The sequence below is a fragment of the Thamnophis elegans genome, chromosome 1 (genome assembly GCF_009769535.1).
Source record: "Thamnophis elegans isolate rThaEle1 chromosome 1, rThaEle1.pri, whole genome shotgun sequence".
Lineage (NCBI taxonomy): Eukaryota > Metazoa > Chordata > Lepidosauria > Squamata > Colubridae > Thamnophis > Thamnophis elegans.
The window spans coordinates 49,982,444-50,054,532 of NC_045541.1; the positions used below are offsets into that span (position 1 = coordinate 49,982,444).

The 72,089-nt window shown below is 40.2% G+C and overlaps 1 protein-coding gene across 1 annotated transcript; it reads left to right on the forward strand.

The window, feature by feature from the left end:
* Positions 1–27,638: 27,638 nt before the first annotated feature.
* On the forward strand, positions 27,639–57,098 carry INSIG2 (insulin induced gene 2). The gene is made up of 6 exons (XM_032216610.1): positions 27,639–27,744; positions 43,150–43,500; positions 48,066–48,190; positions 49,323–49,489; positions 50,829–50,928; positions 54,242–57,098. The coding sequence occupies exons 2-6, from the start codon at positions 43,257–43,259 to the stop codon at positions 54,281–54,283; spliced, it is 678 nt and encodes a 225-aa protein (XP_032072501.1). The 5' UTR covers positions 27,639–27,744; positions 43,150–43,256; the 3' UTR covers positions 54,284–57,098.
* The last annotated feature ends 14,991 nt before the right edge of the window (positions 57,099–72,089 follow it).

Here is a 72,089-nt window from a genome sequence, read left to right on the forward strand (position 1 = left end):
TGGATACCAGCTGCTTCTTAAATTAGTTATGGGGACACGCCAATAAATCTGCCAATAAATTTGAAGGACAGATCAAAGAATATGTAGCTTATGTCAATTCATAAATGTCAATGAAAAGCTTCACTGACTACCTCAGATTTGCAAAAGATACCGTTAAGACTTATTTTTATATTCTGCATATGGAATATACTCCAAAAAGTCTGTCCACCAACCATCTCTCCTGACAGGAAATTTTTTAAAATACGTAATCTAAAGTGTGACTTCTTTGCTGCTGGTTATATATTCATATCCATTTTTAGGCAGATTTCCATGAAAAATTATATTAAAATAGGCCTGGTAATAGTGATGAATGATTTTTTTAAAATAAAACTCCAGACTTACAAACTTGCTAAAATCCTCTTTTACGTGGTTTTATCTCACTAAGATAGAACTTGTTCTCTAATGAACTTAAGTAACAATCTTCTAGTGAATCGGATCATGAATCATTTATTTATTTAATTTATTGGCCACCCATCATACCATAGGGTAACATGGGCCGGTTTTCAATATAAAAAGATAAAATTATATAAAACCTGAAGACAATATAAATAAAACGCTATCAAATTACAAATGCTCAACAGACATTGTATTATCGATGGATATTACTAGAATGGTAGTTCTGGTGGGTAAATCCGGGTATTTAGATAGGAGATTTTCATAGTCTCCAGGTCTACTTGGAAATGCTAGGAAATTGAACCTAAAATCCATTGCAAATAAAGCTGTTCCCTAGAGATGTGGCTTTTCCTCTTTTAAATTATTTTGTCTACAGAAAAGACCAAGATGATATGTCTTTCACTCCTCACAGCAATTGATTATTCCAACAGCTGAATCTTTCATCAGTTTTGTCAGTGGAGAACATCGCTACTCCTGTGGACAAAAGGACAGCTCTATCTTCAAACATATCATTGTCATTCCATGCCACCAGCAGCAGCTTTTGTTATTCGAGTTTGCTAGCATATTTGCAAGCTTTGGCCTTAGAACGCAAGCCAATGGTGCATGAGGTCCATATACATGCCTTTCTATGAATATACTATGTGTGAAAATCAAGGGATGAATTCACCTTGTGATACATGTTCTAGATATGTAGCCTAAGTGATGTTGCAGAACACCAGTGCACCAATGTATGGAACAATAAATGAAAAAAAAAAACATAAATAAAACATTTAATCAAGGGCCGAATCCAAAAAGTGGGATTTATATTGGTGCACCTGGAGTATCCAAATCTTTCATTATTTGTGCCCCATTCAGCCTCCCAGGAAGGTTCCAGTATTTTAGATGCTGGAACAGATTTTAAAAATGCATATAAGGAATCAGGCCAGTGTGTTGTGTTGATTAAACAGAATTTGTCCTAAAAATTGAGTTCTGAGGCTGAGATAATATTTTATCTTAGTTCTCCATTGCCTCTGTTCACACAATTATCACACTCTGGCTATCCTCTTGTTGTGGTAGCAATATAAGAACTCTGATTTATCTAGTGCTAATTCTGTATAGATGTTGGGAATTATGATAAGGTGACCAGATGTCCCGATTATGGTGGGACGGTCACGCTTTATAACAATTTTCCCCGTTTCCCGCTGCGTTTTTTAAAAGTCCCGATTTTCTGGCTTCATGTTGAAAGCCCAGTGGATTTGCTTAAGAAATCCTAACCGGGGCAAGACAAAAGACACCCTGTCTAATCCATCTCTCTGTCTCAGTACTTTCATTGAAGATATTAAAATGTTAAAGCAACAAAACGGACACCACCCCCCCGCGCCCCTTTTACTCACTTTTATAAGAAAAAATGACCAAGTACCATAGAGCTGCAGGAAACAGAGCTGCGTAGAGTAGTAGCAACTGTTCCTTCCTGGATTTCACAGATGGGAGGGGCATGGAGTTTGGAGAGCTGCTCGTGTGGGAAAAAATGATGGCTCCTATTTTTCTTTGAAAAATATTTCCCTGGGACTATTTCACCATTTTAATTTGCTCAGTTCTTTGTATTAACATCTATATCATTCGGGGTTGACTTGGAATGTCTGCCTGCTGGTAAGTGAACTGGCTTTTTTTCTTTTATTTTTTTAATGTATTTTAAAATAATATTTTATTTATTGTGCATAGGATTTTTTAAAATAGTATTATTCTGTGTGGATTTAAGTTAAGAACTCCCTGTTATTAAGCTTTCCTCAATTAATCTCTGAGTAGATTCCCACCAACTTCAAGATCCCAAGAGCACATCTTGGAAGCTACACCTTTGCTTAGTTTATAGATGATGCCTTTCCTTAAATATGAAAATAAATACATTGTTCAAATGTGTACATCTCAATAGAAATGACTCTCAGGGGTGTACAACAATCCACTAAAATAATAATATAAAACAGTAATTACAAAAACAGGAGCAACTGTTATGAAAATTATTATTAAAAAATAAAGAATAAAAATGGAGTTATTAAGTATATTAATTGCAGCAACCATAATACAATACCTCGGTCCTTCTTTTCATTAAACTAGACATACCCAATTCCAAGAAATTAAAAGACGCTTGCTCCTGGGGAGGAAAGCTATGGCAAATCTAGACAGCATCCTAAAAAGCAGAGGCATCACCCTGCCAACAAAAGTGCATCTAGTCAAGGCTGTGGTTTTCCCATTTGCAATGGATGGCTGTGAAGGTTGGACCAGAAGGAAGGCTGAGTACCAATACCACCTTTCTTGCCACAGTTCTTAAGTGAATAACTGCAGCTGATAAGTTAGTAACATAAGTGAATCTGGTTTCCCCATTTGACTTTGTCAAAAGGTGATTATATGACCCCAGGACACTGAAACCATCATAAATACGAATCTGTTGCCAAACATCAAAATTTTGATCAAGTGACCATGAGGATGCTGCAACGGTCGCTAAGTGTGAAAATGGTCGCTAAGTGTGAAAAATTGTCATCAGTCACTTTTTTCAATGCCATTGTAACTTTGGTCACTATGCCACCTAGCCCTAACCCGGTCAAAGGTATCCGTCTTTACCAATTTGAAAATCTGGTCACCTTAAATTATGAGCTCTATAAGAATTGGACCCATAGTGCAGGATCCTTTCTTAGAGGGTCAGAAAGAAGAGACCGTGCTTGCAACTAGGGACAAATTCTCCTCAGATGTTCCTTGTAATCTTTAGGAAGTCTTTTCTCTTCCACTGATGATAACTTCCTATATTTAGGTCTATAAATTGCATTAATAAGAGTTGTTTATATTTCCTCAATCCAAGCTGTCCCTTATATTGATTTAATTCCACTCTAATTGTTAGGTCTCTTATTTGCTACTAAAACTCATGGAGTAATTCTGGAGTACACACATTTCAGGCTATAGTTCACAACCTGGGCTGTGCTCCACATCATAGTTCTAGAGCAAAGGATTGAAGCGTTAGATTTTCTCCACTCCCCTCCCCAAAAGAGTTTAAAAAAAAAAAAAAAGATATATTGTGCCCGTGAAGAAAGTGAAAAAGTGAACATTCAGCAGAGAACTTTGTAGAAAACACCACTGAATTAACTTACAGTACATTTGTTAAACATGAATGGCTCTAATAATGACATTTCATTTAACAATGCCCTTTGTCTTTTCAGTTCATCAGTTACCTATTTCAGTAATGAACTGCAGTCATACCATTCTGATTTTCTCCTAATGTAAAGCCTGAGATCACTTCGCTGCTAGTGGAGCATGATGCTATTATTCAGTTTGTGGCTTAAGGGGGGGAAAAGCTATAGAATATAGCACTATTCTAATTGGCCAGTGGATACTGGGATTGCTAAGAGCAGCTAATAATTCTGTTCAGCTTCTGTTGGGAAGAAATAAAGGCAAGCAATGTATGTCCACCAGCCCTGACAGTTAGGTGTTAGGTGTTAGGTGTGTGTGTGTGTGTGTGTGTGTGTGTGTGTGTGTGCGTGTGCGTGTGTGTGTGTGTGTGAAATAATAACAAATTTAAATAACAGATCTAGAGAACCAATTTTGTATAGTGGTTAAGGCATCAGGCCACAATTTAGTCTAAACACAAAGCTAGCTGGCCATCTTGAGCCAGTCACTCTCTTTCAAACCTAGGAATCAGACAATGGCAGATCACTTTCAAAACCTTGCCAAGAAAACTGGAGGGAGTTGTCCAGGCAGTCACCAGAAGTCAAGACTGACTTGAAAAATTTGCAGACCTTACCTTTATAGGTGTTGGGTTAGAAGGGAGATTGGAAGGCCAGAAGCTGTTTATTAAATGCCATTTTCACTGATTTGGGTAGTACATTTGGTGTTAGTGGTTAACCAGAGTCAAGAATCTGCAATACACTTTATTAACACACTCCACATTTCCTTTATGGAACAAAAGCTCTTTCAAAATATAGTCAGTGCAAAAAAAATGGTGTATGAATCTTTTGTTCCTACTAAATATGTGTACACAGATATTCTCAGATATATATTTTAGGGACAAAGCATACAAAATGAACTCCCCCCTCGATCTTAAGAGCGGCTGCATCTTATAGATCTCTCTCAATTACTACCCACACTATATTTAGGCATTGTACAAGAGCAAATTTTACAGTCCATGAAGAAATGAAGTGAAATCGAGATGAAATTCATTGTGACAGGTTTTCTGTTAGTGCCCTGATGTGTCTGTATTACAGAAGATAGACATTCTATTAGCATGGAAGCTCCCATAATGGACTGTGAATCATTTCAGGTAATAGAGATGCCAAATGGAATGACTGAAAGAAGCACTATTGAATTCCATTAGAAGTCTTTGTTTTTGAATCAGTCATTTCTTTGTGAATAACCAACTATATACTTCTTGACCCTATCATGAAGCAATAATTGCAAACTAATATCACAAAACATTAATCTAAGATACCATTCAATTAAAGTCTGCTTTCTCTGAGATTATTTCTGTATCACAAAATGTGAAATAAATGTGATAAGGATTACAAATACAGTTTTGGATTTCTGCTACAGAAGAATGTATTTTTCCCCATTCAACTCTTCCTATGTTTGATTGTAATATGTAGGTTTAAATAATATTTTACATTAGTTTCTTTGTATGCCAATGCATATTTGTGCAAATGCACAGACAGACACACAGAGTATATAAAAAGAGGCACATATAAGCAACCATATTTGCCAAATGAAAATAACTGCAACCAACAAATGATGTAAATATTCCTTGTGCAGTCTTAGTTAATATTAGTTAAATCAATAAATAATCCTCCATCTTACAAGCCAAACAGTTCCACCTTACCCATCTATCACATATGATTTATCCAGCTTCATAATTGCTTGGATAATTAGTACAGGATTTAGGTTCATTTGGTATGCCAAACCCTTTGGGAATCTTTGAATAATTACTATTTGTGGAGATGATCAAGTTATGAATTATTCTTCCCCATACAGAAAGGTGGCTTGGGAATGTTGCAGAATGTCTTTTTTCATTCATCGTCCTTCATATAAATAGAAATTTATGTATCGCTCCACGTTGAACATACTTTAGATTTTAGAAATGCATGCCCATGAACTGCTTATTTGCTGTCAAATATGTTTTTGAAATGGTATGAATGTAATTCAGCAAAAAGAAACGGCAGCAGAAGGCAAGATGGTGTGTGTACATTTGTGCGCTGCACATCTGCTATTGGTGTCACATACTGTAAAGCCATTTATGTTAACCAATCTTAAACCTGAATGATCCATGAGTCTCTAAAAGTCTCTAAATACTTTTGACTATCTTTAACCAGTTTGAGCTGGCTTTTTTTTCCTTGCCAATGCAAGTGAACAGATGAGATCTTATGTGTGTCTATTTCCCTTTTCAGTTCTTTAACACTATTCTTGCACGAATGAGATTACACTGATTAATGCTATAGTATGTGGTATAGCCTATATTATAAGTTTATTACCCTTATATAATTAAGCTGGCCACATTTTGTTTATCCAGAAAATATCTACTTATTCTGAGACAAAGAAAAGAAATGGGCCTTTATAAAACATACTTGAACATTAGTTTATTTTTCTTGGTTAAAATCCAATGAGACTTTTGTAGTAAAAAGGAAGTTTTATATTTTTCTAAATAAAATATCCAGCTTTCAAATCCAAGAGAAATCAAGGTTATATCTATATGCTGGCATTATCTCTGCTCATGGGCTGAGAATGAGACTTTTTCTTACTGTTGTAATGACAGGTGTAAGATTAACTTTGTTAGGTGTTGAACCATTCATGCAAACTAAATTAAATTAATGGAACAAATTTCTATCATAATTAAGATAAAAATTCATGTCAGCTGTAACCTTGCTGTACACTAATTATGTTCAAATGATTTATCATCTGTTTCGCCCAGAATATTAATCCTCACCTCATTGATAACTCCAGCCAGTGTTAAGAGATGAGAGTTGATTAACAATGACAGATTGGGCAACCACACTGCAGAGTGCCTGTATGACTAGGGAAGCCAATAAAACTTAAATGGCACCTCTTATTTAGAAATCCATTCCCATGGAAACAGATGCATGCTTAATGAGGGGAATGGAGATGATTTCAATAATGATGGATATTGGAACAGTGGGCAGAGCCAATCAATAACAATTAACTACTTAGTCTACCAAAGCTATGGTTCTATAAAGTAGGTTATATACACATTAAACAAAACTTAGTTCAGGATGTGCTTTATATAAATGTCTTTATGCTTTGTGGTTAATGCTATTTGCTTTAATAATTATGGAAAGCACCATGTAGATCATTTATGATAAAAAGATTTTAAAAAAAGTCTTTTGGAAATCCATAAAATATCCAGATTGGATATCAACAAGTAATTACTTCAATATAGAGGTTTTCTCTACAGGTAGCCCTCCATTCATTTAGCGACTTTCAAAGTTACAGCGGCACTGAAAAAAGCAACTTATAACTAGTGTTCTTTCTTACAACTTTTGCAGCATCCCCATGGTCACGTAACCGGAATTCAGGCAACCGGTGTGTATTCACAACAGTTGCAGCACCCTGGGATCATCTGTGTGACTTCCCAGCCAGCCTTTGACAAGGAAGTCAATGGGAGAAGCTGGATTCGCTTAACCACCATGTTATTAATGTAACAACTGCAAGTGATTTGCTTTAACAACTGTGGCAAAAGAGGTCACAAAATTGGGTGCAACTTACTTAACAACCATTTTGCTTAATAACAGAAATTCTAACCTCAGTTGTGGTCATAAGTCAAGAACTATCTGTATCCTGTTCCTTTTCATAACACTGTTTATATCTATGCATAAAGGAAAGTTCTATTTCAGCATATGTTTTGGATTCTCTTTTACAGGTTTTATTCATGCATACATACGTAACATTTGATCTGGTTATAGGTCTTTCAAAGGAACACTATCATACCTACCTAGCAATGTATTCTATAATTTTGCTGTTTATTTGGTTCTTCAAGCAATGGAAAGAAACAGAAAATAAATATAACACTAACCCATAATGTAGTTGGTTTACATTTGTTGCCAATGTAGTTGGTAAGTTTTTGTATGATGGTTAGCATCATGCATAAACTTATCCCAAGAAAGAAACCATGGGTTTTGAGTTTATACTAAGCAGGAAAAAAAAAGATAAGTCATCACTTCAAGTGTGAGATTGAACCCTACCCTAAGTTATCTCAATGCTTTGATTTAAGAGCTTTTTAGAATGAAACATCAGGAGAGAGAGAGAGGTAGAAGGAGGAGGGAGAGGGAGAGAAAGAGGGAAGCATTAGAAGAGCCATCATTGGATGCATTTACAGTCAAGCGTAGCCGAGGCTAAAAGATACAGAAAGTGGATCCCAGCTATCAAAATCCAGAGGGTGGGCAATGGAACCCTGTCAGATCCAGGTAAAAGTCAGAGTTCCCAAATAATCAGGCAAAGCTTGGAGTCAAACCCAGAAGATACAGTCAATCTTCTTGGAGGTTGTTCTCGTATTTAAGCAGAAACTCTTGAAGCCCCCCATTCAAGTGCAGGTGTTACTGATCTTTGCAAGAACTAAGGCATTTGAAAGTAATAACCAATTCCTAAATAAATTGCTATTTCCTAATCCCAGGGTCCTCATACAAATAACCTACCACTTCTCTACCTTTATGTCTTTTCTGTCTCTAAGTGATGTCTGGGTTTCTCTCATAGTCTAAATATTGGAGTCAGGAGTCATGTTACAGGTCTGGGCAGATGGCTTCTGCCAGACTCTGGTTTCCCAGAATCAAAGCTGCCTTTTCTTTCATTGAGTCCCCACTCTTCTTCTTTTGATTGAATATCTATCTGATGGATCTTTGGATGAAAAGGATACGGGTTTCTTCTACCTTTGTGTGGTTTTCAGTGCTATAGATAAATTTATTTCATCAGTGTTACGAACAGGAGACTATACAATGCATTTCACCAGTGATATAATTCAACTATTAACTTGCTCCTATGTAGTTGCCCATCTAATACATGTGACTCTTCTTTCCTTCTTTCTTAAGCAATAAATTCAGTTTACAATTTGTGTTTTATTATAGATGGCAATACATGTATTGGATGCTTAAAAGTTTGAACCATGAATGGATGAATGCCTGGTTCTTGAAGTCAATGATGGCCCCTTGGCCTCAAAATCCATAAAACCTAAATGTTTAAATGCCAGTCTAGAGAGAAGCTATGGATTTGTTTTATTTCAGATTATCAAAACAAACCTCAGAGACAAACAAGTAGCTGAATCTGTTATAACCCCAAATCAGAGGTGCAATTAAGTTAATTAAACTTTGGTTTAAGATTAGATGTTTGCAATCAACAGATCCTTAAGTTAGCTGTTCTGACCCCCCCACCCTTCTCCATCCAGGAACGAAAGTCAAACAGATGTACAAAAGAATGTTTTAATCAGTCCAAGCTCTTGTTGGCTGCAAGCCCAAATAAACAAAGATAATAGCTCTGGCAGAAAGTCCTATAACTCACACCACAATGCAAACCCGGCTTCTCTTATCAAGCTACTTATCCAAGTTGGCTTCTCTCGGTTTGTGAACGCGAACGAGACAAGAACGAGAACGTTGATTTCTGCAACCAGGGCGTGGCACCAGCAGTCTCTTTTATCAGCAGGAGGGGATCTTGATCAGCATCAGCTGTTTGTAATCACTTCCTGTAGTTACTCCGTTGTTCTTTACGCTGAGTAGCTCTGCGCCTGCATGCATCCTGATACAACTCCCAAAGGTTTTCATGAACATTCCCTTTGATCCAATGCTCTGCCGCCACCTGGTGGCCAACCAGTCTCTCCTCGCCCTGCTCGGAGTCGACACCCTGTCCAGGGTCCTCCACCTCCTCCAAGGCCAACTCATAAGCCCCCTCGCTGTCGGAGTCTGGTGACAGCTCTAACAGCTCCTGCCGGGCCACAACAGTTAGCTGTTGAAGTGTAATATATCACTTACTTCAAAGAATGGAAGGAAAGAAAGACCAAGTGATATAGTGGGAAGAATTCTAATGTACAAAGAAGAAGAGGAAGGTTCAAAACACCACTAGGCTCAAAGCTATGACTGACTAGATTATACCCATTAGATTGTTCTTTCTACAGAAGAAGAAAATTGATGTTGCAATGAATATTCTGCCAAGTTTCAACGGGAAGCCATCCAAAAGCAAAATAAAAATAAAATAAAAATAATCTAGTGAGTTTATTGAGTCCTGGATGGTCTTAAGTAGAAAAGTTTTTAAGAAGCCCCTAAAATAATGACCTTTTACTTCCCAGTGACATCCTGGTGCTGCCACCACATTTGTTATAACACTCATCAATTTCTCCTATTTTTAGGAGACAAGAGGATATAAATATTATAAATCAATATGCAATAAACTAATTTTGTTCTACTGAATCTGGCCCACTGCACAGCTGTGTTCAATCAAACATGGTTCATCCAATTTTGGCTATCACATATGGCCTGTTACCTAGAACTAATTTTGGTCAACTGTCCCCAAATTGTCCATCACATCACTTATCTCCTTCTTTGCCTTTAAAACAAGGCATGCACATATATAGTTCCCTTTAAGCAGGAAGTCATAATGCCAAATCAGTGGCATGTTCCTCTGAAATGTAAACCACTGCTAAAAAAAAAAGGTATTTTTCCGGTCATCATGATCATGGTATAGAGAAGATCTCTCAAAACCTGGAGAACACATTTTCATACCCATAGAGGTCAAATCTACAAACTGCCACTGAAAAGGCAGAAGTTCTTGAGTACCATTCTTTAGCAAGATCCCTAGGAAAAATCTCATGTTATATAGGTCCCTAGCTCCTTAAAAGAAATAACAAACATACATGTTGTCACCACAGCTCCCAAGTAAATAAAGATTTACTTCAGGCACATTTATTTAGCATTCAACATTGTTGATTAAATTCCAGTTAAGCTAAGGGAGAAACAGGCTTCCTCCATTTCTAGAGCAGGGAAAAAACCCCACATTTCTTTCTCCATACTTCTAGCAATTTCAGGGCTAATTGCCTTTGAATTTGTAAATGCAGATAATTAGAAGAATTGTATGTAGAAAGGATTAGCTAGCGCATACGCCGAGGAAGTCAAGTATTTGATTCTCCCATTTAATTTTGAACCTAATATCAACTTTAAATAACAGAGAACGCCATAAGATTTATCATCCTCTCCTCTCCAGGGGAAACACAGCTGCTCTGAACCTAATCAGCCACATTCTATCTCCACTGCTCTACACAAATGCTAATGGGGGAACATTGATGTGGCAGAACAAAAATTGATCATAAACACTTCCAGTCAGATGTGGCAACTAAAAATTGCCCTGCACATTCTCAGGAAGATTCAGTGCTCGAGCTGTGCAATGTCTATTAGTCCTCCTCCCTCCTCTTTCTCATGAATAAGAATTAGGAACCATAGGAAATCCCAAAGGCAAGTACGTTAAAAAAAAAAAAGGGAAACCACATAAGCATATGTATGCACCTATAAACCGTGCTCAAAATTAGTATGTGTGGGAATTGTTCTTATGGCAACTTAATATTTTTTACATGCCATATCTACTGTTAGTCATTCTGCAATGATCTATTCTGAAAAACCCAGTGAACACATCAAGGTGCTTTGTATTGGTGTGTCTGCAGTTCAGGACTATTGCCTTGACAGGCAGAATTTCTCTCAGGTCTGGGGCACATGTCTTTCTCAGGGTGGTACCTCCCAACCATGCAGGGGAATGAATGTGGACTATACTGATGAAGGACATGTAGGATAAGAGAATGAGCTGCAAAAGCATGTTAGGCCAATGGAATTATTATGCACAGACAGGTCCCAAGGCAGTCTTCAAACTGGAGTACGCAACAACCTGCTAATGTCTAAAAGAAAAGGAAATACTGATATTTTTAGTCTTCTAATATTGATTCCTGGTCTGAAAATGGAGCAGTGTTCTAAATAAACTAAGACAAATCCACTCACTCCTTTTTGAATGTTCCAGTTCAGGAGTCATGCTCTTGCAACAATTCCATCAGAGATTGGATGAAATTGGGAGATCCACAAATCTCCCATGGCAGGCTATGATAAACCTTGAGAATTATATAAATACTTATGGTTCTTCTGAAAGCAAGTTCCTGGATGTCACATGCAGATCTATTATACTCTCATTGCTTAAGAGTTTCCCACATGCTATACCTTCTTGGCTACTTATAGAGTCATCTGGTGTAAGGCAGAGGAAGGAATCATGTAACAGAGAAGGTGAATAAAATCAGATATGCCAGTTAGGTATGTTCAGTAGGTGGAAATCTAAAGTTTGCGGTAGTGGCGAATATCTGTAGCTCAGGTGGAGATTCATTCTCAGAGCTTGTGGGTTGGTTTTTGAACATTTTGTTACCAGGCTAGTTAACATTTTCAGCTGAAATTTGGAGATGTTAGGGTCAGTGTTCTTCTGCTTATGAGGGCTTTGTGTGGTCAGTAGCTCTTGTGATGGGAGGGTCACATCAGGTGAGGGTCTGGTGATGGGTTTTATGAGGAATCAGGTCAGATCACATAGGTCTGGTGATGAGTCAGGTGTGAGTCATGTCAGATGAGGGTCTTGCCATGGGTCTTATTCTTAGTCCAAATTTAGTGCATATTAATGATTTAGTGCAGATTTAATTTGAAATCTGATTTGGCACGAACTGAGAGAACTAGAGGCTCCAACTAATAGTCAGACAAGAAAAAAAGCAACTATTAGCAATCACATTAGCTGAGTCCACAGTGATCCATTACTTGAACAAATAGTGACCTGCTTTATGTAAATATAAGCCAAGGGTTATAAATCTGTGGCTGGGTTCTCATCACCTAAGCCGAGACCAAGCAAACCACATCATGGCTTAGGACAAGGACAGTCAATCTGTTCAGGATAGGGAAGCCATAACTCAGACAGACTTCATATGTTTTAGAAAATGCAAAAGTCCATGTGGTGATGGGGTGATTTGAATGGACGTGGCTAAATGTTTTTGGCACATTTGAAAGACTTTTTGGGGGAGGAGGGATTGAAGGGTGAGAATGAGAATGGGAGGATATCTCTGGGAGGTGAACTACTCCCATTCCCACCCTTAAACAGCACCATCACCTCAAAACAGCCCAAGATCATGACACAGGAATTCAATCATGTTTGGGAAGTCTCTGGTTCCTTCTGTACTGCTTATCTCTTCTCCTATTTCATATTAAAAGCTGAACCGAGAAATAATTCTTCATACTCTGTATTTTGTCTTGTTTTTTCTTATACACTATATTCTTTATCAGGCTTTGAGTAAACAAATTTCAGGATGATAGATATCACAATTGTGGCAAAATTCCTTTTTTTATTCAAAAATTTTATTACTTTATCAAAATATAAATCACAGAAATATAAAGAAAAGTGAAAACAATGGTAAAATAGGAAAGGGAAAGGGAAAGAGAGAAAAGTACAGGGTAGTGGGGAAAAAGAAAAAAAAAAGCATTGATTTCCAGCTCCTTTTGGTACAGTAGAATAAGGTAATAACATACAGCCTCAGGTTTTTACTTTTATATAATAGTGTATACTAGTCATTTCTATAACAAATTGTGGCAAAATTCCTGATAAAACTTTTTCTGTTGTTTCCTCCTACTTGGCCAGTTGAATTTATGAGTCTTCTTGCAACTAAAGAGAAGGGAAAGTTAATTTAACCGGTTTGTGAGGGGGTTGAATTTTTGATGGTCTCTAATAAATGGTATCAGAATACACAAGAATAACATAATCCTCAGACATTGATGGTGTTAACTATTTTGATAATGAAACATCTGCAAGAAAACCACCCAGCTCAGAAAGCACCAAAGACACCAAAACTGAGAGCAGTTTTCCAATATCTAAGGTGCTGCCACAAAGAAATGGGAGTCAATCTATCCTCCAAAGCACCTGAGGGCACAAGAAGAAGCAACAGATGGAAACTTAACAAAGAGACATCGAACCTAAAAATAAGGAGAAATTTCTTGACAGTAATAACAATTAATCACTGGAATGGCTTGCTTTCAGAAGTTGAAGGTCCTTCATTACGAGGTTTCTAAGAAGAGATTGCACAGCCATTTATCTGATATGGTATAGGGCAGTGATGACAAACCTTTTTTGGCTCGTGTGCCATAAGCGGGGGAGCGCAGGGGGGTCGTGCGTGGGTGTGCAACACCCATAATGCAATGTGCAACCCCCCTCAGCACGCAGGCGGGCATGACAGGTGCTCCCCCATTTTTTACATGCTTTTTTCGCCCTCCCCAGGCTCCAGAGGATTTACAGGCACCTGGGGAGGGTGAAAATAGCATCCCCCCCCCCCAGAGGCCCTCTGGAGGTTTCAGGAGCTTCACTGAAGCCTCCAGAGGGCTTAAACCGGCCTTAAATCTGTTCCCAAACTTCCGGTTTGCCTGTAGGACCAGTTTTTTTGCATTCCAGAGGCTTCAGGGAAGCTCCTGAAGCCTCTGGAGGCCCTCTGGGGGGCAGGGGGGTTGTTTTTGCCCTCTCCAGGCTCCTATAAAACCTCTGGAGCCTGGGTAGGGTGAAAAATGGCTTAAAAGAGGCTGAACTCAGCTGGCCAGCGCGCACATGCGCCCTGGCCAGCTGACGGGGCAACGCCTCGCGTGCCCTGACAAATGACTCCGCATGCCACCTCTGCATACCATCCCAGGTATAGGGTCTCACATTTGTGGGTTGGATTAGACCTTCAAGGTCCCTTCCAACTCTGTTATTCTGTTAATTCTCTATACACAAATGTGTAAATATTTATAGATAATGGCAATCATTTTCATGCTGAATGTTAAAGACATAAGAGCAACAATTGTGTTATTTTTCTAATCATCTGGCAAGCTCCGTGGAACTAATATCCACCCTATCCAGCCAACAGTAGGATAACAACTTTTATTGCCAATATCTAATTTTGCTTCATTCTGGAAAAAGAAATAAGGCTGCATATTGCCTTGCATTGTTTGCCAAAATTAAGTAGATATTAGAAATACAAACAAAACTTCACTTTGGCATGCAAAAAAACCCCATGCTTTTGTGCTGCAAGATAGAACCGTTCTGTTAAAAGCATCTTTGGTATAAACAGGCATTTTTATGCCAACATCTTTAAAAGAGAAAACTGGCTTTGTGCTCTGCTAGATTTTAATGAGGATTTGAAGCCAGGGTCAGAGGTATATTTCTTCTTGTTTCTGCCTCTCCATCCCCACCCCCACTCTCACTCCCCCACTAGACTAACGAGGAAAGTGGCAGACACTGAAACACTTCACAGTTGAGTAATTTCCAAGGCATCAGGAATCGCACGAGTCACAGAGGCACACACTGGTGAAACACACACGCACACACATCCTGATGCAAACTATACAATAAACATAGACTGGGTGTGCTGCCCAGAATAAGTTATCACCACTAGGATAGAGATCTTGGGGTAAACTCCCATAGGAAATTTAAACCAAAAGAGTCAATTTAAAGCATCCCTAGCAGTGCATTCAATTAAAATTAAATCTTAAAAAAAGGCAATGTGTAGGAGGGAGATCAGCTGTTTCTTCACTACACCAGCTGCCCAAAGGAAAAAGGAGGAACTAACTGGCTATGACCGTGAACCAGTGATGTCTGTGAGCAGTTTGCAAATGGCTAAGGTAGTACCTATTTTTAGTTACCGAAGAAATAAAGGAAGGAGTCAATTTCCATTCATTCTACAGGAAGGAAAATTGATTTAATATTTAATTATCTGTCACACATTGTTCAACCTGGTTCAAATATTATGCTAAATGAGAATTTTAGGTAGAGCAGCCTAAATAGATCTGGAGAATGCTAAGTTAGGGCAAGCTGTTGGGTATGGATGACATATAGCTTCCTCAAGATTTTGAAGTAAACAAACAATTCCAAAACAATTTATAATTCAATTCTAATCCATGGAAGTCTTAACAAATTAGTTTTTGCATTGCTAAATTTAAGCTCCTCTGTTCAATGTCCCCCTTTCTCAAGAGAATAAATGACCTCACTTACTTTGAAACCTGGCTCCCTCAACTATTTTGATTACCTGCCATAGAATACAGAATACAGTCCTTAATAGAAAATAAATTACTCTTCTCTGCAATAAATGAAATCCACAATAAAATGCAAAGCACTAAACTGTCTAACGAATAAACTGAATATTTGTGTCTTAATTATATTCCTATCTGTTACAAATATTTAAAATGAAATCTATAGGTTGCTGTCCTATTGTTCATATGAAGCATTACATACACACCTCTTTAAAAGGTAAACCATTTTACATATATTAAAAATGTACCTGATCTTTGCATTTAAATGCATCCTCTAACAGATCACATATGGTACACAGAAGGGAATTTCTCTTTTCTGCACTTTGTTTTCTACTTACTTTGTGGGATGACACCCCTTTCCTTTATTACATCTCTGCAGTAAAATATGACTGGAGGTAATTTAAAAAATCTGCTTTGTCCTAAGCACATTAAAAAGGAAGAATGTGTGTGACATTATAGCTTTTTTACCCTTTCCCTTTTGCCGTTTTCACAGAGTGGACACAGTATCGTTAGCTGGGTTCCCCCTTGCTAAGCCATGGTTTGCGTAATCTTGGCTTGTTATAAAAGCCATATTGCTGGATTTGGATATCTCACTTTGTAAGAATTTAAATTACATTGTACTTAAGGCTTAATACACTGGGTTTAATGTAACCTGCTTCAGTCTTCCTTAATTCCTCATCCTCCAGATAAGGTAGATTACAGCTCCAGAATTCCTAGTCAGAAGAGCCAATGACCATGATGGTTTGAAATTTTGGGACTTGTAGACCAATTTAGGTTGGTCTAAGACCATGATAAAGATTTAATTGGATGTTTCATTTGCAGGAAAATACTTTACTCCATTTTAACTGTGACGGAATCCATTCTCTAGCATTTTTAATTTTTTCCACTTTGTTATACACAAATAGTCTATTTATGTACCTGCCTTGAGCTGGCAAGCTAGAAATTCAATTCTCTATATAAATGAAAGAATTAATATTTCTGTAACACAGAGCACTACAGCACTGACGATGCTTAGCAGTAAGTCTATTCCTAGAAAGGTGATAGGTCTTATTCACAAATGACACACTGGCGCTTTGATAAATTCATAACAACTTGAAAAGGAGTTTCTTGGGACACCATTCTGTTATTCATCTGGTCTTAGGTTTTCATTTTCCCTAGTCCTGTGGCTGGTCTCTTAATATTTCATTAGTATTTATAGGACATTATAAGCTGATTACTCATTTTTCCTACTTCTCTAACATCCCAAAGGATAAACAAAGCCCACATACTATCATGCAATAAAAAAATAAGTTTATATATTTTTACTATATTATCTCAGTGCCACTATCTGACAATTGAGGGTGAGGGAATACTGTAAAGTCATATTCCATGGCAGGCATAAGGCTTATCAGTTTATTTTCCTTTGACCTTCTGCTGTAGAAAATTAATTCACACAAGCTCTCCTTGCACTTCAAACATTAGGAGTAGCGGAAAAATAATGTTAGTGCTAGTGAATATAATCTCTGCAGGAAAGCTGTGCAATTATTCAGAGGTCTAATCTTATCTCTTATTTCCTTTCTTTTTTTTTAATGGCAAGTCTCCATTTCAGCACATTAGATATATTGGGCTATTGCCCTACATCTTCCAAGTACAGTAAATAAATGCAGCTAAGTGCCACAAAGAGTGAAAGAGCTTATAATGGGAAGTGTGAAGAGACACCCATGCCATTCATCATTCTGCTCTGTCCAATATTGGGGCTCTTTTTATCAGTGGTAGCCGTAGTCATGTCATCACCTCTGGTATAAATCTTCTGTCACCAGCTGTCGTTTCTATACCCTATTAAACCCATGCTCTCCTATAATCACCAAGTGACCTTTGGATGTCTTTCATTAACCCCTGACCTTAACCTTGCCAGTGTCCTGTTGGTGGGTAAATCTATGACATGACATTTGCCTATAACCTTACATTTATCTCCATTTATTAATTTGTGCCTTTTCAGTGATTGCTCCCAAGTTGAAACCTGGTAGGAATTTTAGATAAGAGTGTATTTAATGTCCTTGAGCGTAATAAGCTTTGGGCATACAATATATGCACTTCATTCTTACAGAATATCCTAGGTGATGCTAGTAATATTTCTTACCAACACACACATATAACCCTCTGACCCTGGAAGGCGACTTCATGATGACAAGTGATGTCAATTATTTCTGACCGTAAAACTAGAATTCTGCTTTAGAAAACAAAAAGGCACCATCTATTAGGAAGCTGTGGTACCATGTCACTCAGTGAAAAGGACTTGTGCAAGAAGTTTTCTGTTGTGTATCATTTTAGCTACTCCTCCTTTCCATGGTTTGATTAATCGATGCTTGTGGTGTAAAAATTTTACTTGTATGCCTGTGACACATTTAAATTTTGGATGTGGAAATGTGATTCTGTAGTGTGTGAGACTGCATCCTTTGATGGACCTTTTTAAAAATGATATTTGCAGAAGGAAGGCTGCTTCATCCCTAAAGCAGATAATTAGATAGGAGCCTGAGTCCAACTCAGCTCCTGGTGACTGTATAAAGAAATGTCTCCTCCTCCTCTTCTTTTTTCTCTTCCCCTTCTTCGTCCTCCTCCTCTTCCCCTTTTTCTTCTTCCTCTTCTCCTTCTCCTTCTTCTTTTTCCCCTACTTCTTCCTCTTCCCCTTCTTCTTCTCCTCCTTCTCCTCCTCCAGTTAACAGTTGTAAACTCCTTTATGAAACAGGGCCTGTTTATTTGTGAGACTGTGTCAATCCAATTACTTTTGCCAGTCATCTTGCGGGACCTAGGAAGCATGCATTCCCTGTGGTACAAGCATTGTGAAACAATACCCCCTAGAGAGTGGGATGGCTCCCACCTGGATGACATGCAGGAAGTTATAAATACCTGGCTATTTCCTAGGCAAGGCAGGGTGATGCACAAATCCTTTTGGTAAGGGCTTTCTGTGTTTTACATTTTGTTCTTGATTTTTCATTGATTTTTTTTTTACTGCTTTTTATACTTTTCCTACTGTTTTAGCTGTAGATCACCATTGCTGTAAACTATGAGTTGCTGGCAGTCAAACAACCTCCAAATTGTCCAAATAAATAAATACCTTGGAACTATGATGTAATGAATAATGAATGAAGATACAACAGGAGTGCACAAAGTATTTTTTTAAAAAATATTCCATAGTTGATATAGCAAAATATTTAGTTCTTGTAAAATTATTTGTTATTCTGTCTACTACACTAATAACTATAGTTGGTCTGAGCAATTTTTCTGTATCTACTAATTATGCAATTCATCTTTTTTGTTATTTACATAGTCTGCATTTACTGTTGTTTCATAACACATTCAATCTTGATTTTATCACATTTGTTTCTACTGCAGAAAATTAATCTTCCTGCTTCCTTCTTGATAGTGCCAGCTGGCAATGATTCCAAATTCCTGGTGTTGTCCACTTTATGTTCAATTTCTTTTTTTACATTCCCACGCAGTGGTTTACTTCTCCAATTCTCTAGTTTTCAAATACTTGAAAATACTCTCATCTTTTTAAATTCTGCTGCTACTTTCAGGAAGATTTTTTTCCTCAAACTTCTCATCCCTTGTCTCTATGTAATAATTTAACCTGCACTTTTTATTCTTCAATTGTCTGCTTCACCTTCAATAAACTATTCCTTCCAATATAGGTTAAATATACAGTCAATAAAGTTCATGGATGCACTGTTACCTGGTTCCAGAGCCTCTAATTTAAATTGTTCAATTTAAGCTATGTCCAGGTTACCATACCAGTGGCATGTTGCCTATATATTTATGGCTTTCATTGTATCCTTACCATTTATCTTTGAATTTAGAACTTTTAGAACTTGTTTGAAATATTCTGAACTTTTCCTATCTTCTCTAGTATAATTGAACTTAACAATAAATAAGCTACTACCAGCATAACTCCTAGTATCATTAAAGCAACAGGCTCCCTCACGACAACAGGCTAATGGTCCATGAGGGGAGTGGACTGCTCTGATCCTCATAATAATTACTGCTATTTATGTGTCTTTTCTCCTTGAAATGCAGCATCTGTCCTCCAGCTGTACTGGACTTCCAGAATTTACTGCAAGTGTAAATTCTATTATTCTTTGGGATAATCTCGTTAAAATTTCTGGAAGTTGGAGCTTAAAAAATCTGAAGCAAACCGAGATGGGTAATATTACTCTAATATTTACTAAATGGAATGAGGTGCATATCACAGTTAATCGCTCTACCTTTTCTTTACTGGTTACTGTGGATACAGAAAAAAATATGGTCTGTATATAATCTGTTTTCCTAGACCGCAGGGGAAAGAATTATTTAAAGATATGTTTTTATTTTTCAGATTGGATTACTGCTGTAATTTGCAAGGACTCTTGGCAGCTAGCCAGGATAATAAGGATACATAATTCAAACATCCGCAGAACACAAATCAAAACATCCATGGTATGTAATGATAATTAAAGTGAATATTAAAATCAGTTAAATAAAGTAACATCGACTCTATCCTTCAAAGGGCAATCATAACATGAATAGTGTCAACTCAATGGACTATCTATAGTTCTCCAGAGCAGCTCCATCATCACCAGCTCCTGAAAAGCCATCAACATGGGGTTAACTTTAGCTTCTCAACAAGTGTCATTATGGAAAAGCAAAAGATCTCCTGGCCTAAGTCCCCTTCACCTCACAAAAGTGGGGAACCACCAAACCTTTTTCTGGAGCACTGAGTATTAGACAAATCTGCTGGAGAAAATGGAACAGGTTTAGGCTGTTAGCGTGCAAGTTACTGTTGCGAAGTAATTTAGTCTGTTCAAATTGCTGACACTGGCTTTAAATAGTCTAGAACCGGATGGCGAACCTATGGCACATGTACCACAGGTGGCATGCGAAGCCATTTGTCAGGGCACGTGAGGCATTGCCCTGTCAGCTGAGTTCAGCCTTTTTTAAAGCCATTTTTCACCCTACCCAGGCTCCAGAGGCTTTATGGAAGCCTGGGGAGAATGAAAAGAGACTCCCGGCCCCCTCCTCCCCCTGAGACCCTCCGGAGGCTTCAGGGACCTTAAGGAGGCTTCCCTGAAGCCTCCGGAGGATTAAAAACCATGCTACAAGCAATCCAGAAGTCACATCCGGTTTTCTTGTAGGGTCCTGGGGAGGGTGAAAAAAGCATGGAAAAATGGGGAGTCGCGCCTCTCATGTGCACATGCGCACTGGGGGTGTCACACATTGCATTATGGGTGTGGCACCCTCACACACGACTCCCCTGCCCTCCCCCTCTATGGCATGCGAGCCAAAAAAGATTCACCATTGCTGGTCTAGAATCACGTTTGCTTCAAGGAATCTACTAAACCTTTGAATTATATTATCCCTGTAATCCACATCCAACAAAATGCAGAAGTTTTGTTCTTCTGTTGGCACCAAAGCAACAAAATAATTCAAATGAAATAATTTCATCATTTAAATACTACAGAATTGCTGCCAACTTTCATTTTTGTCTGCATAAAATTTGTTAACAAGCAGAAAGATTAATAGTCAGATCACAATGACAACAGAAAAGGAGAATCTGAATGCATGAGAATGAGTTTTTAGGGAGCCTTAGGGCACTACAGCTGGGTTCACAACTAATCACTGTTGCTTTTTCATAAGCAAAATTTTGTTTGAAATTAATATGTTAATTTCAGAAATTCCAAAGGATGTAGTAGGCCTACCTTCCACATTTGTCACTGATCAGAATGTACTCAAAAAACCCATAAAAATTATTTTATGATTTGTATATGCTCATGTTCATTAACAGGTTCATTCTGATATTTTCTCTCATGGTGCTACTGGTTGCTTTACATTTTCCAATTGCAATTTTGTTGTATTTTGTTTCTTGCTTTGTTTAATTGAGCTCTTTTAATTTTCTCTGGGTTTATATTATATTATATTGCAAAATCAATATAAGTTTGTAAAGGGTTTCGGAGTCTCCTTTTCTGGCTTAAGAATTTGTACAATTTTTTAGATATACTGTATAACTAAACAAGTAAAGCATTGGGCTAGGTAAGTGGTGGCTAACCTTTTTGTCATCATGTGCCTAAAACATGTGCGTGCATGCAACTGTGCATATGCATCCCTGTACCATTATTGCAATGTACATGCGACCCCCTCTGTGAGTGTCCCCCCATGCATTGTGCCCCCGGCATGTACCCTGCCCCCGCACAAGCATGCACACACCCCCTGCTGTCCTGCCCCCCGCACATGCGCCCCACCCCTCACTGCTTTTTGGCTTCTAGGTTGGTGCAGGCTTTCCAAGCCCAAAACTTGGCGCGGGGGCACTGCGCAAGGCCCCAAAATGTAATGCGAGTGCCCCCACTCATGCACCCCACCCCCATGCATGCACACTTGCAACTCTCGCATGCGCCCCACCCCTGTGCACATGCAGCAGACCTGAAGACCAGCTAGCCGGCAGGAGGCATGCGCTTACCTTCCCACCAAAGGTGGTTCTAGGCTGGGGTGACAGCTGGCATGCCTGCAGAGAGGGCTCTGTGTGCTACCTGTGGCATGTGTGCCATAGGTTCGCCATCACGGGCCTAGGCTTTCCTTGATTAGAAATGTTTTTTCTGCTTTGCATTTTGTAATCCTGAAATAAATTACTTGTCCTCATGTTTAAGATAAACATTGAGCAATACTAATGGGGAAAGTTTCAGTATCAGTATTGAGAAATGCAAAAGTAAATATTCAAAGTATTTAGCTACTGAAAACAATTAATTAGATTAAGCAATTTGGTTTCTATAACTTTGAAAATCCAAAATATGAAACTGCTTAATGAAAAAAAATCTCATATTGCCTTATGCATCTTATTCCTAAGTACTAGCAATTGTAATAGCAATTTTTCTTTTAGTATCTGCAACATGTTGCACACTAGAAAAGCCTCTAATTATGTCAAGCAGATTGATATGAGAAGAAGCATTTAGTAACTTGATCTCAAATTTGCTAATACCAAAGCACTAAATTCGCTAGAGAATATCTCTCCTGTATCTCTAAGATCTTTCTGTCTATGCTTAAAAGTAATGGTTTCCTTTGCACATACGTATGTGCTAGTCGTTCCCAACTCTAGGGGGCAGTGCTCATGTCCATTTCAAACCTAAGAGCCAGCGTTGTCTGAAGAAGTCTCCGTGGTCCTGTAGCCGGCATGACTAAATGCCAAAGGCGCATGGAACGCTCTTACCTTCCCACCAAAGGTGGTTCCTATTTTTCTACTTGCATTTTTTACATACTTTCAAACTGCTAGGTTGGCAGAAACTGGACAAGTAAAGGGTGCTCACTCAGTTACGTGGAGCTAGGGATTCAAACAGCTCAGTGTCTTAGCCACTAAATCCCCATGTCCCCTCAATAAATAAAGTCCTATGCTTATGCTGGCTTAAATCATCTGCCTTCTTGGCTGATCTGCACTGACTTTACTAACTGAATCAAGTGTTTTGGAAAGGTCATTCCATTCAGGTACTTCCATAATTTTTTATGTATAACATAATCTAAGGGTTTATTCAGTAGTTAAATTTATATTTATGTGCATACATAAATATACATTAAACTGAAGCTGAAGCATCAAAATGTGCATAGATCAATGTTCCCTCTAATTTTTTTTCAGTGTGAGCGGAAAAGTATAGTGTGCGAGCTGCACAGTTTCATGCCTGAGCACCTAAGAGAGCCACAGTTTGAACTGCTGTCGCGTCTGCTGGACATTTGCGCAACCTTCCAAGCGTCAAGCGCCAATTGCGAGCGAGGTTTCAGCCCGATGAATGCCAGACATGAAAAGTGCCACTCAAACACTATACTTTTCCCCTCACCCTGAAAAAAAAAGGCTCTCTGCTCAGTTTTTAGATTGTTAGACTGGCTAGAGAGAGACATGGCACCAACAGGGTCCTGGGTCCTGGCATTTTGCAGGCAACCTGTCCTCTCACATTCCTTTGGAATGCAACCCATCACATGTGAATTAGATTTTGCCAATTATCCTATTAAAAAATAACGCTATTATTCTAAAATATGACTAACTCAATATTAAAAACTGTAAATATGTAATGCTGATAAATAATAGCAGTAATTGTTATTTAGTATGATTAAAATCAGTATTGATATATCAATATAATATCTATCGAAATTGACAATATACACTAAAATAACAATACAAATATATAATGTGGAATATAAATGTAATAAATATAATATATAAATACAACATAAAAAACTCTCCCCCTTTAAAGTAGTAAGATCAATTAAATAGTCTAGCAAGTTTGGACAATATGCTATATGTTATGTTACTTAAGAATATATATACCTCAGAATCAGATACAACATCCACATCATTTCCAACTGAGTCAATAAAATCATATGCCATGCCAAAACTATTTTAAATAAAGATATGAAATTAATCAAGTTTTGCATTTATTTTTCAAAATGAATGTACATTTTTTTTATTATTTAAGTTTTGTACCCTATCTTTTCTAACTAACGTTAACTTTAAAAAGATGTTACATCAGACTACAATACAAGTAATTAAATGAAGACTAAAATAAGTGTTTTGGCATATTGAGCTTTTTATATTTCTTTCTTATATTTCTTCCTTAGTTGAGAACTTGCTCCTCAGCTTACTTACGCATTAACTGTTTGTTGCTTTTATGGTTTATTCATTCACTGCTCCATCTTCAGTTTTTTTCACAGGGGGCAGGGCTTCCTTCCTCCCTCCCTCCCTCCCTCCACTCCTTTGGCCACCAATTTTGATCCAATTCTCTCTCTCTCTCTCTCTCTCTCTCTCTCTCTCTCTCACACACACACACACACACACACACACGTTCTTTGGGGGGGGTTGAATTACTCCGCCTCACTGCGCAAAGTCGACTCAGCATGTGTTCGGCCCCCCACTTACGCCGAATCAAATCCACGGCCGGCGGGACCAGGGGGTTGCATTTCAAAGCCGCCAGTCCTCTTGCTTCTTCTCCTTCACCAGCAAAGCTCCCGCTGGCGTCCCCGCCCATGGCAGAGGCGCCTCTCCCTCCACGCGGAGCACCTGAGCTGGCCCCCGCGTTATCCCTCCCCCTTCCTCCTCTGCCGTGCTTTTGAGGCCGCGGGAGCTAGTAGGAAAGCGGTGGAGGTGGAGGCGGCGGCAGGGATAACCCAGAGCCCAGCTGACTCCTCTCGGAGCACCTCAGCTCAGCTGGGCTCTGGGTTATCCCTGCCGCCGCCTCCACCTCCGCCACTTTCCTACTAGCTCCCGCGGCCTCAAAAGCACGGCAGAGGAGGAAGGGGGAGGGATAACGCGGGGGCCAGCTCAGGTGCTCCGCGTGGAGGGAGAGGCACCACTGCGGGAGCTTTGCTGGTGAAGGAGAAGAAGCAAGAGGACTGGCGGCTCATCAAAACAAGTCTGGGGAGGTCCTTTGCAGGCGGCCAGTTCTAGGCGCCTGCAAAGAACTTCCCCACGTTTGCTTTACAGAAAACTGCGCGGCAGATAGAATCTGCTGCGCGGGCTTTTCTTGTGAGGTGCGCGGCTGCGCAGGCGCGCACCTTAGAGGGAACAGTGGCATAGATACAGGTGCAAAAGCAGGATGTACAATAAAAATGTCTTCCCTGCTGCCGGGTTGGTCTCTAATTTTGTGTACCTTTACCTTTATTGGAAATGTTAAGTGGACTTCTGATAACTACCGGTAGGGGCTCAACTATAGAGGTAGTCTATTTTTAGCAAAGAAACCAATAAACAGTCAAGTTCCTCTTAAAAAGGTAATGTGCATCAGTCGAAACACTTAGCAGTGCTCCAGGTGACTTAAGGAGGAATATAAGTAGTCCTCAATTTACAACAGTTCATTTAGTGACCATTTGAAGTTACAATGGCACTGAAAAAAAATTATTGCCATTTTTCACACAACCGTTGCAGCATCCCCATGGTCAAACAATCAAAATTCAGACGCTTGGTAACTGACTCATATTTATGACAGTTGCAGTGCCTTAGGGTCATGTGATCACCTTTTACCATCTTGACAAGCAAAGTCAACAGGGAAGCCAGATTGGCTTAACAACTGTGCTACTAGCTTAACAACTGCAATAATTCACTTAACATATGTGGCAAGAAAATGGGACAAAATTCACATAACAAATGTCTCACTTAGCAAGAGACATTTTGGGCCCAGTTATGGTTGTAAGTCGAGGACCTTTTCGGTACTTTAGAACTGCAACAGGAAAACACACCTGGAGGTCACATTAGTAATAGAAGGAAGGTGAGTTCAGAGCAACAATTGCCCATTCCTTCTGTAGAAAGACAGTTGCTCGTTTGTTATGGTAAAAGAAAAACTGCCTGGTGTGAATAAGCCTTTTTTTCTTAAAATGATAATAAATAATACTTACCATCGGAAGTATTTTTAGAAAGTGAAGAGTTTCTGGATGCTATACATGTCAATTAGCCTAATACAATTTTGCTTGCTTGGATTTCCTCTATTGTGGCAGATGTATTGGGACATTTAGGATTCCCAAACAGCTCAAGCTGCAAGTTACCAAATCATAACACATACCAGCGAGAAACAAATCTGGAATGGTTCTTCTCCACTATGCCTTTGGATTGTCTTTCCTGGAACCAAGGCATATTTTACACTTTTTTTTTTACAGGTAGGGCTTTTATGTGCTCCATTATGACAGCGGTGACATTCAGAGCATCAAGTCCAACCCCTTGCTCTGTATCTGAACGGGGCGGCAAGTAATGTTGAGGTCCCATCCCCTAAGAAAATACATCAGCAGGATCCAGAAGGGCCTTCTTGGTGGTGGCTCCATTCTTTTAGAATATCATCCCTTCAGAAATTAGACTGGCCCCCACTATGACAGTCCCAAAGGTGTTTTTTCAAGAGGCAACTGGACTTTCTGATTTTTCTTTGAAGACGGTTCACTTCTCATTCAGGAAGCTTCTTTATTCTGAAAGGATAGTGGGAAATGGAAGGGAATCTTGTCCATCCTGTCAGAGCTGAAGAAGCCTCTTATGAAAGCATCTTTGGGACAACCATGACTTGGATGACTGAGAATCTCCATAGATACCCCACTATGACACTTTTTGTAAGGCTCTGAAAACTTGGTTTTGCAAGCAGATGTGGGGAACCCAGAGTGGGATGGAATCTATCAAAAGGCTTACTTGACTGTATGCTGTCACATGGATGGGTGATGTGGGATACTTTTAAAAATTATTTTCCAGTTTTTTTTATTGTTTGTAAGCTGCCTTGAGTTGCTGAGAGTGAGTAGGCAGATGTATAAATTTTCTGAATAAATATTCATGATGGCAAGTATATCCAACACCCTTTCCCAATGAGCCGATATGAGAAAACTTTCTATATTGCTAAAATATCCGTTGTAAAAACCTGGGTGTTGCAGGATCATTAAATGTGCCACTGGTGTATTTGCCCGCTTCTCTGACTACACTTTGGACTTATATACCGCTTCAGTTTTTTACAGCCGTCTCTAAGCAGTTTATAGAGTCAGCATATTTCCCCCAACAATCTGGCCCCTCATTCTGCCCGCCTCAGAAACAGTATGAAAATTTGCTATCCAATGTGCTCTGCACAGACTTTGATGATGATGATGAAAGCAAAGGCAATTGTAAAACTGCAAGGACTTGTGCCACCAACCTACACTGACTTGAGGGCACCAAAAAATTAAAACCCATAAATAGAACTTACGCAAACCATGTTTTAAGTGTTAAAAAAAAGTATTGTATAGGAATATTATATTTAAAATACCTTAATGCTAAATGATACGTGTTATAAGTGTCATATCATTATATGAGGACCAGATTGTTGGGGGCAATATGCTGACTCTGTAAACCGCTTACACAGGGTCTGTAAAGCACCGTGAAGCGCTATATAAGTCTAAGAGCCATTGCTATTGCTATACAATCCACATTTCTTGCTTCCTCCTCTTGTCTTCCAACCCGCCCATGTTTTTTTAAAGAGAGAGTTCATTTCCATGATGGGGGGGGGGAGGGAGAGAGAGAGAGAAGCTGCTTTTCTGCCAAACGAAACCGCGAGGAAAACCCACGCACTCATCCGCCCGCCTCCCGCACCCCCGCCAACTCTCCGCCCGGCCTCCTTTTCCTTCCCTGCAGCCTCCGCGGCGCGGCGGAAGCGGCTTCCTTCCGAGTCAAGGCATCAAAAGCAAGCCGCTGCCGGGTTAGATAGAGAGGGAGGCGCGGAAGGCGGAGACTGGCCCCCCGGCCGGAAAGGGCGAAGATGGCGGAGAAGGAGTGAGTTGAGTTCGGCGCCTCGGGGATGGGATGTTGGCGCGGAATGGGATGCGGCGGGAAAAGGAAAGGAGAGGCGGAGAAAGACGCGCAAGGGAAAAGGGCGAGGAAGCGCCCGGCAACCCCTGGGGTGGTAGTCATATCTGACATATGCCTACGATACAATATAACCATCACTTAGCAGTTGGAATGGGGAGAAGGGTCGGGGGAGGGTCGGCTCGCCCTGGTTCTCGGCAAGGGACCTCGGAGAGGTTCGTGCCAAAGGGAGGAGGAGGAGGTGGTGGTGGTGGTGGAAGTGGCCCGGGAGAGGCAAACCCGCTCGGGCAGACAAGCCGGCGTCTTCCCCGCAAAGCGAATTACGTTGTCTCGCCGAAAGTGTCTGGTAGCGCCGTTCGGAGCTTGTTTTCCAAGGAGATTCGGGCGAGGTTCATGCCCTCGGATGGCTTCTCTGTGCCTGGTCGCTTGAAGTCGTGGAGCGTAGGGCTCAAACGGCCTGGCCTTAAGTGGCTTTTATTCTTGAGCGTCTTTGCAGAAGGAAGCCCGTTTTTAAAAAATAGAGCAAGGGCCAGTGGTCTTTAAAAACTGCCTTTTCCAGAAGATATAAGATTGTTTTGTTATTGGAAAGATACAGGTTGATAGATGGAAGAATATAACTAGTTAAACTTAGTGAAATTTAGTAATAGAAGATAATAATTAAATAAATAATTGATAATGATAATAATGTATACAATGTGTAGTGTTATAAGTAATAATTGGATATGAATATTGAATGGTACCAATGAAAGGAAGATTAGAAATCCTTTTGGATTATATACAAAAGTTAATAAAAAAGAATTAAGTTAGATACAGTTAAGTTTTGATTATTAGGAGGAAAATATTATGATACAGGATATAGTCAAATAAAGGAAGGATAATGATGACAACCTATATATATGTATGGATATAATATAAGGAAACTAGACGAAAATTGCCAAGAGTGATTTGGAAAGGAGGATTAGAAAAGTTTGTTATTAAATATTATGGATGTTTAGCTAGAATAGGACATAAGGATTCAGTGTTATTGGAGGATTTTAGAAATATTAAATGAAATGCCAGTATGTGGTTATGTATTAAATCTTGGTATATTTTAAATAATTATAGTCAAATAAAAATGGAGGTATAAAGGTAACATGTATAAATATTTGAATTAAAATACTTGAGTTAATATGAGTTATGCTTGATGACTGTGGAAGAGATGCACGAAAACCTTTTGTAACCAACTGATACACTTTCTACAGTATGTAAAGAAGGAAGATTTTATGTGTTGTGTTTGTTTTGAAAATAAAAATAAATTCTATTTAAAAAAACCCTGCCTTTTCCCACTTGGACTCCACCAAGGCGCATACCTGCCCTGCTTTTCTTTGTGTAAGGTCCCCGAACCCCCAAGCGTCACCTTGATTTCAGGAATGCAGTCTAGGTGGTCCTCGAGTTACGGCCCAAACTTCCGTGGCTAAGTGAAACCTTTCTTAAGTAAGTTTTGCCTCATTTTTATATGTTTTCTTGCCACCGTTGTTAAGCGGATCGTTGCATTTGTTGAATTAGTAACACGGTTGCTAAGAGAGTCTGGCTTCCCTATTGACTTTGCTTGTCCGAAGGGCGCAAAGACTTATCAAGTGACCCCAGGACACTGCATCATAAATATGTATCACTTGCCAAGCATCTGAATTTTGATCATGTGGCCGTGGGGATGCTGCATCAGTCGTAAGTGTGAAAAAACTGTAATAAATTCACTTTTTTCAGTGCTGTTGTAACTTTGAACGGTCACTAAATGAACAGTGGTAAGTCGAGGACTACGTGTAGTCTGAGTTGCTCTTCACTGTGCTGGTCTTAGTTTTTTTCTCTTTGTTCCAAATTCATCAGCTGGGATGTGTAAAATCTGTTTGGCTTTGTTAGCTAGTCCCTTGGAAACAAATCAGTTGACTGCCCTGATTTGAAATGATGCATGGATGAAGGAAAGAGTTCAGGAATATGAACAGCTATTTTTACCCCTGTATAATTTTTTGCCCACAGATGGATGGATGGAGAAAAAAAACCCTGGTAAATGCTAGGATCAATCTCTGTTAAACCTCAGGGCTGACTTATGTTCTCTGTAACAAGACAGGATGATTTCTTCTGTTTATATTTCAGTTTTATTCTGAAGAGTCAATTTGCTTTACAAAACTTATTCCATTGCTTCAGGGTCCTGGAGTGGATTAGGAGAATAGGGGTAGGACTGCAAGGGAAAGGAAAGTGGCAGCTATCATTCATTTATGTGATACTGGATTCCTTCCATCTTGACCTACGTGCTAGACCATCTGCTGAAGGCTACTCTTTGCATTATAATTTTTGCACATGAGTGCCTAAAAGAATTTGAAATTGGTGGGTATCGTGGTCATTGCTTTCTTTAATTGTTCAGAAGTTTTGCTGCTAAAATTATATTTATGGCTTTTTGAAGTAAAAAAACTTACCAAAATAAGTTTTTCCCTCTACCGTACATATTTATTTTAAAGGGTTTCCCCACCCCCCTATATATTAGGCATGTGCCAAAAAGATGGACTGTGTTTCTCTGCCCAGGCACTTCACTTCAGTGGAAATATCTTTTGTGCATATGCAAACAAGAATAAAAAGACTGCCAAAGCTTTCAAAATAACTTTACAGCAGGCTTACGCACAGGGATATTTCATTTTATAGAAATGTCTGATGCCTTGTCAAAGACATAAAACAAAATGACCCTTTTAGCTTTGTTTATTGTGCTTCAACTATTATCTTTCAACTGTAGCCATCTAATGTTTTGTCACCAATTATTTGGCCTTTTTACTTAATGGAGAAAATGGTTGAGAAGCAAAAACACTAACTTTTTTGAACTAATAGAATTTAAAACTCTCCATTGGAAAACATGGTTTGGCTCTCTGCATTTAAAAGCATGCACTATTAAATACCTGTTGTGATAGAACTTACAGCCAGATATGTAGCTGAAATTGCCTTAGGATAAATTATCTGTATTTCCCAGAACTTGAATGGATATTGCCACTAGCATTCTATTTTGTTATATTATGAACATGGTAATTTAATGACTCAGCTGTGGATGGTTGTATAATAGATCTGCTCTGCTTTCTTCTTTTACAGATAGTCCTACCTTATGAATAGTCTTCATTTATTGACTACTCATTCAGTAACCATTCAAAAGTATAACAGTGCCAAAAAATATTTTTAGGGTCATTTTATTACTATTTATGACCGCCAAAGCACTTTCTCAGTCACATGATTGCCATTGTCACTATGCATGCTCTTGTGCCTGACTGTGATTCCCCCCCTCCTCCTTGTAGAAAAGAGAGGAAGGGGTTACAAGAAAGTGAGCTGTTTGCTCGTCTACACATTGAAAGCAGCATCCTGAGTTGAATAATACAGAATGCAAAACTGAATCAGTACCTTCATGCAGGATGTCTAATAACAGTGAAATAAAACATGATGGCTTAGTGTCATATATGAATTTAGTCAAGGATATCTGTCATATGTATTGATAGATAAATGTCTCCTCCATCCACCTGGGGTTTTGTTTATGTACTAAGAAATTAGTTTACCATTTGTGATATGATTGCTGCTCATGTTGCATTTGGACATATAGTGTTCAGCATTGCAAAGTAAACCTTTGTTCTAAGCCATTTAAACTTTTTTGACCTCTAGTTACATAAATATTTTCACAAGAGAGCTTAAAGTAGTTACATCATCACAGTAGAATTCTTATTTTTGTGCGGTCAACCAAATTTTGTGCAATATTAGTACATTGCATAAGAATCGCATATTAATGCTCATATGTATTCGCTAATAATTTTTTTGCAGTATCAGGATTGTCAAAATGACATATGGATTATAAGTATTCAGGTACTTACACTTACCAAATCTAATATATTTGAACAACTCGGTTGTGTCCTACTAATCAGCTAGGGTAATTCTTTATATTGAAGTGAGACACAATTGAATTTTTTCACATGGTGAATGCCTGGAATTTTAACTCTGGTGCTTTGGTTGTTTTTGCATGAATTATTTTATAAGCCCATAACTATTGCAAGCTGATTATAAGCAAAAAATAATATTACACACAAATTTGAAGGTTGCCTGTTTCCACACTGAATCTTCAATGAAAAACTTAACTTTTCAAATTCAGTTAATTTTATAACCCATGTTTTTCTTTTAACTAAAGATGTAATCAGATGTACAAATTCAACAATTCTGAACAAGGACATTAACATATTTACAACAGAAAGCATATAAAATAAGTTAATATAAAAAGTACCTACTTTTGAATGTGAAAATTAAAAGTGATAAATACCTGTTTTTAGCAAGCAGAACATTTCCAAAGATGCAACTATAAAAAGAACTAATGGAAAGTAACTAGGATAATATTGCAGATCAAGATACTTTCTGTTTGAAATGTTAAAAGTGGTATGAATGGGGTCAGTCAGCACAAGTGCCTGGGAAGATCTCTTCATGACAACTCATTTAAGTTTGAAGTTCAGATTCCAACCTTAGTAACATACATAAAGCATTGTCTGTTTACTCAGCTATCTATTTTTAGTTGCCTCCATAGGAGTATTAACTTCCATGTCAATTGTTGATTGGGGTGGGGCCTGTTTCTTGGTCTGGTCTACCCTGTAGGACTGACACTTGGAGATTGAGTTCTTGTACCCCCAATCATTCTCTGACAGCCTTAGGAAGAAGGCAAGGACAAACCACTTTTGAAAATCTTCCCAAGGAAGGAGTCCACATTGAATCAGACACACATAGAAACCCACAAAGCTCTCCCCAGTCTAGTGTTTTCTTTGGGTTGGATTTTATTTTACAAAATTCCAAGCCACAGCTAGGAATTGGGAGATTAATAAATAATTTTAATAATACATTTTAAAACCAATGCATTTTAAGTCTAATAAATCTGGAGAACACCAAAGGTATTTTATTGGGCCAAAACACAGTGAAAATCTATTTAAAATAATAATTTGCTACTATAAAAGTATTGTAACCTTTCCCCCCATTGTTTGAGCCCAAAGAAGCTTTAACAATAACTTCTAAAATTCCAGTATGCTTTGAAGTTAATAGCAAATGTCTTTCTTTTCATGGATCTATGCAAACCAAAGAAACTAAGTCTAGCAATTACAGGAAAGTGTTGATTAAGCCCCTTTATTCCTTCAGTACACTCTTTAATTCTTGCAGCATAGAGTGTAACCTTGACAAAATAAAAGCAAAACTAAAGTTTCATTGTCTCCTTCATTGGATTCCTTCAGTTTATGAGGACAGAAATGCTTTGTTTAAATCTGGGAAATGTCTAGAAATATGTTTTTGATTAAAATAGTATTTTTTCAGGGTTAATTGTGAATTAAAAACATGACAACATAAACATTTCTGCACCCTGTATCTTGTGATACATTATACAGTATAGATCTAGTATAATTCAGATTTCATGGTGTTTTAATTTTTTTTTCTCATTGTAAAATGCTGTTAGGCTAAAATTACAGTTGTGTCTCTTCCAGAGCTTTCCTTTTTTTCTTTCTAACTGAAGAATGGAAACTGAATTAATATACAGCTGCAGCAGAATTTATCTAAGTGTCTCAGAGTTCACCTATAAAGATGATGTTCTCAAAAGAAAGCTATAGCGGTCTATTGCCATTCAGGATTTCAGGTTCCTTCTCTTCAATTCTATCTCTGCCTTACAGATGCAGACATTTATTTCATGGTATCTCCTTCAAATAAATGTTATTCCTTCCAATCAGACTGAAAAACTAATTAAAGTTGTACAGGTTATGTACATATGTTTCTTTTACTCCCTCCCCATCCCAAGCATTCTTAGACAAGTAGATTAGATCTTTAAACAGCCAAAACTTTCTTGAAATTTTTAAAAACAATTCTAAACTTCACTTGTATATCTGTTTCATTTCTGCTTGTTAATATTTAGCCTTGAACATATAATATCTATTTTTTTGAACTCCCAACACTTTTTTAAATCTTTATTTTGCACTTTAAAAAAATATTATTCCGTATTTCTACAGCCTTTTTTCCCCTGCCTGCACCTTCTGTAGTTTTCCTAACTAACTGACCAAAAACTCCATTTTTTTGCAACAATATTTTCCATCTAGTTGATAAGGAGGAATAATTATTATATATGTAAAAAAAATTAAAATGCAGTTTGCAGACCTTACTTCAGTGTCTGTGTTGGAGACATGCTTGTTTTTTTATTATTTAACTGTCTGGTAAATAAGATACAGAACCTTGAGTTAGTAGCAATGTTCACTATTCTGCAGATAGTTCAAGGTATTGTGAATGTCTGTGGAATGGAAGATAATACTGCACAAGAGAAATTTACAGTCTGTTTGTTGCTGCAGTGTCTGTTCTACTTGCTCCAAAATAAGAAAATTAAAATGCAAACAGTAGGCAGACTCCAAATTTATAAAACAGTATATATCCTCCCCCCCCTTTTAACATTTTATATGACTGAATTGCCAGACACAGTATACAGTTGCAAGAAAAAGTATGTGAACCCCTTGGGATTACGTGGAGTTTTGCATGAATTGGTCATAAAATGTGCTCTGAACTTCATCTAAGTCACAACAATAGAAAAACACAGTCTGCTGAACATAATACTACACAAACATTAGATGTTGCCATGGTTTAATTGAACATAACATATAAACATACACAGTGCAGGGAGGAAAAAGTATGTGAACCATTGGACTTAATAAGTGGTTGACCCTCCTTTGGCAGCAATAACCTCAACCAAACGTTTCCTGTAGTTGCAGATCAGACCTGCACAACGATCTGGAGTAATTTTGGACCACTCCTCTTCACAAAACTGTTTCAGTGTAGCAATATTCTTGAGATGTCTGGTGTGAATTGCTCTCTTAAGGTCATGCCACAGCATTTCAATCGGGTTGAGGTCAGGACTCTAACTGGGCCACTCCAGAAGGTGTATTCTGTGCTGTTGAAGCCATTTTTTTGTTGAATTACTTGTATGCTTTGGGTCATTGTCCTGTTGCATCACCCATCCTCTGCGGAGCGTCAGTTGGCGGACAGATGGTCGTACGTTTTCCTGCAAAATGTCTTGATAAACCCTGGAATTCATTGTCCCATCAATGACCACAATCCGTCCAGGCCCTGAGGCAGCAAAGCACCTCCAAACCATGATGCTCCCTCCGCCATGTTTTACAGTGGGGATGAGATTTTGATGTTGGTGTGCTGTATCTTTTTTGTCCACACATAGTATTGTGTGTTTTTCCCAAACAACTCAATTTTGGTTTCATCTGTCCACAGTATATTTTGCCAGTAATGCTGTGGAACATCCAGGTGCTCTTTTGCAAACTTCAAACATGCTGCAATATTTTTTTGGACAGCAATGGCTTCCTCCGTTGTGTCCTCCCATGTACTCCATTCTTGTTTAATGTTTTCCTTATTGTAGATGTGTCAACAAAAATGTTAGCATGTGCCAGAGATTTCTGTAGGTCTTTAGCTGACACTCTAGGATTCTTCTTTACCTCATGAAGCATTCTGCACTGTGCTCTTGCAGTCATTTTTACAGGATGACCACGCCTAGGGAAAGTAACAACAGTGCTAAATTTTCTCCATTTATAGACAGTCTGTCATCGTGGACACATGAACATCAAGGCTTTTGGAGGTACTTTTGTAACCCTTTCCAGCTTTATGCAAGTCAACAATTCTTGATCATAGGTCTTCTGAGAGCTCTTTTCTGCGAGGCATGGTTCACATCAGACAGTGCTTCTTGAAACCAGTAAACCCAAAACAGGTGTGTGTTTTTAAAGGGCAGGACAACTGTCAGCAACACATCTAATATCATCACATTGGAGTCAAGGTTGGCTCACTCCTGGCTCCAATTAGCTCTTGGAGAAGTCATTAAGCTAGGGGCTCACATACTTTTTCCTCCCTGCACTGTGTATGTTTACATGTTATGTTCAATTAAACCATGGCAACATCTAATGTTTGTGTAGTATTATGTTCAGCAGACTGTGTTTTTCTATTGTTGTGACTTACATGAGCACATTTTATGACCAATTCATGCAAAACTCCATGTAATCCCAAGGGGTTCACATACTTTTTCTTGCAACTGTATGCTATATGTATCATTGTTATACCGAATCTATGTAGAACAAGCATTTTGGATGACAAATTGGAAAAATAAGTGTCTGGGAAACAACACAGTCTAGTTCAGATATATATATGTACATGGCGAGAAAAACAAATCTTGCGAGTTTATCAGACAGATGGCATAGAGAACAAAGCTGTTACAGAAGTTGGTAGTTCCAGGAAGTTCTAGGAAAACTATGAAGATAGAGAAATGTTATTTATTGTTTGGTTTATGATAGGGTAGAAGCATGTCTCATAATCTGATTGTTTGGATACCATTTCTTCTTTATATTTGAATACACTTAATGACTATTTGCTCAGTGATCATTCAAAATTACGGTGGCCAAAGTTATGGCCATAGCAGTGTCCCCACCGCCATGTGATTACAATTTGGATGTTGTGAAGTGCCCTGCAATCATGTGATCTCCATTTGCCATATTTCCTGCCTGCTTTCCCCTCTGGTTCCTGGAAGAGTGAGAGGCTGAAGAAGCAGGATTTTGGTACAGAGCATTTGCAGCTGCCCCCCAGAAACAAAAGAACTCTCTCTTGAATCTGAATGGTGGCTTGAAATGCCTCATACTGTAAATGCTGTGTGGATTTTGGGGTGGATTTTTCTGTGCATGGAGAGTAGGGAGAGTAGGGATGGAGAAAAGAAATTTGGATTGTTATAGATCTATATATGGAGCTTTTTTTCTTCAGAGCAACACTGATGTCCTCTCTCCCCATGTGCAGGAAGGAACTGGTGCTGGTCTGGTTTTAAAAGTAATTGCCCACCCTTCCTTGTTCTATAGTAAGTGCTCTCAGTGTAATATATGATAACAATACATCTAAAATTAATGCATAAGATAGAAAAATGATAAACTAAACATATCAGCTAAAAGTGGTAGAGAAGCTGCATTCACATATCTCATTAGAAGTGCTTTCTTAAACTCTTGATTGCTGGTTGGACTCATGCACTCATAAATCTAACAGAAGTTATTGAGTTCAGAGAAATTATAGTTTGGCTTGTGGCCCGGTCTAAAATCCAGAAGTTCCCTCCTTCGCAAAAAAGGCCTAAGAGAATAAACAGGTTCTTTACCATTGTTGACCAGGTGGTGTATGTGAAAGGACATATCTGTGGAAAGAATTCCATTCAGGTGAGTGAGTGCTTTTCAAAAGTCTTGCTCCCATGTAGCCATCTGCCAGTCATTAGGTTTTGAGCATATTTGGAGCAGGCTTACAATGATGCCCTCAAAACTTCTGTGCCAGGATTAATACCACGTTCCTGATTCGGAGGAAGTCAGTAAGAGAATGAATTAAATTATCCAAATTTTTTATATTATATATTATAATCTCTTCTTTTTCTATCTTATCCCTTATCCATAATCAAATTGCAAAAGCACGTCATTCAGTCCTAATCAGCAAAAGTCTATTAATACCTACCAGAAATATGAATATAAAGTAAAAGAAAACTCTTTCCACTTACAAATAAATCTTTAAAGCCTCATTCAGTCCTGGTCAAAATGAAATTCCATTAATAGCTACCAGAAACCATAGCATATATATTTTAACTCTGATCAAACAGATTCACTTTATAAACTTCCTTTTTATTTTTTAAGAAGCTTGATCTTTAGTCCAATCAAATAGTGTTCCACAAGTTGATTCCTTACCATTTTCTCTTTGACATCTTTCCAGAACAGCTTTAGAAATTTCTTTTTGTCTCCTCCTGGAAAGAGTTTCCTTGGTTTCACACATTCCTTTTGTAAATCCAATATAAGAAGGCTTTCCAAGTCTCTCCTCTGAATTCATTATTTATGTGTCTTCTTTAATTTCCAAGATATAAACTGGTTTCGTTTGTAAATCCATTTTGGCATTGTTTTCCATATCACTCTTACATTCTGGCATTTTAAAATCCATTTTCAGTTCCACAGCATTCTTTGCCATATCACTTTTGTAATCACCATTCTTTAGAACAGTGTTTTTCAACCACTGTGCCGCGGCACACTAGTGTGCCGTGACATAGTGTAAGGTGTGCCGTGGGAAAAACACCTGCCTATAGTCAATATAGGCACAGAGTTAATTTTTTTTAACATTTTCTAATGGTGGTGTGCCTCGTGATTTTTTTCATGAAAAAAGTGTGCCTTTGCACAAAAAAGGTTGAAAAACACTGCTTTAGAACTCCAAATCCAGTCTGTTTTATCCAATCAAATCTGTTGTTCTTATATATCCTCTGCTATAATATCAAACAATCTTGTAAATAACTTCTGAGTATGTTGTTCACAAAAGAACGTTAATTTTTTCTATAGTCAAACAGGACCGATCCAGATGATCCCATCTGGATCGGTCCTCAGGATCTGGTATTTGCACACAGAACACACACTCTGCTAGAGAGAAGTTCCCTGAAGATGGGCTCCAGCAAGAGTCTGAAAGCTTGGAAGACTAAACTTCTGGTCCCGGAGATTGATCCAGATTGGATCCCGCAACATTACCCTGGGACATGTATATTCACTTTCATTTGTCAAACAGTATTTCTCCATTATATTAATGGGCCTATTCTCCTTTAGGTCCCTTCTTATCATTTGTTTATTTCCAATCATGAAAACTCTCATGGGAGGACTTCTTACAATTGATTCCAAAGATTTCATTTATTCCTGTACATATTTTTAAACATTCCACAGGAATGTTTAAAAATATGTACAGGAATAAATGAAATCTTTGGTTTATGCAGCTTCTTAATTTTCCAAGATCCACATTCCACACACACCCTCTTTTGTTGTTTTCCAGAAAAGTAAAGCTTTTCTTTTTAATCCTTAGACTTGTATTGGAGCTTCTTTCATCCAAGGTAAATATTTTTTTCAGTGACAATACATCTTGCCCTTTGGAAGATTTCTTAACACAAACAAATCAGTAATAAGCAGTTTCCTAAAGTAGTTAACAGAAGAAGTAAGTGAACCCAGTCATCTTTTAGCAAAGTACCTAACCGCATTAGTCAAGGTGAATATTTATGTGGCTCCCAGGCCTTTCAAACCTCCTGGAGAACAGTGTTTTGCAATCTCTCTGCAGGTAGATTTCTCTGCGGAGCCAAACATGGGCAATCCTTGATTCTTCCTTAATCCAGGAAGGAATTTGGAGGAGCCAATTTATTCACCAGCTGCTATTTCAACCACATTTATTGGCTTGCAAAAAGAACATGTTCAAGTCTTTACTGCCTCCTTGGAAGTTCCCTATCTGGCTTCTTTTCCATTCTATTTCCAACTCACTGATGACATTTGGTGACCAAAGGTGACAAATCTCTCAATCAGCAAATCTCTGGGGCCAGTTAATCAGTAAATAAATCTCACCATAATCCTTTTCTTCCAGCAGATCTTTTAAATTTGGATCTATTTTATTTATCTATTAAATAGATTTATATAGCCACCCAACTCTCACATAGTGACAGGACTGAATTATTAATAATCTTAAGGAATATCATCAGATTGGATATTGAGTTACATTTTACAATACTACAGAAAATACTGACTTTTTAAAATTATATTATTTCATATAACATGGATGAGTAACCTTGCTGTTCAGCTTGAGTAAATAAATTTAAACATATTTGTAAATGCTTTCGAAAGCATATTTTTAATGTTAGAAAAATCAGAGGAAAAGTAGAATCTCAATATATTTTTATTTTCCATTTTAATGTTTGGTCTACATGGCATTATTATTATTATGGTTCATTGCACAGTCATCCAGATTAATATATTTTTATTCTGCCTCCCATGTAATCACATATCATTGTGGCATACAATAAAATGTAATCGAAACAATATTAAAATAACTACATTCATTAAAAAGATGAAGAGGAGGAAAATAACCATTCATTTATGGAAGGCCTGGGTGAACAGAAATGTTGGTTTAATAGAAGGCCTAAGGAATTAGGCATAGAAGGCCTAATAGCGGGATGGCGAATCTATGGCACGCATGCCACAGGTGGCACGCGGAGCCATTTGTCAGGGCATGCGAGGCATTGCCCTGTTAGCTGGCCAGCGTGCGCTGAGTTCAGCCTTTTTTAAACCCATTTTTTGCTCTCCCCAGGCTCCAGAGGCTTTATAGGATCCTGAGGAGGGCGAAAAGAGTCTCCCCCCCCCCCCGGAGGCCCTCTGGAGGCTTCAGGAACCTTCAGGAGGCTTCCCTGAAGCCTCCGGAGTACAAAAAACCAGCCCTATGGGCAAACCGGAAGTTCAGGAACGGACTTCTGGTTTGCTCATAGGGTCATTTTTTGCCCTTCGGAGGCTTAAGGGAAGCCTCCTGAAGGTCCCTGAAGCCTCCAGAGGGCCTCTGTGGGGGCAGGGAGGCTTTTTTTGCCCTCCCCAGGCTCCTATAAAGCCTCTGGAGCCTGGGAAGGGCAAAAAAAGCATGCAAAAAATGAGGGGCCGTGCCTCTCATACGTGCATGTATACTGGGGGAGTTTGTGCATTGCGTTATGTGTGTGGATCGCCTGTACCCGACCTCCCCTGCGCTCCCCCCCCCTTTATGGCACATGAGCCAAAAAAGGTTCGCTATCGCTGGCCTAATAATATGAACCCTTTGAATATCATGAGGATATTCCAGAGTACTGGCTGCACCAAAGTGGTGTTTATATTATTTTGTTGGTTAGTTATCTGGATTATTGGCTTTATTAGAAGATCAAGAGTTATTTTTACTCCATTTCCAGGTATGTAAGAACACCCTTTATTGGGATTGGAAACCAAGCACTCCATTTGGACTCTAAATCATTTTAAAAGTGTTTGCAAATGTTGTTTGTTCCTGTCAATACAGTTGTAAGCTCTTGCATTATTCATTCTTTTACTTTTATTCAGTCCCTAATCAGTTCAGCAACACACAGTCTTTAATAAATTTTTGCCAAGTCAGATTGTGCAAACTTTGAAGGCTATTTTCAAATCTAGTCCAAAAAGGGAAGAATTTAAATTTCATCCGTTCTGTATTTTTTCTGTTCTTAATGTTTAGAAATTTACCTTTATAGGATCAGATGCATCAAAGGAGAGTGACATAGGACAAATCTGACCAAATGTGAAGTAAATGTGTTATTGGGGCCTATCTTGTGACAATAAAGATGACGAATCATCGATATTTCTCCACACTTATTTCGAATGGCCTGAGCCATCCTGAGAAGGGGTGGTTCAGAGGTTTAACTTCAAAGTCATGCTGAGGAAGATCCTGTCTTCGTGTCTAGAGACTGGGGGAGTCCAGATGGGGATTAAGAGAGTTTGGCTCAAGACCCTAAGATCTAGTGGTTTGGGATTTTAGCCCCTCCCCTCCGGGTCTGGGGACCATTTCTTCATTGCCCCTAAACCCCCTATCTGGGGGTTCTTTTGGATTTGCAGTCAGTGGCAGCTGTGGCCAGGAGGGCCTTCACACAATTTTGTGTTGTGAGCAAATCATGCCTATTCCTGGATTGGGAGGCTGTGCTCAAAATCATTTAAAATTTACTCACCTCCAGATTAGATTATTGCAACATGCTTTACATGGGGCTGCCCTTGAAGAGTATACAGAAGGTTTAACTGGTGCAAAATGCATTCAGGACAAGCGACATCATCTCTGCTCCACGAGCTGCATGGGTTTGCCAGGGTCTTTCTGAGTAGAACTCAATGTGCTGATGGTTATCTTGGTTACCTGTTCTGACCCTCTCCTCCGTCTAGTAACAAAAGCCGAGACAAGCGTAAAATGGAATGTCTTTTAATGACAAGACCAGACTCTCGGTGGCTGAAAGCCAAATAAACAAACAGATAGGGACTTTGGCAGCAAGTCCGACAAACCTTGGCAGTAATGCAAACAAACTCTGGCAGGAATCCAGCCTGCCAAATTTGTTTCTCTTTAGTCAAAGTGTTGACTTCTGCAAGAAGAGCGTGGCACAAGCAGCCTCTTTTATAGTCTGGGAGAGGAGCTTAATGACCATAAGCTGAGTGTAATTACCTCCTGTAATTACGTAGTTCTTGACACTGAGTAGTCCTTCCATGGCGTGCATCCCGGAACAACTCACAGGTGGTTTCTGGATCACTTTCTCTTGTCTCCTCCCCACTGATCCAAAGCTTAGGCGCCACCTGGTGGCCAACAGGCCTCTCTGCGCCCTGCGAGGTGGCGCAGTGGTTAAATGCAGCACTGCAGGCTACTGCTAGATCAGCAGTTCAGCGGTTCAAATCTCACCGGCTCAGGGTTGACTCAGCTTTCCATCCTTCCGAGGTGGGTAAAATGAGGACCCAGATTGTTGGGGGCAATATGCTGACTCTCTGTAAACCGCTTAGAGAGGGCTGAAAGCCCTATGAAGCAGTATATAAGTCTACTGCTATTGCTATTGCTCAGAGTCGGAACCCTGTCCAGGGTCCTCCACATCCTCCAGGGCCAACTCATAGGGCCCCTCTCTGTCGGAGTCTGGTGGCAGCTCCAATGACTCCTGCCGGGCCACAACAGTTACCTTAAGGTCAGGTTACTGATTACTGTTACCCCAGCATTGTCTGTCCTTTTAGAACTGGAAGGATAAGCATCCAGATCCCATCTATGAGACTCACCTATTGAGAAGAAGGTCTTTATTATCATGGTGCCTACCCTGAAAGTATACTTCATTGTCCCAATGAAGGGGGGGGGGGCTAGTGATGAAACAGGCCGCCTGCTTAAGACCACCCAAGGCCTCCCCGACCTACTGAAATACCTCATGCTCCCCACAATTCCTTCCTCCCCATCTGCCACGCCGGGTCACTTACCATGAAAAGATCTAACAAGCTGTGTCCTCTCCAGCCTCTCAGCCGAGTGCGTCCCTCTGACGTTACATTTAGGCCTATGTAGGCTTTGCCCGGCACTTTGCAGGCCAAAATGGAGGTTCAGAGGGGCGGCCCTTCATTTTGGTCTGAAAAGTGCTGGGGGAGGCCTGCGCAGCCCTAAATGGAGGGGCGGGCGCACCCCTCCAAAACTCCGTTTTGGCCAGCAAAGTGCATGAAGAATGTTGCAGAGCTTCTGTAGTTGTTCGTAAAGGCGAACTACTGCCATGGTGCTGCAAGATTCATAGTTTCGGGACTAGGGGGAGTTTCATAAACACTAGGGGGCAATGATCACATAAATTAGAATGTTTGCTAAGGGAACGCTTGTAACCCAGGGATTGCATGTATAAATATAGCATTCAATTATGATATCTGAGAAGAACTTCCAAACAGTTATATTTTTATATTAAACATCTATGATGTTTATTTAGGTAAAGACATGGATAAAAATATTGTCCTGTAATTGTTCTGTCTTCTTTTTTAACAGGCTTCGGGATATATCCTGAATGAAAAGAAATAAGATTATTTCAGTTTTCTTTGTCCTTCTCTAGCTTCAAGTCTCTGTTCTAAATATTGTTAGAAGCACATGAAGCCATGGCAGATGTTGATGTTCAACCGTCCATACCAAAAAGGTGTGGTCCATACATATCTTCCATCACCAGCCACAGCCTGAATCTGGTCCTTCGTGGGATAGTCCTGTTCTTAATTGGAGTCTTTCTTGCATTAATATTAAACTTGCTTCAGATACAAAGAAATGTCACCTTATTTCCACCGGATGTTATTACAAGCATCTTTTCTTCAGCTTGGTGGGTGCCCCTCGGATGTGGCACAGCATCAGGTACGTCAGAATAATGATGCTAAAAGATATTAAGAAAAATGTCAGCTTAATCCAGGCCATCAAAAACTTCACGCCTGTGGTCAGAATCATATTCTCTGCCCCAAGGGTGGGTTCCGGCAGGCACTACTGCTGGTTCACTCGTGTACGTGCTGCACGTGCTGTTGATACATGCTGTGCACAATTAAGCAGTGCAATAAAAAAAACAAGATGGCAGCGCATGTGGCGCCGCCCAGAGAACAGGGATGTGGCAGGCCTGGGTCGCTGCCAGTTGCAGCGATCCAGGCCGCCAAATCAGTTTGCCCAAACCGGTCCGAGCTGATAGGAACCCACCACTGTTCTGCCCCCAACCCCTCCTTTCAGCATTAAATTTATGTATGCTTTGTGCCGGATTAAGGAGGATGTGAGGTTTCTATAATTCTAGTACTTTGAAATAGTTCATTTGGATCTCACCAATTCCATCTTACGTTTTCCTTAGAAGTCAAAATTAGCTAAAGATGAAAGTTGGAATTGTACAATGCAATTTATTGGTAGCCTTATGTCATCCAGGAAAAAGCTTGGATAAAGTAAAGCATTCTCAGCTTATTCCTTCTCAAAAAAGAAGAGAGAGCCACTTTTGATACTTTGATGAATTTGTTATGTAAATTGTTTTCATTAGCAGAAGTGATTCATAGAAGATTCTACTGCTCTCAAAGCACTCAAAAATTAGAGTATTTCCCTGAGATTAATTTAGCAATTATTTATTTATCAAACTCTTATTTTCTTTACTAATGGTATTTTTTAAAAGAAGGTATTTGGTGTCAAATGCTTTCCTTTTTGCTTTTCATGAAGTTAACACACTATAGATAGAGTTCAAAGACTAACTCCCTGCTCCGGAGCTTGTCGGGTGTGAGTCCTTGCTGGTGAAGTTGGACCTTGTGGGCTTGTTGTTAATGTACGTGCCTCCCAACAGCGTGACAACAGCCCTCCCCTCGCTTCTCGAGTCAGTAGCCGAGCTGGCAGTTGAGTTCCCCAGGCTTATGATCCTGGGGGACTTCAATATGCCTTCGCTCGGCGAGCACTCTGATGGAGCACAAGAGTTCATGGCTTCCATGACAGCCATGGGCTTGACTCAAGTAATTCGGAGCCCGACTCACTCAGCGGGTCACACGCTCGACCTCGTATTTCTCTCGGAGCAGTGGAGTTGTGATCTTGGTTTGAGGGGTAGTGAGATCTTGCCCCTGTCATGGTCGGACCACTTCCTACTGAGGCTCGACTTTCGGAGACCAATCCCCCTCTGTAGGGAGGAGGAACCGATTAGGTGGTTCCACCCCAGGCGTCTTATGGATCCTCAGGGTTTCCAGACGGCACTTGGTGTTGTGCCTGATACTCTCACCCACAGTCCAGTGGAGACCTTAGTTGCTGCCTGGAACTCAGCAGCGTGTGAGGCTCTCCACCGGATTGCGCCTTTATGGCCGATCCGAGGCAGTGGATCCAGGAGGGCTCCTTGGTTTACCAAGGACCTCCGGGAGATGAAGCGCCAAAAGAGACGCCTAGAGCGCTGCTGGAGGTCCAGTAAATCCGAGTCAGACCGAGCACTATTAAAAGTTTGCATCGGAGCTTACCTTCTGGCAATCCGGACAGCTAAGAACACCTATATTGCCGCTCTGATTGCGTCCGCTGAGTCGCGCCCAGCCGCCTTGTTTAGGGTAACCCGCTCCCTCCTGAATGGGAGGGTTGCGGATAATCCCTTACGAGGTAGAGCGGAGGAGTTTGTTCAATTCCTCGCGGACAAAGTTGCTCGGCTTCGGACAGACCTGGACTCCAATTGCACAGAGCCAGCTGAGGTACCAGGGGAGGGTCTTGAGCGACATCTTTGGATTGATTTTCAACTTGTTATTCCTGATGAAGTGGACAAGGCCATGGGAGCGGTGAGTGCCTCCATGTGTGCACTGGACCCATGCCCCTCCTGGCTGCTCGCGAACAACAAGGAGGTGACGCGGGGCTGGATCCAGGCGATAGTGAACGCCTCCCTTCGGGAGGGCTTCTTTCCCCCGCCATTGAAGGCAGCGGTGGTGAGACCCCTCCTGAAGAAGCCATCTCTAGATCCAGCCATTTTGAATAACTACCGTCCAGTCTCCAACCTTCGTTGGGAAGGTTGTTGAGAAAGTGGTGGCCTTTCAGCTCCGACGGTCCTTGGATGAAACCGATTATCTGGATCCCTTTCAGTCCGGATTCAGGCCTGGCTACAGCACGGAAACTGCTTTGGTCGCACTGACCGATGGTCTCTGGAGAGGCAGGGACAGAGGTCATGCCTCCGTCCTAGTGCTTCTTGACCTCTCAGCGACCTTCGATACCATCGACCATGGTATCCTTCTGCCGCGGTTACGGGAGGTGGGGGTGGGAGGCACCGTCCTTCGGTGGTTCTCCTCCTACCTCTTGGACAGGTCGCAGTCAGTGTTGGTTGGGGGGCAGAGGTCGGCCCCTAGGCCCCTGAAATATGGGGTGCCGCAGGGTTCGGTCCTGTCCCCCCTCCTGTTTAACATCTACATGAAGCCGTTGGGCGAGATCATTCAGCGGCACGGGATAAAATACCATCAGTATGTGGACGATACCGAGTTGTATCTGTCCGCCCCGTGCCAACTCAGTGAAGCAGTTGACGTGATGTGTCAGTGCCTGGAGGCTGTTAGGGTCTGGATGGGAGTAAACAAGCTTGCGCTCAATCCAGACAAGACTGAGTGGCTGGTGTGTTTCCCTCCCAAAAATTGGCTAAGTATTCCATCGCTCAGGCTGGGGGGTGAAATTCTACGCCCCTCAGACAGGGTTCGCAATTTGGGAGTCCTCCTGGATCCACAGCTGACCTTAGAACATCATTTGTCGGCTGTGACCAGGGGGGATTTGCCCAGGTTCGCCTGGTGCACCAATTGCGTCCCTACCTGAACCGGGAGGTACTCGCAACAGTCACTCATGCCCTTGTGACCTCAAGACTGGACTACTGCAATGCATTTTACATGGGGCAGCCCTTGAAGAGCATTCGGAGACTTCAGCTTATCCAGAATGCAGCCGTGCAAGCGATTGTGGGTGCACCTCGGTACACACATGTTACACCTATCCTCCGCGAGCTGCACTGGTTACCGTTTGGTCTGTGGATACGCTTCAAGGTGTTAGTCGTCACTTATAAAGCCCTTCATGGTATCGGACCTGGGTACTTGAGAGACCGTCTGCTGCCAATTACCTCCCAAAGGCCCATTTGATCCCACAGATTAGGCCTCCTCCGGGTTCCATCTACTGGCCAATGTCATCTGGCTACTACCTGGGGGAGGGCCTTCTTCTCTGTGTCTGCTCCAGCCCTTTGGAACGAACTCCCCACAGAGATTCGGACCCTCACCTCTCTCCAGGCTTTCCATAAAGCCGTTAAAACCTGGCTGTGCCGGCAGGTCTGGGGTTGATGAGTTCCCTTCCCCTCTCGAATTTGTGTGACTGTTGATTGTCTTTTAATTTCCCTTGTACCTTCTTTGTTGTATTTCCTTTGTGTTTAAACCCCCCCCCCCTTGGGTTTGTTAGCCGCCCTGAGTCCCTCAGGGAATAGGGCAGCATATAAATAAAATAAACCTTCAAATCTAACTTGAAATAAATTGTCTGTGAAATCTGGCTTGTGTAGATTTGAAAAAAGAATATAGTTAGGGATTTAGAGAATCTCTAAAATATCTGCATGTCTCAGTTTTTGTTTTGTTTTAGTTCCTTTTTCCTGAGGTGAATCCAAGATTTTTGAATATGCTATAATGACTAGGGTTAATTTTTAGTATTTCTGCTAACTTTTGTAATTCTAAAACAAAGAGTCCCAATTGTGTGTTTATTATCATTGTCATCAATAGTCTCCATTAGATTTCTCAAAATACATTGTTCCAGAAAGATACTAGAAGTTTCTTCTCTATTGCCATTCCAAGTACAGCATTCTAGAAATTGTCTCAGGTGGAGGTTTGTGGTATTCTAAATAGTTTTAAATCATTTTGAGGAGTAACTTCTGGAAAACCATCCGATCATTTAGAAGTGGCATAATCTAAGTCAGGGGTGTCAAACTCTTATTTCATTGAGGGCCACAACACGGTTGTTTTTGACCCTGGGAAGCCCGGAATGAGTGTGGCCAGGATGGGCATGGCCAGTTTGACCTCACTTGTGTTGTGGTAACCTGAGCATTCTGCCAGCAGAAACAACTCTCCCGAGCTCCATTTTCTATGGCAGAGGCACTGCGGACCAGTCTTTCATTGTTTCCAGGGTGGCCCTGTGGGCCAGATCTAAGCACCCCACAGGCTGGATCCAGCTCCCGGGCCTTGAGTTTGACATCCCTGATCTAAGTGATTGGGAGGAGAAATGGTAGATTTTCCATATTCTTGTACTTCATCCCTTAAAAATCTTTAAAAGATTTCTGAATCAGGTTGTCAGGCCAAGTGGCTTGCCTGTGTCATTTATTCTCACTGAACTCAGTAAAATTTATTCCACAGGTTCACTTTAAAAGAACTTAAACACATCAACTGTCAGAAAAAGCGATTATACTGTAGATACCTTGTTAGCTGTGTTTTATTTTACAGCTGTAATTGGATTATTGTACCCTTGCATGGATAGACATCTGGGAGAACCTCATAAATTTAAGAGAGAATGGTCCAGTGTGATGAGATGCGTAGCAGTCTTTGTTGGCATAAATCATGCCAGTGCTGTATCCTTTTTGTGCGGTAATGAAGTTGGCAATGACACATAAACTTCAGGCAGATCAAAAAATAAAACCAAGAAGCCCTCTAATTTCATTAAGGTTGAATACATATTTCATTTCCCCATATGTCAATAAATTTGTTACTAAATTTACATTAGAGGAAGATCATTTACCCCCAGCTTGTAAATTAAAAAGGTACTGTTGGCAACAAATGAGCAGGATAGAGATAAAGATGGTTGCAGATATTGTTGCTGAAAACTCTGGTTGCCTTTCAAGATTAGTTTTACCTAATATATACATCTAGGTATGCACAGAAAATGAAGATGGATGGATGGATGGATGGATGGATGGATGGATGGATGGATGGATGGACGGACGGACCGACCAACCGACCATATGCACACATTTCTGGGAAGGAATCTCAAGGATTGCTTTTAACTAGAATTGGTAAACCTAGGTTTTAAAAATGAGGAAAGTTTGTTTTTAAATCAGGATTATTTTTGTTTTGGGTAATTATAGCCATTAACTTTCAGTTATTAATTCACTATTAAATAGTGTATCACTATTTAAAATTGCTACTGATAATAAAAACAATAAAAATCCACCTTGCCTATAGCCATTGATGCACTTTTCCTTTTAAGACCTTCCCAAGCTGCTTAACTATCATATATTATGTTAGGAAACCCCTTTTCTTACATGTACCACTTTCAGAGAATTTTTCTTAAAATATTTGAATCAGCATAGAAAAAATACAATACAGGCTAAGATACATTGATCATAAAATAACCAGAAACACTAAAATGTAAGATTTAGAGTTGTGAAGAAGCATGAATTTATACCGAGAAAAAGTATAAGGTTGGTATCCAGAGGAACTCAGTTTTACAAAAAAATAAAATTAAATTAAAAAAGCACTAAACTTGCATAACTGGATGCTCATTTAAAAGAAAAAATGGATTTTTGGAATCATTGGACCAGTCTTGGAAATGCTGTGAAGGTTGGTCTGGATGGGAATAATATTTAGCCTTGATTTGGATCTCTTTTAGACATAAAGAACTGGCTGTCTCTTTAAGGTTAAAACAAACAACAGAATTGGTTTGCTGCCAGTCTTCTCAAAATATTCCTTAAACTGTCCAAACAGAAAGTGGATTTTGCCAACAACTTTCAGTTGTCTCTCACACTTGCTGCACTGTCAGTGGGGCTGTGGTGGACTTTTGATAGATCTCGAAGTGGTTTTGGACTTGGAATAGGAATTGCATTTTTAGCCACTTTGGTGACTCAGCTTCTGGTCTACAATGGATTTTATCAGTAAGTATTAAATGCATATTCTTATTAATTTCATTTGTATTTTAAAGGCAATGTCTGTCAAGATTATAAATTTAAAAAAGGCCTTGACTTATTTATAGGAATAGCATGACGAAATTCAGTGGAACAAATGTGACCTCAGTGGCACGTTATATTTATGGCAGGGAGAAGCTGGCTGTATTGTTTATTTATTGCCTTTGCAACTTACACACCTTAATGTTTGGGGATGAAATTAACTTGTGCAATTAAATGCTAATAATTATGCTTCCCAGAATCAAGGTTGACAGTAAAGCTAAGATTTGCCTTGGACGCTCTAGGCAGGCCCATTTAGACTGCCTCTGCTTCTCCTTCCTAATCAGCAATGTAAAGATTATTTGCAATCTTCCAATCTTCCAGTTTCATGGTGCTGAGAATAAGGAACAAAAATAATTGTGGATCACTCACCACCTCCCTTTGGCAAGGCTGCCATTGGTACTGCACTAAAAAAATGCAAGAGGTTAATTAAATGAATTGTTTACATCCATTCACTCTCATCCATATTCCTACTTCATGTTTACCTAGTGATACATTAAATAAATAAAATGTAAGCCATTCAGAGGGGAGTGCTGAGAGGCAATCAAGCTGCCTCTTTCTATTAAAAATGTTTGATGCTGAAGAGCTCTGATCAAGCCCATGGGGAAGAGAATTGTTCACATGCTACATAGAGCCACACTTTTAAAGTAATTTTACTGTAGCTTCAAATAGTAGTGGAACCTCAGGTCACGAACAGTTCTGACCACGACCCAGTCAGTTGCCGACCCAAAAATCCGCTAAATGTTTCACTCTGTTCATGAACGCATTCTTGGGTGGTGATCAAACACAGCCACAACGATTTTCCCTGCTGCAGCTATTTCCCCTTCTGCACCTTTTTTTATTGTGTGAACACATGAGCAGTCAGTCTTGCTTCCAGTCACGACCAAATCGGGTGCCGGCCGAAGTCTTGGAATGGATTATGGTCGTGACCGGAGGTGCCACTGTATATCACAGCTGAAATAGAAATAAATCTATTTAACATTCTCCTTTTATACAGACTGTCCATGGTTTTCCATGGATATTCTGAATTGGCCATTTACATTCCCATTTTAAAATTTCTGACCAAGGTGTAGTTATGCATAAAAGAATTCTGCTTTTTAAAATTCTTTGTAATTTAATTAGTAACAAAGACCTTCCAGCTAGCTAGCATCCAAAACCCTCTTGGCCCCAGCAGTCTTCAGGCTTTTTACTCTCTTTTTCAAAATCAGAATCACACATCAGGCAAGGTGCCATTGTGATACTAATTTTTTTAAAAAATGTTTTTCTCCAGATACACATCTCCTGATTTCCTTTATGTCCGTTCCTGGTTGCCCTGTATATTCTTTGCTGGTGGAATAACTATGGGAAACATTGGCAGGCAGCTAGCAATGGTAAGCTAACAATTCAATGTTCTGTGTTTTTGTAGTATTCTTGTAAGTAATTTAGTCTTCTTTTTTTTTCTTGCCCTTGATTCCCCCTCCCCATCCCTTGGGATATCCAAATAATTTTGACAACATTAAGGAAACTCAAGACTCAATAACCAATTCTCTTGAATTTGGCGTGGGAATGACATTAAACATGCCAAATAATTCTTTGGAATATAACATTCTTCATTAATTCCTTCGTTTTAGAAGTCAGAATGAAAATAAAACAAATAGAGCTTGAATAATCTCTTACCTGTTTCCAACCAAGCATTATTTCAAGATACAATCTTGATTCTCAGAAACATCCCCCAAAGTTAAAAATGTGCACATGTCACAAATACACTTGGAAGCATTCAGAGCCTTTTAAAAATGTATCCAATCTTTCATTGCTTTTAAAAAGTGACAAAAAAGAAAAAAAACCCACAAAAGTGAAAACATATAGGCAAAGACAAGGAAAAAAGACCACATACAATCTACTATAACCTTCAATATTTGGATATGTCAATGCAGCTTTTGAAGGAAAGTGAAAAAAATAAAACAGAAAAGTACAATATATCATTTCACATTACATAATTACAATTCTATCTATAGTTATGCAATTAAAGGGAAGCATTCAGACAGCCTTTAACGGATGACCACAGTCTATTTTAAAGAGAAAGATGAAACTTAACTAATGTGGCTAATTCTTGTGCTCATCACGTGGACACCCTATCTGATAAAAAGATGTTCACTAATGCCACGGAAGCATGTTTTAAAGTACGGGTATCAAACTTGTGGCGTTACATTGCCGTCTTGTGATGTATCGCAGCATTTTTCCCTTTGTAGTGTTAGAGTGGGTGTAGCCTATGTGTGACGCATCCGGCCCGCGGGTTGCCAGTTTAACACCCATGTTAAAGCCTGATTTCTGAGTAGGAAGGGAAGTATTAGAGAGAGTAGTTAGTTAGTTATGTAGGTAGGTAGGTAAAAGGATAGAGAGAGAAATAAAGATAGATAGATAGAGAAATACAGTAGGTAGGTGGGGAGAGAGTGTGTGTAGGTAGGTAGGTAAAGGGATAGAGAGAGAGAGAAATAGAGTAGGTAGATAGGAGAGAGAGTGTAGGTAGGTAGGTAGTGGGATAGAGAGAAATAGAAAGAGATAGAGAAATACAATAGATAGATAGGGAGAGAGAGGGTAGGTAGGTAGGTAGATAGAGGGATAGAGAAAAAGAGAAATACAGTAGGTAGTAGGCAGAGAGTGAATGTGTGTAGGTAGGTAGGGATAGAGAGGTAGAGGGATAGAGAGAGAGAAATACAGTAGGTAGGGAGAATGAGAGTGTGGGTGGGTAGGTAGGTAGGTAGGTAGGTAGGTAGGTAGAGGGATAGAGAGAGAGAGAGAAATACAGTAGGGAGTAGGCAGAGAGTGAATGCGTATAGGTAGATAGGTAGAGGGATAGAGAAAGAGAGAAATACAAGTAGATAGGGAGAGAGAGTAGATAGGTAGGTAGGGTAGGTAGGTAGAGGGATAGAGAGAGAGAGAAACACAGTAGGTAGGGAGAGTGAGAGTGTGGGTGGGTAGGTAGGTAGGTAGAGGGATATAGAGAGAGAAATAGAAAAAGAGAGAAGTACAGTAGGTAGGTAGGTAGATGTTTCCAAGTGTATTTATCCATGTGCTGGAGAAGGAAATCGCTGACAAACCTTAAGACTTTGTTTCTGCTGGCACAGCAATTGATCAATGTAATTCTCATCAGTTAAAGAACTTTCCAAAAGGGAAAAAAAGTGTTTGCACTCTGCAAACCTCCGAAACGGTCCGTTTTTCACAAAAACAGGCCCATTTTTTTTCAAATAAAAGGCATTAATAGCCTTGGGAGGGCTTGCAGAGTGCTCGGGGGGGGGGCGCAAAAAAGAGCAAAAAACAGCCTGTTTTTCACGAAAACGAGCCTGTTTTTTGTCAAAAAAATTGCATACATAGCCTTATGGAGGCTTATAGAGTGCTGCTGGAGGCTGGGGGGGGGGGGGGCAAAAATGGCCCATTCTTTGCTCATTTCTAACCTCCCCAGCTCCCAGGAGCTCTCTGAAAGCTTCCTACAGACTCTGCATGGGCATTTTGGTGAAGGAAGCAGGGCTTCGGGAGGCAAAAATGCTGTATTCGATGTATAAGACACACCCAGATTTTCAGCCTCTTTTTTGAGGAAAAAAGGTATGTTTTATACTCAGAAAAATACAGTAAATCTTCAGAGAGAGGATGAGTGGGTGGGTGGGTGGGGAAGGGGAATATAATTTATCTTTGTTCTGAATTCCAGAATTGTGTGTTCATTAGACATCACACTAGAAAAAGAGACTGGCCACTTTTTCTGTGCTTCTTTTCTAGTTGCATTTTGGATGTGGTATAAAAGCTGCAGTGGCCTATCCAAATATTGAAGGCTTACAATGGATTTCAATATGGTTTTGTTTTAAAGAATTCTTTGTTCTTGATTTTTGTTTGTTTATGATTTTAATGTATTAATTATTATATTAAAATGAGAATTCTTGTCGGTCAAAAATATTATAAATACTGTCTAATAAATTGAAAAAGTAGTTGCAGGAGAATCTAGCATTACATGTTTCGCTTATTAAATATAAATTACATTTCTAGAAATACCTGTTGCTTTTGTTATACAAACATAATCTTTTTTATTTTAAAATTTGCTAATTTACTGTTTATAAAAATAGATTTTTCATCATTATAGAGCAGTATCAAAATAGGTGAGTTAATTATTTTTTAAAAATCATACAGCAGGAATAGATGTTAAATTTTGAAATCCATGTTGTTTCTGTTCATGTATTTTTTAAAATTCTTTTTTACCATTTTTATTGTTTTGGGGTAGATTAGCTTAACAAATAGGAAAAGGAAATGCTATAGATATCTAGAGGCTGTGTGGTTTTGATTTTAAATTTCCCGGACTGATCCCAATCCATTTTCTCCTCCTCTCTTCGCCTCTTTTTCATTTAAATTTTTATTTGCAAAGTTTTATTTCTATCACTACTTTCTATATTTTTAGACATTAGAAGGTCTGAAATCCTTTCTGATCTCCTTCATAGTCTAATGGTTGATCCCTGCCTACCTCTGCCCATTCCTGTAATCCAAATTCACATGGTTTACGTACTATATCTTCAGGTTGCAATTTGAGGATTAGTGAGGTAAAATGAGTCCCTGGGGAGAAGAAAGCTCCTTTGTTGAATCTACCCATTTGCTTTGCTCTACTCTTTTTTTATTTATGTGTGTAGATCAGCTACTTACACCTAACTTCTGTTTGTCTTACAGTATGAATGTAAAGTTATTACGGAAAAGTCTCATCAAGACTGACAAGAGGAAAAATACTTTTATCTCATGGGAGGAAAAAGAGCAGACTGAGAAGATCACACAGTAGAGAGAACTCGATTATATAATTGCCAAAAAAAAAAAAAAAGCAATGTCCCTCTCTTGTTTCTTCTTCTCTTGTCCCTTGTTGTGTCTCTGGCCTGGTCCACTTGCAAAGGCACTATTTACTGCAATCTGTGATTGCTGAATCTCTTAAGTCACATAAAAATCCTGGCATCTCAGGAACTTGATCTGTGCAAAATGGTGCTTCAGCGCAACACGCTGGAGAAAGTATTGGCTTCTGATTCTTTGTTTACCTGAACTAGGCTAGGCTTGCCATGTAGTGTCCCCCCCCCCCCCCCCAAGTAAGGTTCGTGTGCCAAACCAAGCTTACAACAAAACAAAACATCATCCTTCTGGCTGCATTACCTTTTACTTACTACAGCCAATTTTGAGATAGGTGGTATTCTTAGAGTGTTGCTGTTTTATTATACCTCAGGTCAGAGGGATAAAAGGCCCCCAAAGACACTAATGGAATTAGCATCAAAAGTATAATCAGTGCTGTGACTTCTCTTCGTAAAGAGGGAAATAAATTTACAGAACAGCTGTGCATAAAGTGAACATGAATTTTCTGTTTTACATCAAGAGTTGATGGCATAGTTGAATGCATATGCACTATTTGCAATACAAATGGATAGCAGTGCTACTGCACTCTCTGTGTCTATGCCTGTAGTGTGTTGAGTGTGGGACCACTCTGTAAATAGATACACCCTATTGTAGGATTCTTCATCACATAGCAGCCATAAAGCTGTTTATTGAGATGTGATTCACGCTAAATGGTAATATTGAGGCTATCCATAAATAAGACATTTACAGTTGGTAGTTTAGTTCTGGAAATAGGAAAATCCAACTTTTTAAAAAAGTTTGGTAAGATGATCTTCAGTGTAGAAATTACAAGTACCTCTCTCACTTTGTATAGTAAAACATGGGTGTCTGCTTGCATTCTGATCATAGGAGCTGTAAACGTTCCTTTACAGAGATTCCAGCAAAATGAATTCATGTTATTGCTCTTATAGAAATGTCATATGACAAGGTGAGTTCTAACAAAAGAGAGGCACAGCCGAAGATATTATTGTGGTACTGCATCAGTAGAGCTGATCCTTGAGTCTGGTAAATGGGAGAAAGGAAAAAGAAACTTTCATATAATACCATTTTAAATCATTCTATTTAATTGCTTCTATATTCTCTGTATAAAGTGAAAAGCTGCTGGTGTGTTTTTTTAAAAGTATATTCAGTGCAAGTTTTTAAAAAATACAGCCACTCAAAAGAGGCTTATGTTGGTCCAAAGAAAAATGTGTGTGTGTATAAAAAAAGTATATAATTTTATTTTTCTTTAATATATTCATAAAAATGTAGAATTGGAAAACTAAGATTTTTAAAGACTTGCACACTAATACATGAAGAATATGCAATGAGAGCCTGGGGAAAAATAAACCAAGCTTTGGAAAGGAAAATGTGCAATCAATAAGTCTTAGAAAAATAGCAAACAATATGCAAAATAGCAGTAGCTTTAATTTTTGACTAGCTGTTGCAAATTCACACTATTGCACTACAGGGTCTTTAACATGGTTGTAATGTTATCAGACTGAATATTAGAAAATACTAAGTGTTAGTGCACCTCCTTATATACCTTTCCCCACATGAAATCTACAGCGAAACAAATAATTCCTGAGGTTTAACTTTAAGATATTTCTAAAAGCATAAATGTCTCTGAGGTGGCTTAAGATTAAGAGATCTGGTCCCTATCCAATTTATCTGTGATTCTGCTGAATCCAGTAAGTCAAATTTGTCATCAGAGCTTATTAAAATGGTGATAAGGCACCCTTTGAAAGTTTAAATATGACAGCCTGGCTCTCACCATATAGTCTAATTATTGAATTGGAGTGTTGCTGTAAGAAAATGCAATGCGTGTGGCTTTGAATAGGGCTGCATTATAGATTTTTAGTTATCTGGCCTCCTAACACGGGTAGTACACATGTTTTTGAAATAAGATCTGTTACTTTGGTTTTATAGTTTTGTAGGCAGATTTTGCAGGATTAAGCTGCCTTAAAGTGAAACAGAATAATGGCTTTCCACAAGGTTTACTAAATCTAATTGAAGGTAATAGTGACATTTGGTTCAATCTATGGGTGTAATGATTGATTGCCAATGAGGACTTTTCTGCAGAAAGTATTGGACTAAATTGTAGTAGCTCTTCATTATCTTGCTAAGAAGTCCAGAATACTGTAGTTCACAGGTTTTGGTAAACCTTAAAAACATGAAATCATATCTTACTGCATATTGTCCTAAAGACACATATCACCATTATTCAGTAAGCATCATAGTTGCTGAATATACACACAATTTGAAATTGCCAGTTGATTTTTTTTTGACTAGCACTTCTGATATGGAGCAAAATTAGTCATCTTTCCAAAGTCACTTTGATAGGCCACTGTAATCTCTTAAATATTACTATTGAACAAAATTCATACTGTTTCTCTGAATTACCAGCTGGTACTGAATTGAGGGAGGAGAGGTTTGTGATGAGAATGCCTTAATTACAATGGGGGTGGGGGTGGGGGAAGCAACTGCTGTATGATGTGTAACTATAATAATACATTGTCTTCAATATGCTCTGTAGAGAATGAATAAGGTATATTTTAGATACAACTTTGTAAGCACTATAAAAACTTCACTAGTTGTGAACAAATTGTTAATGTTTACTTCTTCAGGTTGCTGTTAAAAGCAAAATATGTATTAAATAAAATTACAGTCTTGAAAACTTAGTTTCTTTTTCATTTTTTAAGAAGAAATAATTCTTAACTGCATGGGGATGATTCTCTTTCAGATATTAAATTAGAATGTTGGCTCTTGAGGCAGGATAACAGTTACAGAACATCTAGAAAATTAATATACACTTCCCCAGCCATTAGAGAACACAAATCAGCAATTGCATGAAGTCAATATAGATTGATTTGGGCTTTTAGATCCAAATCTTTCAGTTCTGGTTAAAACACTGGAATGAGAGCATCATGAAAAATTAAAATTAAAAAAGGAATCCCCCTTCTTTTTTCCTGAAAAGCAGCAGAGAATTATCTCTGATAGTATTTTTTTTAAGTGCAGTTAGCTGTTCTGCTGGCTTTGAGAGATCAAGGAACTGCTGGAATTTTACATCTGAAACAAAGACACAGAAGCCTTGTTGCATAAACCTACTTCTCCCCATTATTTCAGTATCTTTGGATATGGTTCATCCATAATTAACATCAATTAAACTAAAACATTAGTGAAAATTGTATAAATACCATAAAGTCAATATATGTCATGTAATATTTATAGTCATATAAACGTAACACACAAATATAACATCTATAATACGACACACTGCCATCTATGTTTATTAATAAGGTTTATAAGATAACTATATCATCTAATTTTAATTGTTGCTGTTCTCAACGCCTATTCACATTTGCTTCCACCTATCAAGTTATTAAATAATTTATCACAGAAGAGAAAAAAAGCCCTATATTCATGATTACAGATTCTGAAATACAGGTTCTGATTACCTTGAAGTATCATACTATATGCGGGTGGAAAGCGGTCATGGGAATAGACCCATTAAAGATCTAAAAGGATTCAATAGGTCATGAATGGCATATGGTCATATTTAAATTGTGTTCCTGTGCAGCAGTATATTCTGGTGACAAGGATATCTAATACTACTGTAAAGTCATGAATTCTCGGGGGGTAGAAGCTGTTCATAGTTAAAAGTTTTCCTCATGAAACTTCTACTGAGTTTGAGATAGTGTGTAATAAATTATGGTCAAGGAAGAAGAATCATCTTGGGATCCGAGTATCTGGCCTATATCGGCAAAGAAATATTTCTTAACATTATTCTGTTTCTGTGGTATTTTCTATGATGCTATTGGGGTTGGGGTGTTTTATGAGACTATGGAGGGGGGGGGAAATGTTAAGAACAGCTGTCTAAAAATAGAGTAATAATTAAGATGTTTCACATCTCTGTTGTTCACACCATAGAAAGAATTATAGAATTTATGAAAATACTTCTGTTGAACCGATTTAAAATTAGTTGCAAACATTTGGAAATTTAAAGCAAGTGCAAAGATACCCAAAGTATGTACTCAAAGAAGGGTAAAGTGGAGTAATCCTTGCTCCACAAACTGAGGAGTGGATAAAAGACCTTTATTAAATTGAGTGAGGGGATGAAACAAAAAACACATTAGCTTGACTCAATGATCCAGTCAGTCGTTATTGATGATCTGCTCCTAATATAAATATCATATATCTCTCTATTGAAAAAAAGTCATGCAAGTGAACTCCAAAATTTTAGGATTTGCCCCCTAAATCTGGAATTATTTCTGGATTTTTCTGTTCTATTTTGATGATAGTGGGGAGCATTGGTTCTTTCCAGCTTGAATTCCTTTTAACAGGATTTTTTTCAAAAAAACCATATGAGTATGCTTAGGGAGGGGGAGACAGTTTTCATGGATCTTTAGAAAATTAAAAATAGTATAGAGCAAGTTAAATTAATTAGGGCTCCCGAAAGTTTGAAGTAGGGTTTTGATTTGACAAAACTGGGAATGAATCACCATTCTGAAGGAACTTCACCAAGTGAGAAGCTTTGAAATGCTGAATAGAATTAAGTGGCTTGGAAGTCTTTCATAATGTCTTACAGATTGTGACTTTTTTTGATACTCCTGTGTTTGCTGTACACAATATATAGTATTGCAACCTCATTTCTTAGTATAGGGAACTGGGATGATGGGTTCTTTGATACTAACAAGAAGAAGATAATTAGTTTTATCATCACATTAAACTTTCTATCAGAATCCTTGGGGGAAAGTCAAGGTGAACACTACTTTGTTCATTATTTACTTTTTCACCTCTCCACTTCTTTAATGTAGCCAGCCCAAAGTCTTATGCTCTCACTCTCTTGAACTAATAAGATACTATAGTGTTCTTGTACATCAAGCTCAGTTCAGCTCTCAATACCCAGATTATGAGCTCAAGGCTGACAAGTCCAAGACATTTCTCTTCAATCCAACCTCAACTTCGAATTCTGAAATTCAAGGGATAGGTTACATTTCCTGACCATTAGAGTAACACAACTATAGGTCTATATACTGTTTTTATGAATAGGAGTTGGAAAGTCTATATGGTCTAGGATTCAGACTTTGACTCTGAAGAAGCTGCTCCAGTTGAATCCTAGAGGGGAAACTACTACTATCAAAATACTATTTCTTCTTCGGTGTGACACAAAGATGGCTGATACCTTGCTTTGGCCCCTGCAGCTTTATAAATCAGGCTTATTTATAGTGGTAGAATAATAGAATAGTAGAATAACAATAGAATAGTTAGAACAGTCAAACTTGGCTTCGGGGGGAGGAGCCTGCCGCCGTCGGGAGCTCAACGAAGCTCCTGTCAGGATTCTGGTTCGTATATCTTATAAGATCTATAGATATCTCCCCTTTCTGGCAGAAAGGGGCAGGGAGAAGGTCAGTCGTTAGGATCTCTTTGTAATTCATAGCTTTTTTTTGCTGTGAATGGAGAAGAGGTTCAACATTAGCTGAGCCTTTACTCCGGCCAGTTTTCCGCGCTGCCTTTTTTGCAGCCCTAGGCAGATTGCCCCCCCCCCCAGGACAAAGCTAAGCTATTTAAAAGTCAATCCGGGCGGGGACCATTCCTGAGGAATTTCTTCTATTACTATCTAAAATACCAGCTTCAATTTCGCAAAAGGCTCCCTTTCTTTTTTAGCTGCGTCACAAGATGGCGATCTCGTAGCTTTTGTGTTTGATGTGACGTACTTAGTCAGCCCTACCCTCCTGAAGGCTTCTCCGTACTAATTGCTAAAAGATTAACTGAGGGGAGCAGAGACTTTGATTTTTGGCTCGCTTGATTGCTTGTCTTTTATTTTTACTCTGGAATGGCTCCCAAATCTAAACAGAAGCGCTTCCTTAATAACATATCTCCAAAAACTGCTATGAAGCCGCTACCCTTGCCTCCTACACCCTCCACGGGAGATTTGTTAACACAAGAATTTCTTCTCAAAACGCTTAATGATTTCAGACAGGAAATTAATCAACTGATATCGGATTTATATGATCAATTTGATGCTAAAATTGCTCAGGCAAAGAAGGATATGATCGGAGTAATGACAGTCATGACAGATTATATTGCTGAAACGGAGGACAAATTGGAACTTTTGGAAGAAACTAACCTTAATTTGATATCCAAAATTCAAACGTTACAACAGGAAATTGAAAATGCTCAAAAACAACTTGTCATGATAAATTATAATAAGACTGCCTTTGCAATAAGAGTTAGAGGACTGTGTGAAAACCAACAGGAGAATTTGAAACAGATCTTCTTTGAGGCTTTCAGCCGCTTGGTGGGAAGTCCGGGATTTAACTTTGATTGGCAGATTCAAAGAATTTACCGCCAGAATTCGTGGGTAGCAAAACAGCGACAGCTTCCGAGGGACATAATTATATACTTTACCACAAGGGAATCCAGAAATGAGATAATACAGAGGCTTTACAGCAAGAGTTGAGAATTGATGGACAGGACTTGATTGTTTTTAAAGAGATACCATCTCAAATATTAAGAACAAGGAGAGAGTACGCTTTCTTAACCGAAGAACTCAGAAATTCTCAGATTCCATACAAATGGGAAGTCCCAGCTGGTATTACAGTTACATTTGGCAACCAAAAACACCGCATTAATTCTGTCTGTGAAGCCCGAGAATTTTACTACGAGACCCTGAAGGCGGGACTTCCTGATTCATCCGGACCTGGAGAGAGACAAGGAGAAGGAGAAGACAAACAGCGAGACACATGGCTACAAGGCGGAGGGTGTTGCTTTCCTCTTCCGGAAGGGCAGAAGACTAAAGAATAAAGACTTAGCGATGTTCTTAAAGCTTTATGATTTCCGTCTGGGATAAAATGGAAAAGTTGTATATCGATGATGAGACATGGAGATTGAAAGAAGCGTTGCTGATTGTGGACACATATTGTATATAAGATTTGTCTGAACTCTAACTCAAATTGCGCATGAATTATTTTCCTAGGCGAGGAGAGCGGAGATTGCGATCTTTTTGAGTTGTGGTCTGGGACGAACGGAGTTGGGAGGCGCGTGGGAGAGGGAAGGGTAGCGAAAGCTTAATTAGACTACCTGGGGCTAGAATGCAAGCTGATGTTTGTTTGAGTTGCTATTTCAATATAAGGTCAAGAAAGATTGGTCGGAGAGTCTTCAGGAAAGTGGAGTAAATATGGGAGGAGCAATGGATGTGGATAAAATATATATGTCGATATGGATAAAGGCAGGGTGGAAGGTAAAAAATTTACATGTGGAGGTGGGTAAGGATAGAAAGGGAGGTGTTGGAAATGAAAAATGAAAGAAGTACTTGAGTTTAATGGTTTTATAGAAAGGTTTGGATATTCGGATAAAAAAGAGATAAATTAAAGGTCTGAATAGATAGACAAAGCAATGAGACTTTTAGTTGGGGAATCCTAATTGATCAACTTACCTGGCTCTAATACAGTTTGAAACCCTGCAAGTAGTAAAATAACCGAAATTTGGAATGAGCTACATTGTTTAAGATTTACAGATAATGGGAAGCTGTGTTAACGTAGTGGGTTTATTGACCCTTCTTGTTTCTCCTTTCTTTTTGTGTGTGTGTGTGAGTTTTTTTTTTATTTTTTAGTTTTTACTATTCTCTTTTTTTTTTTTTGGCTTTACTTTTATTTTATGTTTTTAATTTTAAAGTTAGCTGGCCTTATTATACTCAAATGCTTGTTAAAGAATTATGCCGGGTATGGGACCTGCGAAGCCGTAAGGGGGTTAGGGAGGGGGGATTATAGGGGGGAGGGGGGAGGGTGGAATTACAGTTTCAATTCTTAGAACAATAAGAATTCACTTGTATACTGCGGCTTGTTTTTCTTTTTTCTTTTTTTCTTTTTCTCTTTTAACAAACTGAATTGTATGGATACACCAAAGCGAGGAGAAGAGGGAAAGAGGAGGGAGAAGTAAAGAGGGAGTGAGAGGGAATGTAAGGAGGGTGAGATGGAGGGAGGGGGAGATGTCTGAGGGGGAAGGGAAGTAGAAGAGGGCCAGCCCAAAGTCTTATGCTCTCACTCTCTTGAACTAATAAGATACTATAGTGTTCTTGTACATCAAGCTCAGTTCAGCTCTCAATACCCAGATTATGAGCTCAAGGCTGACAAGTCCAAGACATTTCTCTTCAATCCAACCTCAACTTCGAATTCTGAAATTCAAGGGATAGGTTACATTTCCTGACCATTAGAGTAACACAACTATAGGTCTATATACTGTTTTTATGAATAGGAGTTGGAAAGTCTATATGGTCTAGGATTCAGACTTTGACTCTGAAGAAGCTGCTCCAGTTGAATCCTAGAGGGGAAACTACTACTATCAAAATACTATTTCTTCTTCGGTGTGACACAAGGATGGCTGATACCTTGCTTTGGCCCCTGCAGCTTTATAAATCAGGCTTATTTATAGTGGTAGAATAATAGAATAGTAGAATAACAATAGAATAGTTAGAACAGTCAAACTAAGGAGGACATTTCCTGACAGTGAGAACAATTAATCTATGGAATGGCTTGACTTCATAAGTTATAGGTGTTCCATCACTGGAGGTTTTTAAGAAAAGATTAGACAGCCATTTGACTGAAATGGTATAGGGTTTCCTACTTGAGCAGGGGGTTGGACTAGAAGACCTCTGAGGTTCCTTCCAGCCCAATGATTCCATATTCTGTGTTCTAAAAATCTGTGGAATGTCAGCATTAGTAGATGCCAAGAGAGGAATCACCCGAGGCTGATCAAAAAGAGGCACCATCAAAACAGCTGGAGCAGCCAGATGCCTTCACACTTGATAAGTAGAGCGAGCAAAGACATTCAGTGAGGCTCCTTGCCAAGCAAGGAAGTAACTTTTAATTAAAGAAAGCTAGCTGCAGCCTGATTTAAGAGGTAGCCCTGATCCATGCTTCTCAAGATCAACTGTATGATTGATCACCTGCTATGTCATTTTTGTGAATTCTGTTGTTTAAAACCAATGAAACTGATTTTTAGATTGATGATCTGAATTTTAGACTGGATTTTGACTTCTGTGTGTTCCTATTGAAAGTGAAATTTAATCAGGGAAGCTCCCCCCACCAAAAAAAATCCCTGGATTTACATTCCTTTTCTTGCCTAGCTTTATCTATTTGGTCTGGAGTAAATTGCTATTCTTGTCTACTAACTGTGTGAGACAGAGTTTGAAACTTGACACAAGCCATAAATCCCCTAGTTCTGTCCCAGACATTTTCTTTCCACTGTGATCTATCTCCCTGTGCCAATCTGCTTCAACTGCTAATTAACTAACATAGAATATTAACAAGTCACATCTCTGACACATCTGAGTTCAACAAATACAAGACGTTTCCTCGAGGGATCAAGATTACTAATCAGCTGAGTCAACCTTCTTGGCATCACAGAAGATTCAAGTAGCAAAGCTACACTAGCCCTCAAATACTAAAAAAGAGATTCTTCATTATCACATAATCCCTGAAAAGCAGTTGGAAAGTTACAGCTGACCTTTAGAAAGTTCTAACCATTCTTAAGTTAGACTGATGTCCTTTTTGCATTGGTTCAGCACAGATTTGGCTCTTTGATGGACAGTTTAGAAGCTGCTGGGTTGAACTTTGATCCTCTCTGCTGCTGCCGTGTTTTCCCAAAAATAAGACAGGGTCTTATTTTCTTTTGCCCCACGAAATATGGCCTTGGGCTTATTGTAGAGGGAGGGCTTATTGTTTTGGGGTTGCCCTGCAGCTTCTCCCTTGCGAACTGGCTCCCTAAAAGCCAGACATAGCCTCAGGGTCGAAGCAACCATGAGGTGACCATGCTCACGAGTTCTGCAGTTCGGCTGTTCAAATCTCACCGGCTCAGGGTTGACTCAGCCTTCCATCCTTCCGAGGTGGGTAAAATGAGGACCCGGATTGTTGTTGGGGGCAATATGCTGACTCTGTAAACCGCTTAGAGAGGGCTGAAAGCCCTATGAAGCGGTATATAAGTCTAACTGCTATTGCTATTGCTATTGCCACCTGGCAAACCCCCTCTTCAGTCAGGCAGAGCGCCATTCACTGACTTAGGGGGTATCCCTAAGGCGCTCTGCCCATCCCCCAGCTCCCGTGGCTTGGCACATTTGGGATACCCCCCAGGTCAGCACGTGGAGCTCTGCCCGGCTGGAGAAGGGGATTGCGCGAGTGCTTGTTCCACCCCCACTGCACTCCGAGCATAACTTCTCCAACTTCCAAACTCCAAAACTCAGCTGCCGAGTCTTCCAGCAGTGGCCGCTCTAGGAGTGTGCTCTATGGTTGTGGGCCAGCTGCTGGACAGAGAGTCTTCTGAACAGAAAGTTTTCCAGCAGCCAGCCCACAACCATAGAGCACACACCTAGAGCGGCCGCTGCTGGAAGACTCGGCAGCTGAGTTTTGGAGTTTGCAAGCCAGAGAAGTTATGCTTGGAGCACGGCGGGGGCGGAACAGGTGCTCATGCAACCCCTTCTCCAGCCAGGCAGAGCTCCATGCGCTGGCCTAGGGGGTATTCTGAATGTGCCAAGCCACGGGAGCTGGGGGGCGGGCAGAGCACCACGTCCCTTGGCGCCTTAGGGATACCCCCTAGGTCAGTGAATGGCACTCTGCCCGGCTGGAGAGGGGGTTTGCCGGGCGGCTGCTCATGAGCATGGTTACCTCCTTGCTGCTTTGCCCCTGGGGCTGTGCCCGGCTCTTCGGAAGCCCGCTTGCAAGGGAGCAGCTGCCTGGCAACTCCCCACTCTGGCCAGGCAGAACGCCACTCCCCAGCCTAGCAGTATCCTGAAGGCGCCAAGCAATGTGAGCGCCTTTCCCTCCAGTTCCCGCAGCTTGGCGCCTTTGGAATACCGCTTGGTTGGTGAGCGGTGCTCTGCCTGTCCGGAGGGGTGTGTGTTTCCAGGGGCCTTATTTTTGGGGGTGGGCTTATATTTTTGCCCACACAAAAAATGTGGCAAGGCGTTAGTTTCAGGACAGGTCATATTTTCGGGGAAACACGGTATATGTGCTTTAAAAGAAATGCAGGATGAATGCTTTGAAAACGAATTATGATGAAACCTAATGTTTTCCAGCTGAAATTAAATGGGATAGAGTAATCTCTTCTACAGGCTCTGATATCCCTGTTATTTTCATCCCATTCTGCCCCCCCCCCCAAAAAAAATGAATGAGCTGCATGTTTTAATATTTTCTCATTATAGTTTGTGGATAAATCTGTCTTGAAATCAAACTTCAATGCCATTTAAATGAAACCAGTTTGTCTTTGAATCTTGAACAGTGATTTCAGATTAAATCATAACCCCTTGGCATTACCAAATCGAACTGAATCAGGATCCATTTCCACAGATCTACTAATCCAGGGGTCTATTTAAATGGGACAATTCTAGGAACTCTTGAGGCCATAATGAAATGCTCCTTAGCAGAACCAATATGCGTAGGGAATATTTTCCAGAAGAGGGTTGCCAGACCTTATGCCTGATTTTCTTGCCTTAATTCTTATGTTTGTGGGATATAAGCTTAGAGGATCAGCGGAAGGACGAGGCAGGAACCAGGACTGAGAACAAAGAACTCTTTATTCACGGTCAGAACTATTTACAGGCGATTCAGCACCTTCCCTATTTATATGGAGCTGTCAAGCAGGGAAAGCCAATAAGCACGCCCCTAGAGGCCTGCGCTTAGCCAAGCCGCGCCTTAGCCAATCAGGGCACGGCTTGGCTAGTTGCTGGCCGCTAGGTCATAAGTCGAGGACTTTCTGAGTCCTCAACACCCTTCCCCCCCCCAGCGAGAGCGCATGTGCGGTCTTGGCACATGCGTACTCAGCCAAGTAGGCGGGGCGGCGCCGGACACGCCCAGAACGCCTTAGTTTGACTGGAGTCGGCGGAGGGGTGAGTCGTGCTCGTGGTAGCTCCTCCCTGAAGGGAGTGGAACTCCGAGTGATGCCATCTTGGACCGGCTCAGAAGGTGGGCACAACAACGCAGGTAGGCCGGGCCGTGGAGGCGCAACACCAAGAGAAGAGACAGGTTGCCGGTAGGCGGTGGCTGGGTGACTGAGGCTTTGGAAACCAGGGGGAGGTAGCAGAACGGTTTGAGATGAAGTTGGGGACAACGGCCAGCAGGTGGTGTCCAGGTAGGAAGGTTTGAATCCATGAACGTGAACTCGGGTTGAGAAACAGGTTGGGCACGTGGAAGGCCTGCAACATCAGGATAGGAGAGGCCTGCCTGGCGAAAGGCCTCGAACTGGGAGTCAGTGGCCGAAGGCCAGGATGATTCGTTGATGGGCTGGAGGGCAGTGGTGTCCTGGGCCCCTGGATCAGTGGGATTGCCGGTCTCGAGGGGGAGACGCCTTCTTAACTGATCCACATGGTGCCTCCACTCGGATCCATCAGCCAGGCCGACCCTATAAGAACAGGAACCGGTTATGGACAGAATAGAGGCGGCCATCCATTTAGCGTCCCCTGAGAAAGAGCGGGCCCAAACCAAATCCCTCACCCTAAATGAGCGGGGGGGAGCCCCCAGGTTGCATGGCTGCTCCCCTGAATGGAGCGGATGAAGCAGCTCCGCGGGGCTTTTGTTGGTCGTTGGGCAGGGGGTGAAGTGTTGGCTTAGCAAGTAAGCCGCCACCCTCACCAGCCAAATGCCCTGCTCCATCCGGCTGAGGGCCTCCTTGGCCGAGCGGACAGCGTGCTCCGCTCGGCCATTGCAGGCCGGATGATAGGGGGCAGTGGGTGTGTGCCAGATGCCTTGCAAGGCCAGGAATTCCTGGAATGAAGCGGATGCGAATTGAGGCCCGTCGTCGGACACCACGACGTCTGGCAAGCCATGGGTCACGAACAACCTGCACAAGGCCCTGATGGTACTCTCAGCTGTGGTGGAGGCCATGAGGACCAGCTCTATCCAGCTCTACCCAGTGAGAATACACGTCCACTACAATCAGGAACACCTGGCCATGGAAAGATCCGGCAAAGTCAACGTGCAGGTGAGACCATGGTCCTCTTGGAGCCTCTGATTCACGAGAAGGCACTGCTGGGGGAGCTGGCCGGGAAAGCTGACAAGGGGAACAGGCCACGATCTCAGCATCCAACTGGGGCCACCAGACATAGTTGCGCCCCAACGCCTTCATGCGCGCTATGCCTGGGTGATCCTTATGGAGCTGAGAGAGGACCTGAGGGTGCAGAGAAGGGGGAATAAGCACCCTGTTGCCCCAAATAAGGCAACCGCTATGGATGGCCAATTCCATCTAGTAGACCTTAAAGGGCCTGAAGGCGTCGGGCACCTTCCCAAGAGGCCAACCTTGGAGAAGCCAGGAGCACACCTGGGACAAGACGGGGTCGGCTAGAGTGTGAGCCGCCACATCCGAGGCGGTGAGAGGGAGATCCAGGGAAGCAATGGACAGACAGAGAGGGATGGCACCGGGGAGGGGTTGGTTTCAGGCAGGCAGCAGCAGCTAAGGTCATCAGCGTGCCCCAGCTGCTTGCCAGGACGGTACCACAGTGTGTAAGAATATGGTGCCAGGAACTCCGTCCAATGGGTCACCTTTGGAGAAAGGATGGGGGGGGGGTCAGCTTGTTGCAGGCCAGAAGCCCAAGGAGAGGCTTGTGGTCCATGACAAGAGTAAAATGCCAGCCATAGAGGTAATCATGGAATTTCTTAATCCCGGACACTGCAGCCAGAGCCTCCTTGTTGATTTGGCTGTAGTTGCGCTCCGTTGAGGAGAGTGTCCAGGAATAGAAAGCCACGGGGGCCTCCGAGACATTCGGGAGGACATGGCTCAGGATCGCCCCCAGACCGTAGGGGGAGAGGGAGGCATCACACGCCAGTGTCAGCATCAGCTTGTCACTATATTGGACTAAGACTGCTGCTGACGTAAGCATGTCTTTGACAGCTGCGAACGCATGTGTTTCACGGCTGCCCCAGCGCTAGGCCGCGGATCGGTTGAGCAACCGATGCAGCAGCTCGACTAGTGATGCCTTATGAGGCACAAATGGCGCATAGAAATTCAGAAGCCCCAGGAACGCCTGCAGCTCCACCTTGGAGGAGGGAGTGGGGGCATTCCTGATGGCAGCAACCTTGGAGGGAGTAGGTTGGATCCCTTGGGCATCAATCATAAGCATCATCAAACATTTTGGACAGGGCTAACCCACAATCATATCACCCTTCTTACCATGTTGTTGACCATGTTCCACTGAAAGCGTAGCTAAGAGATGCCCCATCCTTATGGCCCATCTGGACATAGTTGGTTACCAATTGTGATCTATTAAACATTGAATCACTTCCCTCTAAATCAATGGTGGGATCCTGCCGGTTTAACAACCACTTCAGTAATTGCATGCTTTGTGCACGTGCACAGTTTTAACAAAACTTACCTTCCATGTTACTTCTGGGGAGTAACACAGCTGAGGCGCGGTAATCTGCCACACAAATCAGCTGAAGGAAGTAAAGGGTAGGGACAGGTGGGTCCACCTGATGGTCGGAGTGAACTGGTTTGCTCCCTAGCTGATCGTCGGAACTACCAGTTTGCCCAAACTGGTCTGCACTGGCTGAATCCCACCCCTGCTCTAAATGACAGATCACTGTTTTCCAAACACCTTCTAAATTGCTACCTTCCCAATGTTAGAACAACTGCAACAATTGGTTGTAGGGTCTAAACTAAACCAGCTGTATTAATGGTCTGTACTAATCTCTAGTAGAAAGTTGTCCATATTCCCAAAAACATTTTCAATAGAGATATTTTAAATAAGGAGATACTGAAGAAGTTAGCTCTCTGTGTATTCCTGATCCTACTAAGAATTATCTTGCAGAAAGACAAGTAATTTTTCCTATAACATCTATAATAATAAAGAAGGAATTTTCCAGATAAGCCAGGGATGATTATTAGCTAAAATATAGATGTCTAACATAGTTGGCTGTTGTGACTCAGCAGCAGCTTGCTGTGAGTTGCGTCGGGATGCAGAAAAAATGAGCAGCTGTTGCTCGTTAGGGTCATCTTCTGCAGATAAAAGACGGATGGTGCCACACCTTAGTTGCAGAAGTCAACGTTCATGGTTCGTCGTTCATGGTTCATCGTGGTTTGGTCATGAGTTCAGTTTCATGATTTAAAGAGGCACTTGGATAAGTGATTTGCTTTCTGTAAAACCTGATTCAAAGAGGCACTTGGATAAGTGATTTGCTTTCTGTCAACCTGATTTGCTGTAAGAATTTTTGTTTTGCATTTGCTGTGTAACTTTTTGCCAGAGACTTTATCTACGTTTATTTTTGAGTTCGCAGCCAACTTGAGCCAGGACTGATAAATATATTTCCTTTGAAGTTCTGTCTGACTGTCATTTGTGAACGAGCGAAGAGGGGGGAGGGTCAGAACAGTTGGCATAGTTGGAGTATGAATAGAGGTTTTTAAAAGAAGTTGACATATTATGCAGATAAACTCTTTGTCCAGTTTATGGACAATTTTCAATACCAGGAATTGCTGATAATATTATTAGATTAAATCTGAGAAAAAAGTGTGTCAAGGGCAAGTTTTAGGCAGCTCCTAGAGTTGAGCCAAGGACTAAATCAGAATCAAAACACACATTAGACTATAATAGTTATCTTTGCTCAGAAAAAGTCATCAACTCACAAGGAAAACCTTAGCATATTTTTTTGACACAGGCCCATTGGAAAGTTAAATTAAAACAATTTTAATTGGATGTATAACACAATGCAGGATGATGGTGATGATGATGATAAATGTTAGAAGCTGTTAAGAAGACTGAACACCCTTGGGATTTTGGAGGGAGAGATGAAATATAAAGATAATTTTTCTGAAGCTTTTCCAGAGGAACTGATCATTGGCAGCAATACCTATTTGCTAGGAGCTTTGGAGAGCCAATAGAATTTCCGGTGAAACCCAAACTACAGCTTCAGAGAGGCAAAATAATAATAAAAAAATATTCTGCCCCCTTAGTCCCTTCTGCTTATATTGATTTTAAATTGCAGTTCCCACAATTATCAGTCTTACTCCAGTGCCTGTCAATATTCTCCTGGAAACAGATCTGCTTATACCTTTTTAAACAGTTCAGGAGGAAATTTCATTCTTAATTAATTTCACCTTATGGTGCCTATATGTATCCAATATAAATAGATAAAACAGCCTGACCAGATTTGAAAATCACGACTTACAACACTAGAAATAATTTAAACATTATTTAAGTGATTTAAGTGACAGTCACCAGAGAAAGCAATTATGTTCGGAAGAGTTCACCTTAAAAGGAAACCAGGAGAGGACTTCCGGATGGGCATGGCCTGAGAGGAGTTCTTGTTTTTAACAACTCTGGATCCTTGGCTGCGTTAAGCTGTCTAAACAGTATCCATAAACTGTTTGACAGTTTGATTACCTCTTCTCCAGGCATAGGAAGAGGAGGCGAATAAGCTGTGTTTTGGCAGAGCTCCATTTAACCTCCCCAGAACATAAATCTGGGGGTGGAAGGACGGAGCCGCCCGGTAACATAGTAAATCTCTGCATCAAGGACTTCTTCTGCCTTTTTTGCAGAACAAAGGCATACGTCCACCCTCAGCTCAAGGATTGATTTATTACTGATTCCAACTTGGGCAGAGCTGATACTTGAGAACTTCTAATTGTATGTATTAGACTTTAACTCCATTTTTTAAAGAATTCCTTCTGACCAACTACTTGCTAGAAATACACAGAAAATGGTGCCGAACAGCTTTGTAGGAGGGGTCAGGCTCTGAAGCCACAGATTTCTACAGAGCTCAGAACATTTAAAGATCATTAAATCAGTAGTGATTTATTACTAACCTAAATAGTAATTGCTGGACAAGTGGTCTGCCTGGATTTAGTAATTGGGTGGAGAAGATTAAATGTGGAATGGCTTCTAAGCAGCAAAAGATTGCCTTGAAGAGCACTGGTAATTCACCTGCTCCCGGAACTAAAGTACAGTCACTACTCCCCCCCCCAATCCCTTCCAACCCCTGTAGGAGAGCCTTTGACCCGAGAAATACTGCAAAAAGATCTAAGTGTGGCCTTAGCTGAGGCCTTAAAAAATCATGCTGCTGCGATGGAAATTAAAATAAAGGAAGAGATATCTGCTGCTCATAGGGAATTATCGGAAGAACTTATGAATTCGGTCCAGACTCGGAATCAACAAATTAGAGATGATATTTTAGAGGCTTTTAAGTGCCTATCTGGTTATGTATCTGGAACTGAAGATAAATTGGAAGATCTTAGTGATTCCAATATTAATCTGGTAATGAAAATGGATGTGGTTCAACAAAAGGTTGGTGATGCAGAAAATGAAATTATAATGCTGCAGTATAGACAGATGGAATTTGCCTTAAGGATAAGAGGCCTCAAAGAGAAAAATCAAGAAAATTTGAAGCAGATTTTCTCAGAAGCCTTTGATCAATTGCTGGGACGGTCAAGAGGGAATTTTGATTGGCAGATTGATAAGATATATCAAGTTAATTCCTGGCTCGCCAGACAAAAGCAACTCCCAAGAGACATTGTGGTGTATTTTGCTATGAGAGATATGAAGAATTTGATACTGCAAGAGTCTTGCAAAACTAAGCTTCAAATTGGGGGTCAGGAGATGACTGTTTTGAAGGAAATACCACCCAAAATGCTGAGATCGAGGAAAGACTATGCCTTCTTAGTTGATGAGCTCAAAAATTGTCAGCTACAG

Bases quoted from the DNA above. Each gene is read 5' to 3' on its own strand.
- INSIG2 (XM_032216610.1), top strand. From the start codon at position 43,257: ATGGCAGATGTTGATGTTCAACCGTCCATACCAAAAAGGTGTGGTCCA. The intron at 43,501-48,065 runs GTACGTCAGAAT...TTTATTTTACAG, and splicing joins CGGATGTGGCACAGCATCAG to CTGTAATTGGATTATTGTAC. The intron at 48,191-49,322 runs GTATCCTTTTTG...CTGTCCAAACAG, and splicing joins GCATAAATCATGCCAGTGCT to AAAGTGGATTTTGCCAACAA.